We start from the raw sequence: 60,438 nt of genomic DNA on the forward strand, positions 1-60,438 counted from the left end.
TTAGTCAACTGTTGGTCCAGTATTTCAGTAGCTGGGGCATAAGAGAGTGGCATTAGGCAGTTGTATTCCTGATGGTATCTCTGACCAGCTACTTAGGCAAGCCCTTTAACTTCATTGTGCATCCACTTTCCAAGAATTATGCATTTATTCCAGAAGTTATATTGTGAGTTGGGCAGGTTGGGCACTTTCTCATACTTCTATATTTTGTACTATGTTCAGCGTGGTTATAGTTAAAACATATCAATGCTTTTGGACTAAATGTTAATATAATTTCTCTGATGAGCCTATAACTGAAATATTGAACATACTAATATATTTCTTGATATTCACAGAATATTCTGAGTTGGAAGGGACCCATAAAGATCATCAAGTCCAGCTCTTAGGTGAATGGCCCAAACGGGGGTTGGACCCATGACCTTGGCACTGTTAGCACCATGCTCTAAACTGAGCCAACCCACTCCCCTCTGATCACAGTCTCATGAAGAAGCCCATTTAGTGAAAGCCAGATGTCAGGTATCATGCATGGAATATGAGACTCTCACAGCTGTCTCCCGGGAATACTCTCCCAACCAGACATACATGTTACCATTATGCTGTGCAGTTCTGAAGTATCCCTGGAGTATTCTGACGCCCATCTGCTAGACGCAGTTGTCAGCCCGTAAACTAGATGCATTTAATATTTTACGTCATGACAGGAGGAAGCCAAGGGAGACTAATGCATCAAGATGTGCAGGTCTTCCCCTATTACTTTTTTTGGTAGACTTGTTACATGATCTAATGATGCTTTGATGCAATTAATATATTTTGAATCCCAAAGTGAAAATATTTCATTGAAACTATTTTCATAGACTCATAGATCATAGAATGGTTTGGGTTGGAAGGGATCTTAAAGATCATCTAGGTCTAACTCCCCCGCCACAGGCTGGGATACCTTTCACTAGACCAGATTGATCAAAACCTCATCCAACCTGGCCTTGAACACTTCCAGGATGGGGCATACACAACTTCTCTGGGCAACCTGTTCCAGTGCCTCACCACTCCCACAGTAAAGAATTTATTCCTAATATTTAATCCAAATCTCTCCTCTTTTAATTGAAAATCATTATCCTTTGGTCCTACCACTATATGCCCTTGTAAAAAGTCCCTCTCTAGTTCTCTTGTAGGTCCCTTTTAGGTACTGAAAGGCCACAATTAGGTATCTATATTTTTCACATGTATGCACACAAGCAAAGTTTTTTCATTTAGCTTGTATTTTACTCATCACAATCTCAGTTCATTCTAAAGTTAATCCACTGTTTCTGAGACCAGATGGATTTTTTTTATTTTTTTTTACATTGGAAGAAACCAAGGCTGAGTCAAATGGTTTCAGTGGCTTTTTGTTCTTTTCTAGTGTTGTCTGGAAACAATTTTCTCAAGCTTTGTAATTTATTTGTCATCTTCCTCAAAATCCCCACACAAGAAAGAATGAGAGCCTTTCTTTGGAATTAAAAACAAACAGAAGAAACCTTGACATTAGATTTTATACATATCTTTCATATCCTGAGTGTAATAAAAAGATGTTTTTAGTACTGACAGCTGGGATGTTGAAGAAAAGAAGTTATGACTGAAATCTTGTATTCTGGAGAACAGAAGTGATAGTTGGTGCCTCCAGGGATTCAGTCACACACTACCTACTGAAATGCAAGTAACTCCTTTTTTATTTTGTTGTAAAATCTAACATATAAAAGCAGAGTAGGTATATCAATCTTTAACCTGATATTTAAAGGTGCTTCTAAACTCTCCTATCAACAAAGCAAATCTACAATAAAAATAAAATCCAACAACATTTTCCTTTCTTACAAATGCCATTTTCTTCTGTTTTGTTTTTTTTTCACAGTCTGGGTAAAGAGGTTAATGTTCTCATGTGCACACAAGAAAATTAAATTTTGGTACTATGAGACTATAAATGAGACAGAAAAAACTAGATTCGAAACTGAAGGTCCCTGACGAGAAAAAACCCTTATCTTTCCTTGTTCTTTGCCTTTCTTTTTCACTTATTCTTTTTTCTGTTTTCTTAATCCAGCTCAAATGCTTCTACTGAGCAGAGCTGTGGCAGAATGATAGAAAGTATAAAACTGCTTGTGAATTATGTAGGTTCCAGTTCATTCTTGCAAAACAATCCATATCTTCAGCTGCATCTGGAAACTCACATGGACATTTGTGAGAATTCAGTTTCGCCTGTATGCTGCCAAAATGCAGTGGTTAAGTGTCAGTGTCACTTGTGTACCAGCTATGGTTTCTGGAATGATTTAAATGCAAAGCCTCGTAATATGTGCAAACAATCTATCTCAAAATGGAAAAAGCCCTGGTCTGTGTTCAGAGTAGACCAAAGTCATCTGTAAACCAAAGATGGGAATAACTTTCCTCAGCAATATTGGAATGTGATGCAGCCTGGCATCAACACTGGAGTATTTGGTAAACATAAGTTATGAAAAACAGAAATATTCAATAAAAGGAACAGGTACAGTCTCTACATATATCCAACTACTTCCTACAGTTTACCAAGATTAACTCAGGCTTACTGGACTGAATGCTAGTCAATTAGCTAATATCCATGCACGAGGACAGATACAATCACTCTCAAGTATTACAAGCAAATAGTAGCGTTGAATATTTTCTTGTTACTCTATATCCAATTCCAGAAAAATTCAGAATACCAAGGGATAATAGTTTTTAATTAAATGAGGAAAGATTTAGCTTAAATATTAGGAAGAAATTCTTCACTGGCAGGGTGTTGAGACACTGGAACAGGTGGCCCAGAGAAGTTACAGATGCCCCATTCCTGGAGGTGTTCAAGGCCAGGTTGAATGAGGCTTTGATCAATCTGGTCTAGTGAAAGGTGACTCTACAGGGAGGTTGGAACTAGATGATCTTTAAGGTCTCTTCCAACCCAAACTATTAGTTTCTATGAAACTAATGAAAACTCCATTAAATAATGAAATTCTATTCTATTAAAAGGCCAACAAAATCCCAAGATATATCCAGAGAGGTGTTTTCTAGAAAAGATTAAGTGTTCCATGAAAGCATTCATCAGAAAATTGTATGCAGTTCTACTCACTTTCCCCCCCCTTTAATACCATGTGCATTCTCAAATTTTCCTTTGTTATCCAAGCAGGTAAATTCTTGTCTCTCATTAAAAAGTCATCTTTATGACCGAAACTTAGGTGGAATTATAATGTTAATTTTATATATCTGACAGCATAAAAGCGTATCAATCTCTTGCTGTTCCATGTCATATAGTCCTTTTTATGAAGGAATCAAAAAGTGTTTAGAATGTCTACCTACACTACTCCTACTGGGATCTTCTTTTAGAGTCTTGTACCTTTGCGCTTAGAAATACTATTCCAATGTCCCACTTAAGTTTTTTATGACAAGTTTAATAGTTATTCTCTTTTTCTGGTAAAATGCACCACCTCAATGCATTTGTAGAGAACAACTTTCATTTTTTCTCAGTCTTCACTTAGTTAGGGTATAAACACCAAGCCTTTTTTTCTCATTTAATGTAACTGTCTGTCCACCTCCTTGATTGCCATTGTAGGCCTCCTTTACATCTGTATTCTATTTGAACAAATATACCAAAAAATTAAGTGAGCAGAACTGCATGCAATTTTATAAATGAAGTCTTCCACAGACTCCCCAGTCTTTTTCAGAAGATACCTCTCTGGATATGTACAGAGATATATGGATGATTTTTGTTTTTTTCTTCACAGCCACAACAAATACAGGACTTGTGGTCCAATTAACTAACCTACGCTGATTTTTTCCTCTCTTTTCTTCTTACCAGATAGTATATATCAGTCTGACAGAGGTTATTCTCATTATTAACAAGATTACTACTTTCTACTATTAAAATTCGTTCCATTTTAAACTAATCTAATTCTTTCTCAATGGTTCCTCAAAAATCCTGCATTCATAAATACTTAAGTTTATAGATAGACAGAAGTAGAGATATTCAGTGACATCAAAGAAAGCGTTAAAACAGAATTCAGGATTTGAAACTTGGTGTTTATTTTACTTAAATCATATTATTTGTGTATTTTTCATTTAATCACATTCACTGTGCCAAGGAAGGTTCAGGAAAAAATTCTTCACTGAAAGAGTGCTTAAACATTGGAATAAGTTCCTGTGGCAAGTGTTGGAGTCACCATACCTGGAAGTGTTCAAAAAACAAGCAGACATGGCACTTCATGATATGGTTTAGTGGGTATGATGGTACCAGTCAAAGGTTGGACTTGATGATATAGCAGGTCTTTTCTAACCTTAATGACTCTGTGATTCTATGATTTTGAGATTAGTTGGGCTGACAGAGAACGTTCTTTGTAAAAGTAGACATGAGGGAGAATTGTTTCTTCCTTTGTCTAGTTCCTGCATTAAAATACGGAAGTCTCCACTACTTTTTCCTTCCTTTCTACTCTCACCCAAAAATGTGTATAACTCTAACCCTATGGAAATAACAAAGTAGTAATGACTGAGAATTGCTGCATGACATCCTAGGATATTATTTTCTAAAGACTTACTGCACTTATGGTTGCATGACCTTAAAAGACCATTGATGAACATGTTGGTATATCTTAGTTAGAATAACAATTCCAGGAATTAAATTGTGGATAAAATGAACCTTTTTAATGTCACTATTTTTATCTTCTTTTTTCTTTTCTACAAACAATAAAAAGGCTTTTGTTCATAACAATGAACATGAAATACATAGTACAAACTACATTGGATGAGGAGTTTACACTGACATCTTGCACTGGTGACCGATGTTTTCTGTAAGTGAAGGAATTTTTATTGGAAACAAAACTCATTTCTGCCTACAATTCATGATTCCTTGGTGCTATTCTATAAAATAATAATGCTAAATACAACCTGATATTACATCTTGTCCTTTTTCTGGAAGTTCTATATTATTTTGTGAGTAGTTTTTCTATTGTTTAGATGAAGGGACAATGGAACCCAGTGGTTACACGTGGAAGCCTCTACTCACTATAGAACATTTAATATCATACCATATTACACAGTATCTGTCAGTGTTTACTATGCCGTGTGTGAAAGCCCAATAATTATTTTTTTTTTCACTACAAGCCACTGTGCATGTTAGAATGTTTTCAAAGGAATGTGGCTAATGTCAAACACACATAGGATGTTTCTTTTCTCTAGGTTACGTTTTTAGTAAGAATAAATAAATCTATGTCTAATTTGTAAGAGGGTCACTTTTTCTTTGCCTCCAACAGAAGATGTCTTCCGATTATTGGTTCTGTGTGAGTGACAAATCAATCTTCTGTAATATTTTCCAGTGGAATGAATTTGACTCAGTAAAGTCTTCATGTAAATAAGTACTTAATCTACTGTAGTTTGCTATTTAACTGTGTATTTAGTTCAAATAATTCCTTAATGGAGAACTGCTATATCTGTGTGTCTTAAGTTTTAACTGTTTAACTTTTACAACCTGTTGCTTTATTTTCCTTGATAAATCATTGTTTCATGTACAATGTTGGCTCATATTCCACTGCCAAGTTTAAAATTAATGATTCCCTGTTGTTTAGGCTGATAAAATATTCATCTTCTGATTGAATGTTGGTCATTGAACACTTGAAAATATGTGACTTCAATGAAGAGAGAAAGTAAGCAGCAATGAATAAGAAAGTAAGAAAGCTTGCAATAATAGCATGGCTATTTTGAAAAAGAAACACACTCATTTGCATTCAGTGAAGAAATCACTTATGAGCAATTGTAAGTAAATTCTCTGTAATTTTTTTATTCATATAATGTTTTCTTGCACACAAGCTGTCAAGAATTACACAGAAGCTTCAGCTAAAGAGATACCATTCTTTAAACAAGAAGCAATCGTGCTTTGTTCTGTTCTTCTTTGACACTCTTCCTAATCTGCTCCAGACCCGACCTGCTCCAGACTCTGAGTTTTAAACTTGACAAACACTTTAGTCTCAGGCTCTTCATGGGAGAAGAGAAATAATTATTTTTTTCTAAGGTAAGTTCTCTTTTGTTTAATTTGGAATCATCTCCTGGTTTTAACCATGAAAGGAAAGAAAAATTTTCTATTAAGACAGAGTTTTTTCTGTTATGAATAGTCATATATTTATTAATTACTCCAAACATGAATCCTAGCAAAGATGAACACTCTGTAAGGTTTAAACGTTGTAGTGCAAAGATTATGTGCAAATATAATAGGCAAAAATCAAGAGGTAACTGCTTCAATATGTAACTGTCTTTTCATGTGTAATGTATTGTTTTTATATGAAAATACCTAAACTTGAGCCATTTTTCTGTGTTACGAAGTTCTTGGAGGGAGAAAATTCAACACACCACCTCTATTTTATCATATTCTACAGCAAAAAATAATGCAGAATTAAACCAACACAGTTGTCTGAAATCAGATCATAGTAGGAGGTCTTAAGCTTATAGCAGCTATCTAGCCTATAAGACGTTGTGCCAGAAATTCTGCATCTGGTTCTGCTGTGACATGAAATTTAATTCTGTAACAGTGGCAAAAACACTTCTCACTCATTCAGCCAGTCTTCTCACTGTAAACTGCATCTGCAGTAAGCAAGATAGGAGTCATATAACACTGCTATGAAAGTGTTCTGGTTTTGGTAGTGGCCCTTCCCATAACCTTTTAAGGACTATACTAATTCTGAGCCATTTAAGAAATCCAATTCTCCTCCAGGAGTCTACATTGTGGTACGTTGCCCTGGGATTTTTTTTCAAATTGCAGAAATCTTTCATAATTGAATCTTGTTAAAATGCCCATCAAGGTGCAAAAAATTAATTTAACAAAATCTTTTGTCTAGATTAGTTCCAACAATGATTATATACCAGGACACTACAGAGTACACTGTACAGTACTGACACAATAAGTCTTCACATCAAATACAACCAACTGTGTCAACAAAGAATGAAAGTCCAGAAATTATCAACAAGGAGAGAAAAAATAAAATTAGTTTGAATAATCAGTTTCTGTGGGTCACACAGCCTCCCTCTAGAAAATTATTCAAAGTTTTTAAGGGTGTTTAAAAAGAGCTAATCTCCCCAACACACTGAAATTATACTATTTTATTAGAATTCAACATCTGTATCTCTCCAGCATTTTTTATCTGTGTATCTCAAATGTCGAGACAACTGTTGATAGTTTGATTTTTCCATTTTAAATGAATATAATGAATATCAGAACTGACCAGGGATTTTTCTTGAAGCTATTTTTGCTAGAATGTTGAAGTGACAAATAGCCTACAGGGAGTAAAAATGTAAACAATCTGGGGACAAAAACTGAAATCTTGTAAAGAGAGCAGAAAGTAATTGCTGCAAGAGTAACAGTGTAACAAGGTGGAAAGAAAAAACAGTCACTGAGTTATTTTTAAGTTCTATGAACGTTTCATCTACATTTCCCTTCAGATCCTTCTCAGGCAAGACCATATAGGGGACAAACTCCTCAGAACCACCAGAGTTTGTAAGAATCCTCATTTAGAACTGTAGCAATACCCCCAACCCCTTTTACTGCAGCATCCCAATAACATGAACAAAGAAAATGTAATATAATGGCTGCCAACCATATTGAACAGGGTAAAAGTCCTATGAAACTGATGTATAGTTCAAAACCAACACACCTATAGAGTTTGGAAAGCTAAATCTATTACTGCACAACTCATTTGTTCCTGTAGTCCCTCTGATTAAGTATCTTTCACGTGCTTGTTACAAGTGTCATTTAATTGCTTTACTGACTGATTAGACTTGATTGGCGCAGTGACCCATTTATCAGCTTCATGAAGACTTTTATCCTGTTCAGTATGGTTGGCTCCCATTTTATTACATTTTCTTTATTCTGCTGAATATGATAAATTTGGTAAATTTATTCAGTGTATTATGTTAGCTCAATTATATGTTTAATATATTTCTTCGTGAGCTATATTCTTCTTGGAACATGCATATAAAAGCTCAGTATTTTCCCATTTACTGCTTGTATAACTGGCAATGCGTTATGCATCCCACAGCATGCTAATCTGTAACTTGCCACTTTCTTTCTCTGCTACAAATGAATTTTATGAGCTTTCCATCTAGAAGGAAACTAAATATCTTTTTGATGAACAAGTAAGTCATTGTGCATTTTTTAAACAACTGTGAAATCTGAATTAAAAGTTTCTAATCTTTTTTTAAAAGAAGAAATTTATTAATATGACTAGTGCCAAGACTGCCTTCTTTTGATATTATATTAACCAAAGGGTTACTTTCACTCTGAGGTCAGCAACTGCTCCATTGAGAGTGCTCAAGAGCTGAGTCTTAAACACCTCTTAGGTTTGTCTATCATACAGAATAAATTCCTTGAAATAATCTCAAAGATGCTAGTTCAATATTTACTGCCTTTTTCTTGAAATATCTATGCTTCCTGAATTTGCCTAGAAGATACCTTCAAGGAGGAAGATTAGCAGATTAAACAGTAATCCTGATTTTCCTCAGGCGGCTCAGATTACAGGACTGCTGCCTAAGCAGAGAACATTCTCTCTCCAGACAGCAGCATGTTATAGAAATTAGGTAAACCAAGATCTTGTATGTGAAATTACACAGAGGTTACTACTGCTGACAAAGAGATCCATGGTAATTGCCTTTAGAGAGTTACCTTGTTGTCTTACAGTCAGAATCTGTTTTTTTGATATATGGACTGACATTAACAAAGCACCAAATAATTTCCAAAATAGAACAGATCAAGTTGCTTATAAATTTATCTAGAATTGATGACTTTGATGATCTTATTCAAATTGATTTTCTTTTCCTTATTGCTTCAGTCTTGATCTTTTTTTCCCATTTAAAAAAGGAAAAAAATTTACTTTCTTTCAGTATGGTTAAAGAGATACAACTTTTCTTCCCTTACTAAATTCTTGCAAATGTTTCACTGGTGAATTCTAGTGTCTCCAAACTTCAGAGCACAAATATAAAAAATTGCAGAAGAAAATAAATTAACCTGTTAGGGTTCCTCTTTGTGCTTTTGGGTATTGATGCTAGCTTGGAGCCACTGCTGATATCCACTCCTCCCTGCTATGTGTGCCCATGGGAGACAATCTGCATTTCACAAGGGGACCCCATCATGAATAAAAAATTCAGAAGAGTCTTTATATGTGTATTTTTTAATCAGAGATACTGCAGCCCTTGCTGGTTAAATGAATTTGCAGTCTGAAAGCATGTGAAGGACTGGCTCGTGCTGCCCACGAGGTTTTGATATTGTTGGTCTGTGTAAAAGAGTGCCCTTGAGGAAGTACAGCATGTCCCACACAGCTGTAGTCCAATCTGATGGGATAAACTAGGGTATGCATATTGGCAAAGCACTTTATGAAAGTCAGTGCCTCTAGTATTTGGGTTTCTAAGAAAGGGAGAGTGCAAATGTATTTTCATTTCTTTTAATGTTAGCAATTAATGATGACACCCATAAACCGATGGTGATGGCCGGAGTCCAGTGCAGCAAGCCCTTCCACTGGGAGAGCACCCAAGGAATTCAGGGTCATGTACTTTGGGCTTGTAGAGTTTCTGTCATGCTTTGAACAGGCCTTACAAAGGGAAAGCTCCACTAGCTGTATCAGCTCACAACAAATGGACATTTCATCCTTCAAAAAAGCCCTTGGACCATCATCAAAACCGCTAAATTTAACTTCATTATTTTACTGAATTCCCAATGGATAGAACTTCAAGACATGTCACTCCCTGTAATTGGCACTGGTGAGGCCACATCTTAAATCCTGTGTTCAGTTCTGGGCCTCTGACTACAAGGACATTGAGGTGCTGGAGCATGCCCTGAGAAGGGCAATGGAATTGGTGATGGGTCTGGAACACAAATCTTATGAGAAGTGGCTGAGGGAGCTGGGGTTGATTAGCCTGGAGAAAAGGAGGCTCGGGGGGACCTTATCACTCTCTACAACTACCTGAAAGGAATCTGTAGCAAGGTGGGCTCAGTCTCTTCTCTCAGGTAACAAGAGACAGGACAGGAGGAAATGGCCTCAAGTTGTGTCAGGTGAGGTTTAGTTTGGATATTAGGAAAAGTTTCTTCACTGAAAGGGTGGTCACACTTGTAATGCCCTCGGAGAGCCTATTTGGGATTAACTTCCTCTAGAGGAAAGGTACTGCCTCGCCTGGCTCCTGTAGGAACTAAAGAACCACATCTGCCAGCATGAGCAAGCAGAAGTTAGTCAGCATCTTTTTGAAAGGTTTTTGTGATTTCCTAAAAAACCTTTCACACTGCGAGAGGTATTTACACACTTCATCTGATGAGTGATCAGCATCTGCTACCATCTCTAGCTTCCGCAGCTTCACATACAACCCTGTCACCCCTGTTCTCCCAACCAGCTTTGCTGTCCCACAACTTCTCCCTTTTCTAGTTTACTTATTAGAACCTCTGCACATCTCAGTTCAACCACTCTAAGGACAACTGTAAAACACAGAGGGATTCTTTAAACTCCACAGCAGAGGGTCCTGCCTAAAACCAGCTCTGGAATTAGACAGAAATAATAGATTCCCTTTAAAGGTCACTATTGTTCCCCAAACACTCATAGATTTATTAGAAAACTGAAGAGACTGCAGCCCCCGTTTGCATTTCGGAGTTGACAGCAGTGTGACCTACAGTAGGTCCCAAGGTCCCTCCCTGTGGGATTGTGCCTAACCTGGGAGCTCAGAAAGCACTCATACACCTATACAAGGCAAAGAAGGGAGCCTATGGAGCTCTAACATAAATCTGTTCCTGCAGTAGATTTATAAAATCAGCTTATAAAATACACTTATAAAATAAGTGTGCTTTTTCAGGTCCTAATTTCTGAGAAGTACTTTCCAAAAGAGATATTTAATGAGTACTGAGCATAGACAATAACTTAGAGATGCCATTATTTCACCGTATTTGATCTCAGTTTATGGAATGTACAGTTTGTGTACAACTGCTCCACGATCAATTGTGACATTCTCATTGAGTCTATTACAGCAATGCTGATCCATCCAATCTGAGGAGAAGTTTGAAAGCTGCACTTCATATCTGCCATCTCTGTGCAGGTTGCTCAAGTCTACACTATTAACCCTTAATGTCTAATTTTCTCCTTCAGTTGATCCCAGTTCAGAGAAGTCCATAAGAATCAAAGCGTACACACAATTTTTCTCCCATTGGAGTTTATGGGCTAGGGTGGATTTTGCCCCAGAAGTGTGACATTATGCAGAACTTTATGTTGCAATTTGTAGTGAATAGGATTTACAATCACTGCTCTAACCCAGCCTTTGGTTAATGGCAAAGAAAATGGTGGCAGATTCTGACAGTTTGTGTAAATATACTCTCATTAAGCTCTGGAAAAGTAAAATTCGACATCTGATCCACAGATATGGGGAATTTCACAGACTTGAAAATTCATGAGATCTGAGAAAGAATACTCCAAAGGACTCAAATGAAATATCTTGTAGGATAACAGATTACTATCTGAAAGTACGTAGGAGACACTGACTGGGAAGATCTGCTTAATTCAGGTTAGGACCTGCTTTTCTAATTTGTCATCATTGTAGAAGCTTCTGGGAGAAAATAAGTTAGAGCAAGAGGAAGAGTACAAATTGTACTCTTCCTTCCAATAAGGAAGAGTACAAATTCCAAATTCCTACGATCAAGGATATTTTCACACAGAATATAGAGTGTAGTGGCATTTTTTGTCAAAATGATGGACAAAAGATTAAATCAAACAATTCATCAGGGAAGACTGAATACTACAAAAAAGTCTGCAATAATTCACTGACACCAACTTGGCAATAGTTTCCATTACAAGCTATATTCATGTTTGTGCCCCTTGTTTTTGATGCTTCCGTAGATATCAGAGTGAGGATGAAGTGGTTTAAACTTTTGTTGAACACAAAATATTGCATTAAATGTGCTAGTGTTGACAGCTGTTGGGTTAACAATCATACAATACAAAATTCTTCACAATAAATCATTTTTATACTTAACCTGTTTGAAAGTGATAATGAATTCATATGAGATCTGACATTAACAATGAGACAACATACTGAAATAAATACCAAACCCTCACATAAAATTTAAAGTTCAATTATATCATAGAATGTTTGAATATTTCCAAAAAGCAACTGAGAAAAAAAGGATATTTTTTATTATCCCATGAGGAGAAAAAGATGTAACATTCAAATTATTCTAAATATATTATTCTCTTGGGTTTAATTTTAAGGCAATCGGTCTGGTCAATTTAGTAGACCTGAAGCCTTCAAGAAAATACTTTTAACATACTTTATAACTCTAAACAAACTAATGGCATTTTTGATAAAACATGTATTTTTGCCCATATCATACTGCATGCACAAACTTTTCACAGGGTTTAGCCAAGCAATCAGTGCTCAGAACAAATAGCAAATTTTGCTGAGAACATTTGAAGTGATGTCACATACTGTCCAGCAGCTGCTGTACTAGTAATATCATAAAATAAATACCAACACCTTTTATAGTGATCTTCTTTCATGGATTTGGAAGCGTTCTGTGATGAAAGATAAGCACTGACTTCCACATTTGCCCCCTGCTCATGTGCACATGCACTTCAGTGGTGGCTTATCTTGTCATTGCAGGAGACAGAGCAAAGAGCAGGTGGAGGGAGCCAGCGCTGCAAGCAACCGGGCTCTCGAATTCTGTTTAGCAATTTCAGGCATCGATATGAACTGAATGCTTGAACCACCCTCACTCAGCTTGACTATTGGAGTACTGACTGGGAAAGGCATGTGAACTGTAAAGCTTGCCTGTTTCTCTCAGCTATCCAAGGAAATTAAGTGTCTCTTTGTATTAGCTTGGCCTCTCCCATATCCCTGCACCATCATGTCCTCTGTACTGCTGGTACCATGACAGTTTTGAGTCTAACAACGAAGAACTCTAACTTTACCTCTGGAGTTCTGCTAATGTAAAAATCTGGTGCAGTGGGTGTCAGTAATTTCAAAGTAAATTGGTCAGTGCTGAAGGTAGCAAAAGCAGCAAGTATTAAAGTCTAATTTGACTATCAGTTTGACTATCAGCTTCCTCTGAGACAGTTTTAGGGTAACTGTGATATTCTTATTAAATCTTAATTTTCATCCAATTTCAATATTAATTTTCAAAATAAGGCAGTGTGTCTTTTAAAACATACCAGTTTGTGACTCTTATTCACCTGAAAAATATTTATTTCTTTCTTGAAAAGTTATCCACATCAACTTCTTTTACAGAAGGCAACCATCCCACAGGGGCTGTTCCTCCTACTCAACCATCATGTCTCTCGTGCAGTGTGTTCCTGCATTTGTTTCCTTTGACTGATCAGGGCTAGCGTCTGATGTATCCTGTCCCCTTACTGAAGAAGGCCTTTTAATCTGCCCTTTCATGTTTCACTGCAGACAGCTCTCCCTTTTCCATTCCCCTTCCCATCTCTGTGGTTTATCTTTCCTGAAGGTTATAGCATTCTACAGAGATTTAGTCAGACAGTGGTAATGAAGATCTATCTTAGGAAATTAGGTCAGATATCTGTAACTTTTAGGATTAGCATAACAGATGCCATAAAGCGAGTTTATGCATAGGTACGTGGCAGCTGATGATCTGCAAATCAGAATTAGGTTTCCTGATATTGATATTCTCTTCTTGTTCACTAGTGTCCAAGGCATGCTGGTCCACATATAGCCCTCCTCTGAACCCCTGTCTCCATGAGCAACTTGATAACCAGGGAGATGGATAAGCATCATGTCCTCAGAAACTTCCTCAGGTTTCTTGGGGGGTAAGGGCTGGTGACCGCCTGTGAAGGATCAGACTCATTCTGAAACTGCCCTGAATTTGGAGTTAATCACTGGATATGATCACCAGCATGACACACTCAAGGTAGAAATTGCCAAAGGACAATGCGGTGAGTCCCATTAAGGAAGAAATATTGCTTAGAAAGACCTCACAAATGTGACGTATGTAGCCAGCTCATGGGAAGAACACATCCAACTCAGGCACCCGCCAGACTTTTCCTGTATCTATCTTTCCAAACGATGGAGTATAAAGACATGGCTACTGTCAAACCCAATTTGCAGAGCAACCCACTCTTTGAATGCCTGCATCAGTCGTCCTGTTTATCTAACCGTTTTCACAGCCTTTTGAAAGGTTTTTCTTACTTCGTTTCTTACTTCTGTCAAGTGCCCTTATCAATGTACTTATGTTCCCATAGCACTTTCATTAAACCTGCTGTTGTCTCAGGTCCATGTCTCCTAATATCTAATCTAATTCCAGTTGCTCTGAGTAAATAATTTTGCTGCTCTGTCTGCCTCTTGGCTCATTCCCTACCTTGCTGTTAAGGTAGTTAAGAAGGTTAAGAGCTGAATAGATGGAAGCCCTGTGGCTTTAAAGTAGACGAATGAGCCTTTGTTCTCATTCCTAAATTCATCTCACTTTCAATTTGTGACCTGGAACTGCAACTGGAACTGCAGACTATAAAGAATGGCTTCTCAGATGTTGAGGCTGTGGATTATGAATTTGCCAGGTAAGAATAACTGAAACATGTATAGAGATAGCGACTCAAGGTGTATAGAGCACATATACAACAAAGGTAACTTAAATAGATGTGTCACAAAAATTCTTCTGTTTCAAATTCCTGATATATACAGGATACAAACTTAGTTGTTTGGGGGCAGAGGAGCCAAAGGTAAGGAGCAAGAGAAAAGAAGATGATTCTGTGAGATTTAGGCCTGGATTCTAGGTATGTTTTTTTCTGATAACAAAGATTTTTAAGCTTGAGATGTTATCTGCTGTTATTATCCCAGCCTGCTCGTTCCTTCACCATCCCTGGAGGTGTTTACAAGGTGTCTGTTGTAGTCCTGGGTGATTCGGGTTAGTAGTTTAGGGGTTACAGTGGCAGTGCTGGGTTGACAGTCGGTTTTGATGATCTTAAAGGTCTATTTCAAGCTTGATGATTATATGACTTTATGATTCCTTTGCACAGCAATCTGTAACTACTGATACACAAATTGTTTTGGTGTCAATTCATAAACTGCACCATGGAAATGATCAGGGTAAACAAAAAACAACTTCACCCACTTGTTGCCTCTGCCACTCTTAGCCACATAGATCTTGCCTTTTACCTTAGGGGAGAAGTTGCAGTTCCTGTCAACCAGTGCAGTTCCATTACCTGGTGTTAGACTGAAAAGACAGAATTTGGAAGTGATGACTATCTTATACTGCATTTCTGCCTCTACTAAATTAGTCTGGCACTATTCTCATCAGTACTCCCCTTGTTACCAGGAAAGGAAGAAAGTTTTCCTTCTATACATGCTAACTGTACAGTCTCAGTAACAATCCAGTGCTGCACATATGATTCAGATAAAAATATCATATGAAGCTGGCAAAATCAAAACGAAAAACACTGTATTAGTAATGCACATCCGGCCATTGTTGTGATGTGCCAGCATCATAAATGCAAAGTACAACGGATGGAGGTTTGTTAAATTAAGTAATCCTTAAACTATATGAACTGTGTATTCAGTTTGGCTAACCACAGGGAGATGAGGGCTTATTCTAAGAAAAGGCAGGAACGATGCTCAGCATGTACTCAGCAAACAAATATTTTCCTAGAATATATAAACTGAGAGATTTGCTTATCCTTTCATATATATAAAAAGAATTCCTACTGATACCACGCATGTTTATATATAAAGTACAGACTAGACTAATTTTGTGCATTGGCTATATCAAGTCTTCCTTGCTTTTAATGATACCACACTTTAAAAGAACCTTGAAAGTAACCTTAATCTCTAATTATTTTTTTTAGTTCTTTAGCTAATATGCTTGTTATTATTTGTGAAAACAAAACTTCAACTGAAGAAAAAAGTCAGACTGCCCTTTCTTCCTTCCTCTCCTTCCTCTAGATGAAATATCAAATACTGAATTACGCAGATGAAGGCTTTAGCCAACAATTTCAACATCACAAAAACAAGAGTCATCCCAGTTAGCATGTCTGTGAAGTATGCTATCCAAAATATCAAGGGTGGTACAAATAATCACCATTTTACCCTTAGAAGGAACTCTTCTATTGTCAGATTTTGAATCCCTGAAACAATGGATAGCCCCATGACTTCAAAAGGATCACACAAAAAACAGAATACCTGTCAAAAAAAGGACAACAGATTCTGACTCAACAGACCCTAAGTATGTCACTATGAAGCATTTTGATCTCTTGCTGCCCTTGAGGTATTCGTCCTGGGAGTAGACCTCTAGAGCTCTTGAGATCAAACCAGCATATTTCCTGAATGCTATATTAATACAAACATATTTTGAGGAAAAATAAATAATTGAAACAAAACAAATTATGCTAAATGTTGGTCTTATTGATATAACTGGAAAAATATCCAGTGGTTCAAACCAGTCTTCCAGTCTCTTATTATATATTTAGCCTAGCATTTACCTCACCCTAAATTCACTCTCCTTCTTTTACTGTTCAAACCTCTATAGTACTATCCTAGTTTGGAGGGAGCCATCCACTATTAACATAGTTTTTAGTTGCTTTGAAGCCAATTTATCTGAGACTGAGATACAGCATCCCTTCTTTTCAAGCTTGGTTCTTTGTAAGAGCCTTTATTGAACCGCTTTAATGTAATTGTCTGCATTTCAGTGGTGAGTAATGCAAAACTGAAGGGCAGAAACTCAAGCAGCATTAATACTTTCTTTTACAGTATCCACAGCTTTAAAGATCACATCTAATACCTTAAATGGCCATTGCTGCCTCCAACATATACAATAAGAATCACACCCTTGGAACACTGTCTTTTTTCTGATTAGAACACAATTCTCTTTAAATTTTGTAGTCACAGTACTACCCTCCTTCCCACCCGGACCTCAGGTTCCTATCCCAATACCTGAGGGACAAGTGCTCTTCTTCTACTTTCTTTCCTTCTCTCTCTTACAGAGATGCTAATGCTAACTCTTCTCACTCCATGTGGAACCATGGTTTTCCAGACACACTGTCAGCCCAGCAGTCAGTTCTCAGTCTTGCAGATGGACATGTGTCTTCACCCTTAGTTTTCTGATCACGTCTGCATCTCCCATTCCTTCTCTTTCTCTGAATCAAAGGTGACACACAAACTTAGTGGAAAAAAGATCCCACAAACTAAGACCTTGTAGAAGAAAAGGAAGCAGCCAAGAAATTCAAGGTGAGTAGTCTTGGGAGAGGATAACCTCTTCCAGGTTAGCACTTTCCACACCCAAGTCCCAGTGAATGTAGCCTCCAGGTCAACTCTAGAGGTATCTGGAGGCAGCCTCCATTATGATTCACAGCCTGCTTTTGGATCCTGCTGTGTAAAAGGAAGGATGGGCATTGTACTGGTGTGAGCACAGGGGTCCCATCTCTGTCAGGTGTCTCATGTCGGAAGACCATTTATCTGAGATGCACTGGGTCAACACTGTGTGGCCTGCATTGTTTCCTGAACTGGTCCTTTCCTTGTCTCTCTAAAGAGTAGAAACTCTTGGTTGTATAGCCAGTCTCCTCTTATTGGTGTGAACTGAGGAAGGATACTCTGCAGTACCTTGAGTGGATGTTAGGGTATAAAATACAGCCAACTAAATAAGACAGTATATGAAACATTGAAGCGCTACCCTGGCTAACACTAATTAATGAAGATATCACGGCATTTTTAATATGTAGTTTTGAATGGAATTAGAATCCAGATGAAAAATTGACAAAAAATAAGGGATACATTCCACTCTTCTGCATTTTTGTTTGTGTATTATCCCATTTGTCAGTAGCCACAATTCACTCACAATGGTGGTGAATTGTAGTGTCTGAAAGATTTCTCTCTTTTTAAGACTGACAAAAATGTGGCCTATAACATATCGTAGATAATTTGCAAACATTAAAATAATACAGTCTTTATCCTGAAGTCCTTATGAAAAATGAAAACCAGAAAAAAAGGAACATGGCAAAATGTAAGAGAGAGTCAGATTCCTTGAGAAATTAAGATTGTAGAGGTAGTTTGCTTTTGGAAGCATTTGTAACAGGAAAGCTAGAAATTCTTGTTTTCTCTTAGGAAGACTGCAAAGTGCCTTCCCAAGAGGGTTAGATGTTTTTTTTTCCCTTCTGCAGTCCAGAGGGGGTTGCAGAGAGAGCTATGTTATCTCTCTCTCTCTCCTGTGCTGGAGAGAAATAGCCCTAACAGACATGCACAGAGGCCTTGGGAAGGCGGGGGAGAAACAGAGAGGATAAAGAGGCCCTGAGCGGGAGGGAGGGAACTGGCCTTTTTCTCCCTCAGGCGGTATGTAAACCACACTGTTAGGTATTTTGTAAGTTTCTTGTGTTCTGGCCTTCCAAACAAACTTTCTGAATTCTTTTCACTGCCTTGGCATTTCTGGGGCTACCTATGCGTCTTACATTACACAGGTTAACTCAGCTGCCTCTGTCACTACAAAATGTTTCAAATGGCCTTATTTTAGAGGGGGATAAGTTTGAAGAATATAAGGGAAGGAAGAGCCGGGGAAAGTGGGAGTTGTGGGTAATCAGGTAGAGGAGCTGGAATAAACAGTCAGGTATAAGAGAAGGCAGACACTCTCAGATGAGTAATCCAGAAATGAGTATTTTCTGCAGCTGCTTGGCCATACTGAGCTGCTGGTAGGTTCCAACTGCATTTAGAAGGAAAAAAAGCATTATTGTAGAGTTGGCATATGTAGCTAGCTGTTTAACCTAAACTTTGCTTCCCAGTTGTGGTGTGGGGAATGGAATATGAATGAAACAATTACCCAGAACATGCAATCAGTCTGGGATTCATGCCACGAAGTATGATTTAGGTCAAGAGTACTGCAGAACTCAAAAAAAGTCTTGGACATGTGTGGATAAGAAGAACATCCAAAATAAGCATTTCTAAAAGCCCACAGGAGTTTGTGGACAGAGTTAGGCTTCAAGGCAGAACAACATCTAACTAACATGGGTTAAGAAACACATCTCTGTGGCCAGTTCATTCTGTAACATTTTCTGAAGCAGCTGATAGAGGTCCTAGCAGAAACAGTGTGCTGAACTAGCGGCTGTTGGCATGACTGTATATGCCAGTCTCAGATTTCTTACTGCAGAGGGGAGATCTGTTTTCAAATGTCCAAAAATCGAAAATAAACATTTCTGATGGCATTAAAGCTAGGAAAAGTATTTCTAAAGGCTTACTTGGTGCATGTTTGTATTCCTCTTTGAAAAATGACTTTTATCTTTGTTTTCCTCTGCTATATCACATGAAAAAGAAATCCTAAAGTACATGAGATGTTTCCCATGTAAACAAATTCCTTCCTTCCAGAGGAATGTTATATGATGACAGGGTATGTGAAATGGTCTCAGTGATCATGTGGTAAGTGAGATCATGAGACACTGTCTGCATTAGGGTTGAATGTAGTCTACTCAAATGTTTTTGGGATCCCTGTGACAGAATATTGATGGAAAGCAAAACCACAAGCACTGGGCAAACAGAACCTTGCCTACCTCCTGATGTTGTCAGGGCCTAAAGTTTTGGTATAAAAAGTGTACAAACTCCTTGTTGTTACTAAAACTAATTTAGCAGATAAATAAACAGGCTTTAAATGGTTTAAGAATGGCATAATTTGGGTAGTATTATTATTTTTCTGCAGCTCTGGCAAATTATCTTGGAATGTAAGTAAGTTCTGTTCAGCTATCAGAAATCTTTGCCTCTACACAATTCAGGGACCGTTTCTGTCCATCACTTTGTGTGAAGATGTGACACAGGAAATGTCAACACTGAGCAGCTGATTTTTCAACACTTTTTTGCAGTGAAAGACAATGTTCCTTCAGAGTTTAGAAAATCTTTTACTGTGACCACTCTTGTTTTGTTAACAGAGGAAATAGACTAATGTTTAAAATTCAGTATCTTTGTTTCATTTCTCAAAAAGAGTAATGTAATCACAATATATTCAGATGGTTATTCTACAGGGAAAAATCAAAAAGGAAAAAACCAAACAAAAATTAATCCTTTGCCGTACTTTTGAGATACGAACTGTGGTAACTAAGGCAAAACAAAAAATGGTATGGATCCTGTCTTAAAGAAATGGACCCAATGTGAAGCTGAAGTTGGAGTTCACATCCTGTGAACTTTGAAGGAAAAGTTCATTTACATGTGGATACTCTGGTTTAATTGTAATAGTGCATGCTGTGGTTCCATGAGCAAATGGTATTTTACTATGTCCACGAGTTTCTCAAATAAAATAATTAAAAAAAAAAATTACTTAGATCTGAACATGTTTTTTTTTTTTTGGTAATAACAGAGGGGTTTATATTTATTTTTTTTTTAAACTTTGGAAAGAACCATTCAAATGGTGTTCAAAGCCTGAAAAATCTGAAGTTGGGCAGCAATAGCTACAGAACTGTGTCTTTTAACATGGACAATAATAAGTTAAAACTCTGATTTAAATAGCACTGATTAGTTCCACTGATCCTGCTGGAATTTAACCCTTCATGCCATATCTTAGGCCAAAGGATGTCTGAAAAACCTACCTCCACAGATAGGAATCTGTTCAAGATCAGGAGCACACAGGATCTCTTTTTATTAAGTGATCTTCAGTGACAACAAGAATGGGCAATTTTGGTTGCTCTACCTACACTTTTTACTTCTCCATCATCTGACCAACTTAAAATGCTAACTAAGCATTTGAACAGTAAAAATTCAGCTCACAATGTACTTTCAAGACTTACATGGATCTTGTGGGTCATCAAAGCATAGGAATAGTGCTGGGCTTCTTACAGACAACCAGAAGACCAAAGATAGGCTCTGTATTAGCACCTATATTTAGTCACCATTACCTATGATGGAGCTGCTGTCTAGGTTATTATATCTGCGCACAACTGTGAAGGAAAATGAATGCATTTGATTAACACCTTGGGAACTAATGGTAAACTAATGGTTTTAATACATACTTTAAAGCCAAAGCTAACAGTAAAACCTATTTAGATTCCCTGACACCTCCCATTTAATGGCTTTTTTTTTTCAGGTATTTGTAACATTGCCAAGCTTCAATCATTTGGGATAAAATTTTCCATCTTAGGTGTCTCCATTTGACAAGTTTTAAATTTTTTGTTTGTTTGTTTTGGGTATATTACAGTAAAAATAACTTGACTGCTTTCAAGGACAAGGCTATGGAAAAAGAAGTTTTGTCCATGTGAACTGACTCCAGTGACCTTAAACTGAGTGTTTCACATTTCAGATTAAAACCTAGGACAGAGGGAGGAGTGAGCACACTTCATATCAAGGATGTGCCTTTTGGCATCTCTCTGAAATCTGACCCTAGTTGATTAAATTTCATACTATTGGGGGGTGGAGAGGAGTGTGTGGAGAAGGAAGTTCACACATGTTCAGTAGATCAAGATTTTAACAGTTTAATTCTGCAAAGTTGTCACCCCTAAGAGGCTGAACATGATGTTATCATGACTTGAGCTGCAAGTGCAAATTCTGAGCACCTAAACTAAGGTCAACAAACACTTCGTTGGGTTTCCCAATGATTCCCCTTGATTTAGAGAGTTAAAAGTAGAGGAGAAAAGAACTTGGTCAGAGAGAAGGGACCAACTGTGATGAGAGTAAGTCACAGGATACTACTGAGTGGGATGGAAAGAGATAAGATAGGCTACGAAAACAGTACACAGGGCAAAGATAAAGATTGTCGATAAAATCGTAACTGATGAAGTAAAGACAGGTTTGCATAAGAAGGTTGAGAGATTTGATAGAAGACCAACTGCCATCTCAAATTTTAACATTTCATAGCCTCACCTCATAGTATTAATTTTTAAAATACATCTTCATTGTAATTGCTTGTAGAGATGAGACAATTATATTACATATAGCTCTTCACTCTCCTTCAGACTAAACCTCAACTTATTTTTCTGCTGAGGTGAGAAAATTTGATGAGAAAATATGAATTGCTTCCAGTTAACTTCTAAGATAAATATCTTTCAGAAATTACAAGAAATGTTACTTAACAAACAAATGTCCAAACACTCAGAATTACTGTAAATTACTTTATTTCAATAACTGAAAATGGGCAAGTACTCTAAATGATATAAATTACTTTTAAACCTGAGCATTTCAGGTTTAAAGGACATAAACACTTCAATGCAATGCCTTGCAAATAATTTTAGAACAAGAAGTGTAGGGCAGCATAATTCAAATAGATTCAATTTCAGACACTGACCTCACCAAGAAATACCCCACACTTAAGTAAAAAGAAAGTGCTTGGCTCTGGTTTAAAATCTCCATTGCTGTTTGGTACTCAGTTATCCATGACAGAGAAGTCTGTGCCAAAACTGATTCAAGTGTTCAAACCAGCACCAGTGTGAGGATAAAGGTACCTTTCAGTCAGCCCAGTGTTAATCATCCTTTTTGTTCTCAGAGACAGCTTTAAATCCTGTATTTCTAATAATTTTTCTGATCTTGACCTCAGCAAGATCAATTTTTGGACTCTGAGTGAGATCTGACAAGACCGAGACCAAGAAAGCACAATACCACTGAGTATTTTGATGCTATTAAATGTTGTTAATAAAGTAATTGCTAGAATTCCAGAACCATGCAGATGTCATCCTTCTCTTATTGACATCCCTGACCTCCTAAATATCATGTGGAGATCCAGGACATGTCCTTGAAGCGCATCATACCATGATGCAAAGTGAAAAGTCAAGTGATGTTGGACCATGTCTTGCACTTCAAGTCCTCCCTAAGGTATAGCAATTATATGGTGTCTTATACCTTTAAGATATTGCTCATTATTGCCTAGGCCCTGTTGGTAGATGCTTCTAGGTTTTCTTTTCTACTAAGACACCCTGCTCCCTGCCTTGCAGAAATACAGAAGGCTGCTGCTAGAATCCATATTTCTTCCCCACTGTTTATGTCTTGTATCGTTAAATACAGCAGTGAAAAAAATCTGCGTCACATAACTTTCCTCCCCACCGTGTCCTTTCCCAAACTCTCTCCTATTACTACATTCATTGTCCTAGCAGATGATGACTTGATTTTTCTGGGATGGGCTCAGATGGAAGTTTTGGGCCAGACAATTATTCCATCATATCTTGCTGTCCCCTTCTAGAGATGTCAAAGAATCATATGAAAAAAAAAATTCTTTGCAAATAAAAGTACTAATACTCTAGTTCAATAAACTGATTTTTTTTATTGAATGTAGATTTATTTTTCTTCCCAATATGTATCAAATAAGACAACTGGAGAACAAGGAAAAGTAAATAATCTTGCTTTTCAATAATTTTGAATTGAAACTCAGCAGTGCTTGAAGAAAACATAAAAGAAGTGAATAACAGTGAACTAGTTACACAATCTTGTGACAGCTCTCTTCCCTCCTTGCTATGTCTGTAAAACCATGGTTAGCACAAATCAGAGACACCATGCCTGACATCACTGCTAGCTGTCAGGTGAATGGTCCTAACAGTGCCATTTGCAAAGCAGGATCATGGCCTAGGGGCGAGTGGACGTTGCACCTAGAGCAGTGGCACCAGAAAAAATAAACACTTTATTCAGATACCATCTCTTCTGTTTCTTTTTTACTGGGAAAAGGAAAAAAGAGCTCCCTAACACAACTGCAAGATAACTTGGCATTGGTAGTGTATTCTGTATGCTTTGTTGATTGTACTGCTGAGAAGAATAACAATGAAATCAAAGATAATGGGGGAAAATTGTCTTCAAACACAAAAAAGCATGATAAGGTTATAGAAAAAACCCCAAACAAAACCAAATCCCTAGCTTCCAAAAGAAATGAACTGACATTAACAAGAAATACAGACAAGTAAAGAAAATTACCTACCTTAAGACTGACACAAATCAATCTACTTTGACTGCTCTTTAATAATATGTAAGTCAAGATGTAATTAAAAAAGATATCTCAAGTTTATGGTTTTCCAGAAAGCCACGCTACCAGTCTCTCATAAATTCTGTAGTGCAGTATTAACAAAGTCCATAAAATTTGGGCTAACACAGAAAACATAAACTAAACAATGGAACAGCAGATACATTTATCATTTACACTAGAGAAAAATCCATATTTTATAACCTCAACTCCTTAAGAAAATTTGCATTTAAAGCTCTTGCTGTCAATGTAGTGGGGGGGAGGGTTCTTTAAATTTTATATTCAGATCTGCCTCCATTAATAATGAGCATCTTCACATGGAAATTGTTTATATAAACAATAATATTTTCACATCTTTGACACAGATAGTGGTGCAAGGCTGGCAAACTCATAAGAAAATGAAAGTACCTTAGTACATGTCCCACAGTTAGAGAGAGAAGCACTGCACAGCTGGTAGCAGTTCTTGTGATGCAAGATGTAGACCAATACGACACTAATATGGATGTGAACATGTGGATCTGGCTTGATATGGCTCTTTGCTCACTGAAAACCTGTCTTCTGACAATATAAAGTGTCTGAGGAAGTATTCAGATAGTAGAAATAGATCTTATTGAACGTACCACCTCCAAGCTAGTTTAAGCATGTTTGCTGTTTCTGTACTCAATACAGAGAGACATTCCACATACCTACACTTTCTGGACAAAAGCCCTATGTCCTGCAAGCCAGCGCAGTATAAATTAATTTTACAATATTATAGTGATTTACACCAACAAGTCTAGGGTTCAAGACCAGTCAGAAAATAAAGAGACAGATTTAAGATGCAGAAAGCATGTTTCAAGCAGTGTCTGAAGGCACTGCAGAGAATTTAAAGAGGAAGGCTTTAAGGCTATCAACTTGTCTGGCACTTTTCATAAGCATTAAATTATCTTAAGCAATCAGTAAAAGCCTTTATTTCTGAGGTGATGAGTGATACAACCCTGACTGATCCAAGTCTAGAAATGTATCATTTATGAAAGAAAAAGGAAACAAGAATCAAGAATCTCTAAACCTTTAAATCCGTTAATCCTCTTTGTTGCAAGGCTGTGGTACGGTGTTAGTCAGACGTCTAATTATACACAGGAACAATGATTGCCTTCCAGCATGATGACACAAAGCTTCACTCTGAGAGGTCATCAAATCCTGTCTCACTTTGTACATTTGCTTTTATTGGCCACCTCGCTCTTTGTGCCACCTCCAGCACCAGGAAGCAGATGGGACTTCCTTTCCATCCGGCAGCCAAGAAGGAAATGTTTGACTCTTTGACAGCCACAAACAGACAGCCAAGAGCTGTGGTGGAAGAGCACAGGAGGAGCTGACAGCTTCTCAGACAGTGCAGTGACTTCTGACTGGTGGACTATGAAGACTGCATATGTACTCTCCCATCCTACCCAAAACTGAGCATTCTTGAAAGATTAGAAATGTTTACCTCAGGTACAAATGGTGGAAATGGGACTAATTATTCTGGAAATCAATCTTGAGAAAAATCACTTGCTCACGTTAACCAGATACTAGCAATGACAAGACCATACTTGCTCTAGACTATATGTTTCCTGTGTCCTTCGTTCTGTGGCATTTTTTGTTGCCAGTCCATACTGCATTTTCATCATGCAGCCCTCCCTAGTTACATTTGAAACTTAATTTTGCTTTCTTGTTACATTAATACAAGGGAGAGGTTTCTCATCTAAGTACAAACCCCCCCCCAAACTGGGCCTCATTAATGAATAAACCTGTAAATTATTCAAATTCAGAACAACCTACCGTGAGTACTGCAGTATGGGGTACTTTTGGAGTATAACATGAATTTGAATTATCTTTGTTTTCTAACTTTCTTGCAATTAATTCTAAACAGATCTATAAATACAAATACAGTTCTCCCATAATATTAATACTTTTATCGACTCAACATAGAAGGCACCTCTAGAGATCAAACCTCCTATTCAAGGCAAGGACAACTAGACCAGGTTGCTCAGAGGCATGTCCAGATGGGTTTTGAACAGTCTCTCTAGGCAACCTTTTCAGTCTTTGGTCACCCTCAGTGTAAAAAAGGTTTTCCTCATGAGTAAATGGAGTTTCTTGTACTTCAATTTGTGCCTACTGCCATTTGTGTATTCACTGGATACCACTGAAATAACAATAATAAATATACATAATGCTAACACAAAACCATGAAATACTAAGATAAAAAGGGATAAAGAAACAAACCATGAGTCAAACAAAATTGATAATAAAATTAAGGACAGAAGAGATTATTAGACCAGTTCATGTGATCCTAGAAATCACAGACTAAGAAGTTTTATCAGGGCATTCCTTTACTGAGAATTGATTTTATGTTATTGAAAAGGGCATTTGATCTTGATAACAGAGAAAGCAAAAATTGTTGCATATTAAATTAGGTAGGATTAAAAAAAAATTTTTGTTTTGCACTCTAAATTTCTTCCTCTTTATATTGATGGAAACAGGTCCACCTGGTTTAGGTACTTAGTCTATTTATGTATGCACTTATTTGCTGTTATATGTTCTTAGTTTTGGTTGTGTGTTTTGCTTTTTTTTTAATTCCCAGGCCCTGCATTGTGTGTCACAAATGAGAGAAAAGTCCTGCATGAGCATCCAGCTTAGCCAGTTCTTTGTCAGGGTGGTTGGAAGTCTGAGCACTGTATAGATATCTTGCTGAAATTCTGTTTTCAAACTTGACAGAATTTTCCATGTCGGACTCTGTGAACTTTTTTTGCATTCACACTGTCTGTCTTCTTTACACTTCTTTTTGATGAGTTCTGCCTTAGTTTTAGCCTTCCTGACTGCTGGTGAGATCATACATAATGTTTTACCTCTGAGTAACTGGTCTCTTAGCTTTGTGTAGACCAAGTGGCTGTCTGTTCTCCCCCAGTATGGATAGGTACAATTTGGGTGTATATTGAAGCAGCCTCTGTAAATGCAGCATTTCATTTTCTCTACAGTCAGAATAAGGGTTTTTTCAGCATCCCTGGAAGCAATTCTGTTAGCTGAAGCCTGTATGTGATTTAAGCTAACTGGATCTCACCATGTGTCTTCTAGGAAGACTATGATTACTTTTGCCTCTGCATGATTTCTGCTGCATTTCCAGACCATTGATTTACACTTCTGCATTATGTAGCTTAGTGACAACACCGATTTTATGATAAATTTTATGGTCTGAAAAGTGTTCTGAGAATATTAAAATCAGCTATGCTGTACCATGATCTTATCTCTTTGCAAGCACATTTTAATTGCTGAAAAATAATTTTCCACAGACATAACTATCAGAAGAGACTCCTCAGTATAATGTAAGCGACAGCAGAATACAAAAATGAGCTTTAGAGCAGTTTTTCTCCTTAATTTAAAAAAATGCTATGAATCAACTTACTGACCAGGTAAGAGTTGAAAAAAAAGTACAGGGAAATAATAGCCTCTATTTAGCCAGATCACAACTATTTACACCTCTTCATGTTGCTAAAATATTCCCAACAGAACCAACAGTCCTTAACAAAAACAGAACAATCAGGGATTAGTGTCAATTACATTCCTTGGCATTTGGTAAAAATTAAATCATATCATGACTAAGGAGGCGAGTAGTTACCTCTGACATTCAGTTCTATCATTGTATGAAGCACTCAGAAGTTATGCCAGTTTTCAAAAATATATTTACATGTATTTTTAAGGTGACGTACTAACAATGATCTGCCCTGAAGTGCTGACAAGCAGTAACTATTAATTTCATGTGATTTATTATCTCCTTATAAATCTCAGATAAATATCTGAAATATTTCAAGCTGTCCAGTACTAGGGAGGTGAATAATGAGAAATTAATTACCTATTCATATTCCAATTTCCCTTTTTATTACATAAACATAGATATTTGCCAAAGAAATGTCTAAACCATGTGTGACACCAACTTTGTCTTTGTGACTGTTTCCAAAGAATGGGTAAAAGATTCTAACACTGTCCAGAAATATACCAATTCAGAGCTCATATGGTTTAGGTTTTGCCATGTGTGTCTTGCATTAACTATGATGGTATTTTGTAAAGTGGACTCATACCTAGTAATTATTCACTTAAAGAAAGGTGTTAGATCTGATTGCATACCATCACTGGGTTACTTCCAGTATTATTTAGAGAACTGATGATGGAAACCAGCAGGTAGAGTTGTGAGTTTACATATGTAAAATTTGTGATACTGACTGGATCAGATTCTGGCAAGTCAAAATGAAAAAATTTGCTCAATGCAGTCATAGAAAAAACCAATTAATTCAAGTATATTCTATCAAACTACAGTGATAAGGATTACATCTAAGATATTTTTATCTAAATCTAATATGATAGTGGAAGATCAGGAGCACTTCAAATATCTCTGCTGCAAGTATGTAAATTAGAAAGTATACTACTCAACTCTTCAAAACTCTACATTGAGCTGAATTCTTAATTTCTAGTTTTGTAAGATTCAGTCACATGAAATACAAATTGTAACTTCACCAGTCACTTACTGTCAACATTTTAATGTATGAGGCAGATGTGCTTTACAGAAACAGAACATTAAGAAGCCTTCAGCTTTTCAGTGAAAAATGCTTCAGGAAACTGCTGCATGTTAGTTCTGTCTCAAATATGAATATGAAGACAAGTGCCCAAATTTACAGCCTAATCACACTTGAAAAAAGTGAAAATTTTACAGATCATTTGGTCATTGGCGAGCTGAGGAAGAACAATGTTAAGTCTTGCAGGGGCTAATTCTAGGAAGGAAGGGATACACAAGACTTTAAATGGCCTACAGTTTCAAAGTCCAGTCTTCCTAAGGAAGATGCAAAATACATAGAAGAATTGCTAGGGTATGGTTATATTTTCTCCACATAGGAGATAGGACTTAAAGCTGCTTGGTGCTGCATGGTGTAAGGCTAAGAAAAATACCAATTTCCTGAAAGAACTTTTCTGAAACTCATCATTACTTACAATTTTATTGTTTAGGTGAGAATCCCTTCAGTTTCTGCTAACAAGACAATCTGATGGTTCATTATGAACAATTCCTATTCCATTATATTCTAATGGAAGTACATGTGACATTAGGAGATTGAAAAATAGACTTCAGATCACTTAACTGTCTTTTAGTATTCACTACAATGCAGATTTAATTTTACATGGGTTAGTCCAGAATGCTGAACAGTTATCATGGGTCTCTATCTCTTCTCTTTTGTAAAGACATTTAATATTTCAGCATTTTGTACCTGGGATATTAACCATGACTTCATAAAGTTCTTTCTGGGCATTTTTTTCTATGTTTGGGTAAGGATAAAAACAGGATAAGATACTGAGAAGTTTACATCCCAAGACATCTTCCCTTCTGCTTCTTGCCACAAAACCACCATATTTAAGGAAATGTGAAGCAATTTGTTCCAAGTATGTATGCATCTGAATGTAAAAACTTGGGTCATACTTATAGATGCTGTGCACATTGAGAAGAAAAACCAGACTAGAAGGTTTCAGAACTACTGCTTTAGTGTCCAAATACTATTTTGGGCAGCACATAAAAACCAAGCCAGTTAACTGGAAATAGCAAAAGTGGGACATGGTTCCTGTTTGATTCACTGCACCCGTATCCAATCTGAACTTGCAGATGAGAAAGCTTGAATGTGAGCCTCTCCATTCTTCATAAGGTCACTAAATTAAAAACATGTCTTTCTTTCATGTGTTTTGGCATTCTTCATTGTGATGTTAAAGCCTCAGCCTCAGTCAGATTCCAAATCAGATAAAAGCCCAAGCCTCAAGATTACTGATCTCATGATCAGCTGTGAATTCTACCACTAAAGCATATGATTTTTGGGCATCTTACCTAGCCAGTTGATAGGATATGCAAGTCTGTAGTTACACGACACAGGAACATATTTAATTCATTTTTCAGCATTTAGACCTACAAAAACATCTTCAAAATTTTCATGACATGAAAGGTCTTTTATACGTATTGATTAGCACAGAAGTACAAAGAAAATCACGTAATATTTCCATAGATAGCAATAGATCCATTTCTCTGTTAAATCTCCCCTTTTTTATATTATGTGATGAACATACAGCTTCTGTGAAAGTGTAAAATAATGATTTTCATGTAACTGATTTTTAATAAACAGGGCAATATCTTTGAGTTCATCTTTGACATTCTTTAGAATGAGTTTTCGTGATCATTGATCAAATTACGTATAAGTGATTATTAAAATAAAAGACCAATTTCTTTTATTGCTGCAATTTGCAGTGTTGGACACATAACTGCTCTGAATTATTCCTCATCCCAGTCTTGTCATGCTTCTATGAACAATCCTGATGACAGTTAAGAGACATAAAAATCTATTTAACAGGAGCCTAATTTAAAAAAGTTTAACTATTCCCTGTGATCAAAACGAAGCAGCCCATTCAGCAATCTTTATTTCAAAGTGATTCCGTGAGTAGCAATAACTTTCTTTGCTATTTTGGAAGTACTTTTCATTCTAGTACTATTTTCTTAAGTACTAAACAAGAATATATGTCAGTCTGTGAGGCTTTCCAGACTGGCATCCAGAATGACCTTTCAAGGTAATACATTTGAGTATCAGGCATAATCCATCTGCAGGCCAAATTAAGATCATTTATGTAAAAACACAGCTGTCTTGATAAAGGAAACCATACAGTTTTGCCAGACTATAATATTTGTCAGACTACAAGCAGCATGCTTGACATCTCTCATCCTGTTGCTTCAACCCTATCACCCCAGGAAAGAAAAAGAAAACAAATACAAAAGAATGGACCCCAACATCAGCAAAGTAAACAAACACCTCTTGCAAAGTAATGCTGTTACCAGAGTTGCCAAGCTACATAGATGTAAAACCTTCCATTCTTGCACTGGTAACAGAAATAAAGTACTCTGCTTGCTGCCTTTGCAAAAGTTAAAAAGCTTTTGAGCCTGGGGAGGAATTTTGTGGTTCTTTTTTTTTGTTTGTTTTCAATAACCAATTTAACCACTCCTTGTCTGTGAGAACATACAAGACTGTTTCTCCCCAAAACTATTCTTAAATAGATAAACCACTTAAACACCTATTAAAATGTTTTCATCTTCAAGACAGTATATGCTTAGGTGTTCTCCAGAGAAAGGTTTACTAAACTGAGGTCCAAAATAAGTATAATTGGTTCCTATATAAAATCTATATATGCATATGAACTGTACTGACATTCCAGACAGATAAAATCCTTATAACTGGCATTAAATGCTGCTGTATTGAAATTGTCAGCATCCAGAGGACTGTTTTTATATTCATAGTAGCAATTTTCTCTTGCAATACACTGTGGCCAATAATGAAATATCAAAATTCCTACTTAAAATAGGTGTTTTGTTGTTTTAGATATGAAAATCTTACTGAACGTTGTCCCTTGGTTATTCTGTGTCAACCACTTGTAACATGCTTAATTCATGACGTACAAGTATATACACCAAAAGTCCAAATTTAAGGCTATCCACTATAAAGCTAGTTAGAGTCAGAAGCTATGGTAGCTTTCTGCTAACCTAGCAGTTTCATGAATACCCTGGTAGCACCTATCTATATTTTGGCAACAGCAATTTACATCAAGCAATCAGACCTAAAAACTGGAAAACAATAATGTTTTGGAATTACTGTGGTGGGACATGACATAGAAATGCAGATCATCAGTTTTATATAAAGCATTTTTTACTTAAATATATGTATGCTGGTTTCATTGGCAATATTTAAAACACAGACGTGGTTCAAAAGCATCCTGCTTAAGGTTCTAAAAAGTAACTTCCCTTCAATTCTAACCTTATGATATATCTATGTGTAGTAATGACAAATCAAATTTAAGAAGACCATAGGAGCAACACTAATCACAAGTATGAAGAATATGAAAATTGTGCAAGAACAATAGTCACTGTTTCCAGGAAAAAAAAAAGGTAGAAATCTAAGATTAAATCTGAAAGAAATAATTACTGTAATAGATATGCAAATAAAACAAAAGGTTATCCACGAGAACATTACAGCCTGACAGAGCTGCAGCAAAATAGCTAAAAATTGACAAAGTCTTTTTGAAGAACTCAATCCCCAGGTATACTATATCTCAAACTGAATAAACTGACTGACCTAGAACATCATCTGCCTTCAATACTATTTCCTAACTTAAGGAAATTCTGGAATATATACAGAATATATATATATATATACAATCGGAGCAGTAGTTAATGAATATTAACTACTAATGAATGTATTCATTAGTCAATGAATAGTAGTAAATGAATATAACAGGAACAGTTAAGGATATGAAAAAATGCTTCCTGTCTAGAACAACAAACCTCCAAGATGACTTGTCATCCTGTGAAACAAGGCAAAGCCAAAATAGTGTAAACAAAAGCACTAAAGAGATAAGGCTATTACATGTGCACAAGTGAAGAATATTAGAGATCTGTTAAACATAATATTTTCCAATGTAATGGAAAAGTACAATCAAATAGAATTGGGTGGGAAAATCATTCTTCATCTCATTTCAGTCGATAGATAAGAATTTTAGAAATCTGCAGTGGAAAAATAACACTATTGCTGCTGTTATCGTGACTACTAATTTAGTGGTGTCAGTGTCAATTAGTGTGGCTACTTATTTCTGACAGTAAGACATTCTAATGGGATTTTCAGATGCACCTCTCACTTTTTGGTATATGAACACAAAAATCTCACTTCTGCCATAAAGAGGCAAGGAAATTAATCTTAAAAAAAAAAAAAGTAAGCTATGGTATGATACTTGCAGGCCTCCTCACAGAGAACAACAAACTAAAGACAAATGTATTTTAGCATAGGTACAGATCTACAGGTACCAATTAATGAAGAGAGTATCAGAATTTTTAAACTCCCAGGGTCTTTCAGATATAAAAACCAATATGAAATGATGTTTGCATATGTTAAATGCTTAAGCATTATGCTTGAGGAAAAAGCGATCATTAGGGATTCAAGACCACTGAGATTACTTAGAGCCAGACACCAGAACTCTGAAGCACTCTGATCTTACTACCAAAATTACACAAATACAGTTTAGGCAAATCACATGTGCATAGCTGCATTTTAAGCAAAGGCAGTCTTTGAGTATGAAAATATGGCAGATTAACGTGACCCTCAACTCATTTTGAAGCAACAGTAAAGTTAGTTACTAACCCATTTTAACAAAAGAACTGGGAAGAACTGCAAAGCAATTATATACTGACAGAATGATAGCTGCATGGCCTCTGTTGAGATGGTCAAAAATTAGTGGAGGCATTGCACAGGTCTCACTAGAATGATGGAATTACAAAGATGAGATAAATAAATGCACCACCAGAAGCTAAAAGACCGAAGACCCAGAGCATTGAGAACAAAATAATCTCTGAAGTAGAAGCCTGGACTCAGAATATAAGAAGTGATAAACTGCCCCCAAAATTATCACTGAGATCTCCAAGTAGGTGAACAACTGTTACATGTGTGCAGACATAAGAGAAGGAAAATTTGCTGCATTTTTTTAACAAATCTTTCAGGAACCTAGGCATGGACTTCTCACCACACCTACAAACCCAATTACAATTTCACTACAGAACATTGCTCACACTAGCTAAAGTATAAAATAGCTAAATAGCTAGCTAAAGTATAAAATACTGCAGCAATGTGCATAATGGCAAAAACAATGAAATATTTAAATAAACACAAACAGTATCTGATATCAGCTGACAGAATCCAAGAGGAGACCATTTTCTGTCTGCTATCTTGCCACAGAACATATCACTACTGAACACAGATAAATTGGTTATTCGGGTGCAAGGTAATTTTTTTCTGGCTTTGACTCAATTATTTTTATTTTATTATTCTATTTATTATATTATACTCAAAATGGAGTCAGAATTGACCTATTCCTGCAAAGAAGTGTAATCATAATTAATTAGTGTTTATAATGAAACAAAATCTAGTCAAAGTATATTCAAACGGTTCTGAAAAATATCTCTTGTGTATACATTCTACCTTATAAATACATCTTCCTCTAATGGCAGAGAAAAGAAGACACAGGAAGGTTAAAGCCTATTCTGGCAGGCAAGCTAATGACTGCCCAGACGTTGGTTGTGTCAAGCTAGACACAACCAGAGCATTTCCTGAGCATAAATTGAATGCCTGCCATCAGGTTTTATAACTGTAGTGGGTTGACCCTGGCTGATGCCAGGTACTCACTACAGCCACTCTCCCACTCCTCTCTACAATTGGACAGAGGAGAGAAAGAAAAAACAGCTCAGGATTCATGAGTTAAGAGCCTTAGGAGAGGTCACTTACTGAACACCATCACAGGTAAAACAGACTCTAAGTGGGGATATTAACTGAATTTATTACTAACAGAATCAGAGCAAAACAGTGAGAAGTAAAATAATCTTAAAACCACCTTTCTCCCCACCCCTCCTTCCTTCCATATTCTCCCTCCTACCCCCCAGCAGTGCAGGGGGACAGGGAATGGGGGTTATGGTCAGTTGTTGTTTCTGCCACTGCTCAGGAAGAGGAGTCCTTCCCCTGCTCCCGTGGAGTCCCTCCCACTGGAGACAGTCCTTGATGGACCCCATTGGCATGAGTCCATCCCAAAGGCAACAGTTCTTCATGAAACTGCTGTCCCATGGATCACTCCTCCATGGGGTGCAGTCCTTCACAAATGAGCTGTACCGACGTGGGTCCCCCATGTGGGCCATGAGTCCTACCAGGGAAAAACCTGCTCCAGCGTGGGCTCCTCTCTCCACGAGCTGCAGGTTCCCGGCAGGACCTTGCCCCATCTTGGGCCTCCCACGGGGTCACAGCCTCCTTCGGATATCCACCTGATCCAGCATGGGCTTCTCCATGGGCTGCAGGTGGGTCTCTGCACCCCAGTGGTCCTCCATGGGCTGCAGGGGCACAGTTGCTCCACCATGGTCTTCACCATGGACTGCAGGGGCCTCAGCTTTGGTGCCAGGAGTACCTTCTCCCACTCATTCTGCACTGACCTTGGTTCACATGTTGTTCACATGTTTTCACTCTGCTCTTCCCTGGCTGGAATTCTTTTCATGGAATACCTTTCGTTCTTAAATATGTTATCGCAGAGGCATTACTATCACTCTTGAGTGGCTTGGCCTTGGCCAGGGGCAGGAAGCCCATCCTGGAGCCAGCTGGAATTGGCTCCACCGGACAGGGGAAGCTTCTAGCAGCTTTTATCAGAAGTCACCCCTGTAGTGCCTCCCACTACCAAACCTAGCCACAGAAACCCAGTACAATAACTCCTGGTGGTAAGTATTGAATTTGAGCTCGTTCCCAAATAGAGAAGCTTGTCTTTATTTACATATTTTGATGGCACTGACTGATTTGGGCCCTTACCATATCCTACAACAATATCTGAAGTAACAGTACCTTTCATGATTGTATTGTAGCCATCCAAAGGGGGATGCATGGTGTGACATGGCACTGGAATGTGACCCTCATATCTCAGATATTGGATGAGGATAAGCACGAAATAAAGTGCAGGAGAGATGGTCATTCAGATGGCGTTGTCAATACTGAACTACTAGGCCATTGAGCAATGACTGGTTATCATCAGTATGTTTGGAGTGTGATACATTGTGTTAGCAAAGCCCATGATGACTGCTCAGAACAACCAAGATTCAGTTAGACTGAGCCCACTGACAGCACACTCCAAAACCTCTAGCCATTGCCTGAGTCTCAGAGGGCTGTGCGGGTATAGGATTGCATCTCCTATAAACTATCAGATGGTGTCCAGCTGTCCTTGCAAAGAACTTCAAAGTCTTCCCCTCCAGAGGGGCAGGTTATCCTTCATATATCTTGCTCTACCTCTAGCCCTTCCTGGCACTCACTAAACCTAATGTGTTACAACATACTCCTTCACAGTACTAGCACACATAGAATTTTCCTACAGATGGTGATAAAGCTAAAGGAAGCAGATTTGTTGATTCTTTCAAAAAGAACTATCCAGAAATATGTTTGAAATCAATTTGGAAACAGGTAATATTCAATGTGTGAATCTTTCTGTAGAGAAAAGAGTAGCTTCAAGCAGTATTGCTATTTAAATTCATTTACCTGGTTTAGCTTCTAGATAAGAAAGAATTCAGGGAAACCATCGTGAGAAGCTGTACTAAAAAGGTCTAAGAAAAAGGGGGAAAAGGTATTTCAGCAGCAAATATGCAAAGAAGGAGGTTTCATGGAAGACTAAAGAGAGAGAAATTTGTAGTTTAAAGAACTATCACATTAATGGGGTTGTCAACCATAAGAAGTCATGAAAGGCTAAGAAGAGACTCTTAAGACATGGAAATTTTCCATTTTGAAGACTGTGAAATAAAGAAGTTACTTAGAAATCCTGGTCTTCACTCCTCCACACACCCTTCAGCATCAAGTATTCCCTATGAGCCCCTCAAAACACAAACACAAGTTAGAGAACTGTGCTTTGATTGAAGTACCTGCTTTAGAAGGATAAGTTAAAAATGTAAAGAGTCAGAAAGCTTTTGGCAATTTGAAAAAGAGGTGATGTGCTTCTGAAGGTGCAGAAAAGATGAATTATGTGTCCCATGATACAGATAAAACATGGATTCCCCTTTCTTTCACTAGGGCTTTTTGGTCCTCATAACTAAGATATGGATATAACATGGATAAACACATCTCACAAGATCAAGATTATACAAGGTTGCAAGCTAAAGGAGATAAATAATTGCTTATTTTTTCCTTCAGTCTCTTGCTTAACTGAAAGAAGCAGCCTTTTTAAAGTCAGTGGTGCGTATGAAATGAAAGTGGTAGGAATGACTAACGCTAGAGCAACAAAGCCATTCTCAAACTACTAATTCACTCATTAGATACAACTTTATAAAGATTTTAACAAAAACTATTGCCTAATAAATTAAAAGCACTCAGCCCTCCTAGCAATTTGCAGTAGAAAGGATGGACAGTTTTCACTGAACCCTTTCATATTGAATTGCTAAATTTGATATGTCCAATGGGACTAACAAGTTAGAAAAGTGAGAAAGTCTAAGGGAGATTCCATAAAAAAGTGACACTAAAACCTAGTGCTATACAACTTGTATAGCAAGAACAGAGAGTCGAAAAAAATTCACATTACAGAAAATGTGTAGCTTTTTAAAAACAATTTGCACATTTATGTGTTTTTATTCTTATTTTCCTTACTCTAATTATCTCTTCTTCAGTATACAGCTATGCGTGTGGCACCTTACAAAGATAATATGAATACCATTAAGGTTGGAAAAGACCTCCAAGATCATCAAGTCCAAAGAGCCATCTAAGCTCTCTTGCATTATCCCAGAAGAATGTTCAAATACAGCAGTAGTGCTAGTAATCTTTGCATAACTAGAAGTGAGCATCCTCATTCAAAAGTGTATATTATTCTGGTGTTAGCTTTGAGAGCTGTGACATAGAATTAGTATACCTGTGTCAGATGTTGCCAAAGAAATAAAAGGACATGATTTTGGCCTAATGTCTCAATAGCAGCAGCTATTTGACACAATACTGATGATGCTCCTACAGAGACTCCGATACTTGAAAAAGTACTTGAAAAAGTATAGCTGTTAAGATATTACCAATCAAGATATTATCATTATCAATAACTGATATATATCAATCACAATTTCTAAACTGTGTGGCAAACTATATACCAGAGATTTATAAGGAAAAGATAATGCTGAACATAATGTGACCTAAGGATATATCATTTCAGTTGCAAGAATTATCATTTCACTGGGCAAAGAGGAAAATGTTTTAGTCACTTTATTTCAACGAATAATGTTATGGGACATTTTTCTTCAAACTACAAAGTGAAATATAAAAGAAAACATCTCAAAAAGTCCCTTCAAAAATTATCCAGGCTGGTCTAGTAGCTATTGATTTGTTGTAGAAACAGATACAGAAATAAAGTGTAAATCAAAACATAACTTATACCTCCAGATGACTGTTAATCATTGTGTGCCAAGAACCTACTGGTATTTTTATTTCTGCTGCAATCATATACAGCATTAAAAATTGCTTAAATTACTCTACAAATTAAAGTATTTCCACAACTTCACCTTACCTGCAGATCAGAAGAACAAGCTGACACAGAGATGCTATGGGTAAGGCAAGATGCTTCGCCATGTTTTAGGCTTGTGTATTTTCTTTCCAGTTCTAAGGAAAATAAGCAGATCCTAGCATACAAGAAAAAGTAAATTCCAATGAAGGAATTTCCACATCACCATAATTGTGTCTGATACAAATACATATTTTTTTTGTTTCTAAAATACAAGAAAGAAAGCAGTCACAGATCTAAAGATGCAACAAATTGCTGAAAATATCTCAGAATCCTCTCTAAATAGTTGAGACACTCAAATGTGATCTTATCAGCCATGTTGCCCTTAGTCACTTGTAAATGATAATCCCTTTCAGTCCATTGTCAGCCTATAAAACTTTTCAATCAACTTCCCTGAGAAACACCATACCAAGAGGACTTTGCAAAAAAGTCAGTAGCACTGAGTGACCTTAAAATAGGAGCACATCAGCTGCTGGCCAGATTAATATGCTGGTAACAGCCCAACACCTGTTAGGGTTTGTTACAATCCACTGGCCAAATACATATTTCTATTTCTATTAACCCTGCCTTTTTTCCTGCTGCCTCCCAGGGATGATATCACACAACACTCAGCACTTTTTCCTCCAGCAGAGAGGGCATTTGATGGTCAATACACTATGATATAAAGCAAAAGAAGATTTACTGATACTACCAGATGAATTGCTTGGCTGACCTTCAGGATTTCTTTCAGATGATGTGTACTTCCCCATCAGTAAAAATGTCATTACCGTTAACTGTAGAAGTGACAACCACATGGAATACAAACAAAATCCAGCTTTTTAAAGGAAATATTGTATAGCCTAAAAATTATTGCTCTAGTGCAGCAGGTATCTAATTAAGAGGACTGACTAATCACTGTTAATACTTCAAGTTTCTCAATGAAGACCAGGCACCTTTAACATAATTTTTTAAAATTTAAATTATTACTTAAAGTAGTGTTTGCTATCATTCTATCAGCCAGTAACCGTAGTCATACAGTTTAATGTTTAAATGATTGCTCTGTGCAAGGGAGTTTTGGTCAAAGTCCCAGGCAACCTCAAGAGAGATGTCAGATGCCTTTTAGGTTGAAAGCGGCAACACAGTAAAATTTGCATGTTACGTAAGGTTTGCTCAGTGACATAGCAATTGCAAAAGGATTAAAAGTGTATCTCTACCATGTGATAGAGCTCTGTCAATGCTGATGCTAACCTGATCTAAATCATCCACATGACACAGAGTCAGGCAGAGCTAAGGTCCTGAAAAAATCTGGTAGTGGTAGACTAAGTTCCAGAAATAGGAAGTAAGTAGAGTATCTCTGCTATGCTCCACTGTGCTGTGGATACCCTCCTAAATCTGACAAGCCCTCAGAATTAAACTGTCTTACTGTTATTCTTAATATTCAGCATGGATGAAATTCAACTGCTAACAAAAGTCAAAGTCACATTCATCTTTATAATGATCTATTTGAGGCCTATGCCCCCAAGATTATTCGCTCTTAATTTGCAAAGAAAAATGCTCTCTATTAGCAAAAGAATCTCTGAATCCTACACTACAAACTCAGAAATAAGTTCTGTAGCTAGTCCTAGAACTGAATAGATCAAACCTCGGTTAGATAAACCTGAAGATGACAGTGATAAGTAAATTGCTGATGTGAAGACTGAATTTAGAAAGCCCTTCTGTTAAATGAAAGTACATGTAAGTACATCCATTTATCATAATTACTAACTTCTACTAGGGGAAACGATGTTCTCTGAAGCTGAGAGAAGCTGAACTGTTTAAACTTTTTGGGGCAAAAGTATTTGAAATACCGATATATCAGAAATGCTAGAGGTTAATGTTAACAGGGGCAGAGATTTAAAATTATCTCTGAAGTAAAGGAAAACATGGCCTTCAAAGTGAAAGCACAATTGTTAAGTGAACCTATCCTTAAATTGTGGTAATCTGGTATTTACTGTAGAGGGAATATATGCTCTCCATTTATGCAGCTGCTATTGATAAAGCAACATGTATTTTCTGCAAGCCAACCATCACACTCTATGTCATCTGCTTCATCTTCAGATGTAACGTAAACCTTATTACAATGAAAGTGAGGATCATGGCACGTGGGGAAAAGACTATGCCTAAAACAATGTATGGCAACTTCTTCCTTATGAACAGACTACAAAAAACAATAAGAGGTATGAATAAAATGGTTAATCACTACGTGCAGCCTGGTTACTTGAAAACGGGAGAAAGTCCAAGATGACTTCTAGTTGCAAACAACATCATGGGTGTAGATAATAAACTCCATTTCATCTCTGGGTACCAACCCACATCGTGCTCATGGGACATTGACTTTTGTCACATTTATGGAAATTGATATAATATAGGGAATAGTGAGATACAGCTCCTATAGCTAATACATATCAGATATTCCTTCCATCAAACCATCATAGTGTTAAGAGATGCTACACTCAACTCCAGCTAATGTAAATATTTAAATAACAAGGCACTTTTTTCTGTTTCATTCCAGATGTACAAAGCCACAGGGTCTCTATGTAGGAACACATATCACAGATGTGATCTCTTTTGTTAGAGACTCTAAAAATGAAATCTTGGGTTAAAACTTGTTCTGTATTTACAAATTTAATACATGCTAAGCTCAGACATGGTGTTATTCCTAATGAAGAGTATTAATGACAAAAAGCTAAGATTACTTAATACAGTCAAAGCATTTATTTGTAAAACCATTTAAAGAAAATAACAAACTGAAAAAGCAAGACCAAAATTATTTACACATTTCCAGAGAGACTACCCATTAAAATGCTGTTTTGCTGCTTAAATGTTACTCTGATAAATGTTTAGGAGAAGGTCCACATCTAAAACCCCCTGTGCTTGTTAATTCTTCCCACAAAAAAGTGATTTTATGTTTTATAACTTAAAGTACTTCTAGGAAAGGGATTATGTTCCTCTTGGTTTTATATAAGCATGGCTATAGATGTTAAAAGCAATTAGCAAGAAGGCAGTGAGACTTCCTGGGTAATACAAAGGTTTATTGCTTCAGAGGTTAAGATCCTGTTCTTTTCCCCTGGCTTCTTTTGAAATGCTGAAACTCAATTATTAACCTTTCAAACTTTCCAAAAACTTCATTTCTTGAACAATTACATGCTCATTATTTGTAAAGAAAATATGTAACAATCAAACAGTGCTTTTGTCCTCAGGATTCCTCCACCTTTAAGTTCAAATTCTGATTCTGTTAATTTTAAGGTGGTCTTCTTTTAAGCATTAACTTTAATGGGACTACAACTGGGGAGTTTTTTCATGTTTCTCAACACTGATTGACTTTTGCCTTCAGAATACATGAAAGTCTTTTTGAAATTGACAGTTTACCAAAGAGTAACATTTACCTGGAGTGGTCAAAAATCTTTGTTTTGTAAATGTAAGATCAAGGACTAGTCCTTGTCCTAGAATATGTATGACTTATCATTACAGAGACATTACTTTTCTCTACACCCATTGCTACTCCACGCTAGTAAGAGTTTAAATCCTATTATAAAGCTAATACACTAAATCCTATTGTAAGGATGAGTTTAATCTTGACTTAGTACATCAATTTGTCTATTCAGTACTCAGAACTTTGTGAAATTTTCAGAAAGGCTTACGAAAAAGGTGATTTTCAAGGACAAGCACAGTAGGATTTTAAAGAATTTAAAAACATCTGAGAACAGTCCAAGACCCAACTTTCTATCATTTAGGGAATGAGAAAGGGAAAAAAAATGGACCTGGTACGCATTCACTACTGATTCCCTTTACCTTCTTTCGGTATTAATACATCCCTTGAATCAATTCATACTATTTTCCAAGTGTGGTATTATTAACCTGAGGCCTATAGGTACTGGAAAAATTTGAACTTGTTGCTCAAAACCAACAATATTTTGCAAGAATGCCATTTTTATCATCGCAGGATATCCTGAAATTCAAAGGTAAATAAGCTCTAACTATAATTACAGGATCTTTATTTTCAGATTTAATATTACTTTAAAAATCAGACCTAATTCAAGGCAAAAAAGAGTCTGACTCAGAAAAATATGCATAATACTTTTATTAACTGATCTATTCTGTGAAAAAATAAACACACTGTATCCCAAACTACAACTTTAAGATTTGATGACTCTTTTTTTAAAAGCAAGTATGTTTTATACAATTGGAGTCAGATGTTTCCATGGTTTTGTGTAATTCAGTTTACTAATTTAGATCTCAGTTTATTATTCAGATGTTCAATGTTGTAGTTGTGCTGTATTTAACTATTGGTCAATAAAAGAAAGGAAACTTGATGTAGTTTATTTTAACAAATACATTATTAATAACTAAGTTTAGCAAAAAGGTTTTAACTAGTAGATTTGAAGATGATAGAATGTATTTATGACTTTGTATGTGACTACACTGAGACAAATAAAAATAATTAGAAATACATTCTGTTATGAGTGGTATAAACTGTGGATTAAAAAAAAATTAAAGCAAAATGGGTTAAAATAAGACAGAAAAAGAAGAAAAAACTCCACAAAACTTGTGCAGTGAAACAGAATGGAGTTCTGTTTCATTCTATCTCCAGAGTTTTATTGATTTTTTTTCTATTTTTTAGGAATCTGTCAACAATCAAAGTAACCCATTTTCTAATAATGCATTATTTTGCATTATTTCTAATAATGATTAATTTTGGTGGTCATGGGAAATATATCTCAGGAGGAGGGAAGAAGTGATACTCTCCAAGACTCTTTTTCCATGTTCAGTAATTAATCTTCCAAAGATATCCCACTCTCATTTTCTCACACTCTTCCTGAGGTTCTTTGCTGCAAGAGGATTGGGAACATATTTGGGGCCCCTGCTCAAACTCCTCAATGGGCCCAGCATCAGATTCTCCCTAATAAATAAGCCAACCTCTTGGAATCACTTCTAAAAACGTTTTCAAAGTTCATTACGTAAGTTATCGTCTGTCTCATGTTGCTCCAACCTCGTGATATAAATGTCAGCATGCTGTTGAATAGGTCATGTCCAATCTTTTCCTTCATCATATGGCTGGACAAGAAGGGGCTTACACAATCATGCACTGTAAACATTTCTGCTACAGCTGAAGCAACCAGAAGACTAACTTGTCTACTCTATTTATAGTATTTCTAATTATGTGTGTATTAAATAGCAGTGGCACTTAATATGTGCTTTAGAATAACTTCCTTTTCCACTGACAGTGGTTTTTTCCAAGCTGACTCCAATTATCTCAAGAAGCTGGGCTTGACATACTAACATACCACTCACACATATGCTTACGACAGTCTTGGGATAGTAATGTCACTCTGCCTAGAGACTGGCAACTTTTTAGAAGAGATTTTCAGATACCAGTCCAGGTAACCTAGAGAAGTCATGATCATATGCAATATAAATTCAATTAATGTCTTTCTTCTCTTTTTTTTCTAGTTACACCAGTATAGGAGAGCTACAGCTCTTTGCTCACTATCACTACTGTTGTTAGCAGTCTTTCAATCTTTCAAAATACAATTTTGACATTCACTGATATGATTCCATTCTGCCTATCGCAAAATTCATTGGATCATTAGAGTTCTTGGTTTTTTAAATATTATCTTGCAGACTAATGTGAAAGATTTTTGACATAATCATTAAAATCTAGACTGAGTTTTGGTAAGAGAGCAGGGGAACCTGGGGAAAAAAAGTTATTTCAAAATGATGGCAGCAGGAGATTAAAACAAAAATCTCCTTTGTAGAGATAATAGTTACAAGGTTTGATGTACTACTTTTTATTTAAATTTACTATCAGAATAGTAGAATTTACTAGCCAGAATAAACTAGTAATTGCTCAAAGTATGTTAAATTCTGTCATGTTGCGAAATAACTACATCAATTAATTTAAATGGGATTATATAATACCACCGATTGACAATTGAAGATTTAATCATCCAAATCCAATATTCCTTCATACAATTTTTTAAAAACTTTCAGTACCAATAGTGGTACTGTTGTTGCCATTTTACCTCTTCCAGAAAGAAATCATTAGAAGGTAATTTTGCTCTGAAAAACTGGAGTGTAAAAGAAAGAAAGCAGAGAAGAAAGGCGTAACCTTCCATTCAGAGTCAGACATAGCAAAAATAATTTAGTTCATATTTAACTACTTGGCAACTGTACCTTTAAACATTACAGTCACCTTGTTTGAACAGAAGATTCCTTTCATGGCACTGAAGTGGAAAAATGTGTATTTACATTTTGAATCCTAAGGAAGAGTCTCAGTGTTTTCCTAAGGAAACACTTTTTGATGGCATCATTCTTCATGTTGTTTCCTTATTTCAGAGAGACTTGCTCCCAGCGTGCAAAAGACTCATCAGCATCTGGTAAAGTTATTTTCCTATTTTTGTGGAAACAGGCCAGAATCTGCAGTAACAGTTACTAATTCTGTAATAATGAAGTAACTATTTCCTGGAAATTTACAAGTTTAATATTATTTTAAAGTAAATATCTAAAAAGCAATATTACAATGTAGAAAACAGAATTCATTGCACTACTCCTTTAAAAGAAAAGATCAGAAATGTGTGTACTGTAGGAAACATTATTATGTAGCATATTATTATTTAGTGGATAGAAAGTCATACTACATACTTGGCTCCTTTTTCTAGTCTTTATGGCTACATCTAAACTGCACTACAAGTGAAGGTCTGGGTCCATGATCAGTTACAGGCCCACCTGGCACATTTTTTTAGCATGAGCAGCTAAGAAAACTGAGGGTTATTTCAGAGATCACCCCAAAAGTGGAAAGATCAGGTTTATGCCACCCTGGCTCACAATTTGTGGTGTGGATTGGGCAGACTTGCCACGCCAAGCCATGCCCCGCTGCCTCTCTGCATTTCCGCTGGGACACGGAGATATCATGTTGTTGTAGGGTCCCTTCTACAAGGCCTATAAGGTTTTCTATTGTGAGGGGCAAAAAGAACCCCTGGGTAGCCCAAAGCAAGGCTGCTTCTGGGGTTGCACACATCCCTGCAGCTGAACAAGGGTCAGTATAGCACACATGCTTGCTGACCACTGTAATAGCAGTGTAGGTATGGTTTATATCAGCATAGACGGTAGACAAGATATCAAGTAGATGTGACAAGAGCGTAAGCAGGGAAAGTGGGAATATGGGAAAATGTTTTCCTTCTCCATCATTATTGTCCACCAGAAGCTAATGAGAGGGACAGCAACAGAAAACAGATCTCCTACATTTCTGCCCCATGCTAGACCTATCCCCTGCTTCTCTCTCTCTTATATTTTTTATCTTGTTGAGGGTGGATTTGTTGATTTAGAAATATCTTCAGCCCTACTGTAGATAAGCTGAGGCTCACAGAGTACACCGAAGTATTTTGCTTGAACTCTAGACCTCACTGGGGTACATCTTCCTTTTATTGTATTACTGTCTCCTCTCTTACCATAAAAAGAATGAAAATGTACACTGACCATTTTAATTGGTTTACAGGGCTCATGATGACTTTGACAACTGATGTATGTTTGATAACTACATGGCAGTCATTTATTAATGTTTTGGTCAACATTTCTCCACATTTCATTCCAGGAAATCCTTCTATTCAATCCCAGTCTCCAGAGGTGGATGAGCTGGGTGTGGGTACAGCTTGCTGATCTTACCACGGTTTTGCTTATGCTGCAAACTGATGATCTGGGAGAAAACTCTTCTAAGAATACTAAAAATATCATTCATCTTGGACTTTTTAGCTTCTTGATGTTCTTGCTTCTCTTTCTTTTTTTGGTATTTTTCTCTTATCCTCTCTCTACACATACACATAACTGCACAAACACTACTACACCCATTTGGAGCGTTCCCTCATCTCATCTCATCTCATATCTCCTTACTTCTGCCTTCAACAATCCTGTATTCTACTCCAGCCATAATATTCGACTTCACTCTGCCCACATCCTAAGGTTAGTACCTACCTGGCATTATCTCCCATGAAGGCCAGTCTCTCTCTCTCTGGATGTGAACATAGAGGGGTGAAGAGCTGGCAGGATGTAAAAAGCAAACCTTTATGTACTGTATAGATTTTAAGGATAGATGATACAGCCTAGACAGATCATCAGTGCCAGCCCAAATCAGTGCCATCTCAGCAGTGCCAGCCCAATATTCAGATGGAAGAACACTGGGTAGTCATTTCAGGGGATCATTGTGAGATTTCTTCTCATAAAACCCATGGTAAGGAAGACTAGAAATGAAGAAATAATCTATTTATAAATATATCTCAGTGTATATAACTCTCAAATACATACTCTCTCTGGACTAGCATTTTTGTTTAGCCGTAAGAAGACTTTAAGGCAAAAAAAGATCTCGTAAAAATTTTCACCTTGAATTTAACACGTAGAGTATTTTACAAATTTCAAGCCAAAAAAAAGGGAAGCAATATTGTTTGGTTTGGTGTTTTGTTTTGCTTTTTTTTAATCCATTTGCACTCACAGTTCTAGGAACAGAAAACATATGATCAGAAACAATAAATAAAATAGGAAGCTTCAATTTTCCCATAAGTTCTGGCATATATTTTCATCACAGAGGATTCTCATTTATCTCCCACTTCAGGAAATCACTGATTTACAAACATTCACCATGGGACTGGTGGGAACATAGAGCACATGGAGTTATACTTCCATTTAAAAAGCAGACCCCTTTTTTGGACTATATACTAAGTAAGCAGTGTCCTGATGACACAGCAAAACAAACAAAATACCTAACCTCCTGCCATACCCTGCACTGGCTAAAAGTCTCTTCCAAGGTTCATGTCTGTATAACTCTTAGAGCTGTTTAAAAAATACTGTGGTTTTTTGGATGTTTTGTGGGAGGTTTGGGGTTTGTTTTTTTCTGATAAAAATTTTTGTAACTCATAAGTATTAAAAGTTCTTTGTGTTGCCAGACAGTTGCCAGACATAAAATCTTTAATACTGCTGAAAATTTCATGTAGCGAAGTCTTGAGAGTAAGAATCATGCTCAATTGAGAGCAAAGAGAATTTTCTGCAAAGGCAGATATTTGCAATTTTAATTTTCATTGACAGACTTTGAATAAAGGAATGGCAACCTAAGAGTTTAAGAAAAAGAACCTGTGTGTAATGTAATGGTTAATACAGGTTGTCTTTGCATATGGCCTACCTGTTGCCTCTCCTTTCTGCATCCCAATTGAGACACTTTGCTAAAAGAGATTATATTGTGCCATTTAAAGAAGATACCAAAGGCAGCATTACTGAGTTTAGAGCTAAAAATCTACAAAGGATTACCAGGTAAGCAGCAATATATTATCTGTATTAGAGCATCTGGATTTACATGAGAAAATTTACAGAGAAGTCTAAATTTTAGTTTGATTAGATATCTGGTTATGATTTCATAAAGCTCAAACATGCTGGAAATTCCCCCTCCAAAATGCTCACATTCCTGCAGTATTGCAGCAAATGAACCATCTTAAAATCACTAAGAGTGAAAGTGCTGTTCAGCAGTACTCTCATGATATGTTGATATAGCAGTTTAAACTGCAGCACATATATTCTAACTAATAAATTTGAAATGACGAAGTCAAATCCATACTCTAAATACCACCTGAGAACACTGTTGTATTTTACTAAATAATTCTTCCATGTAAAACACAAGTATGATACTCAGAACAGACATTAGAGACCATGAGTTTTTGTTCCTAGAGAAATGCTAGTAAACTACTAACAATTCCTGATTCCTCATAGTTTTCTTCTTGACTAAATGATTCTTGAATTTTTCACACACACTTTCAATAAATGCAATGAAAAATATTTTCCTTTACTTTCCTCTAGTCTCTGATTAAGATTTTATTACAGGTTGTGAAAGTAGTCAATATAAAAACCTTTAAGCAGATAAAATCACTGACCAAAACCTTGTACTTCCTGTAAAAGTGCTCTAAGCAGTAACCTATAGTATGAAAGATGGGTACCACCAGTTGGGCTTCTGGCCATGTATTAAAATAAACACGAGCCCTACCCAGGTGTTTTTTAAAGCAAGACTTTAGAGATCTGCTCTGAGATTTGCACCTCCACAGAATAAAGAAATCCTTTTGAAAGCCCAGAGCAGATTATGTCTGGGCTCTAGAAAGGGGAAACATTCAAGAAGGGTGTCTACTTCTAGCAGTTCCTTTTCTAGCATTCCTACCACTTTGTTAAGTCTTAGGCAGGGCCTGTTGATTTTAGGCAATCAATTCTTAAAGTATTGCAAGTTTTGAATTTTGTTTTGATGCACTCCATTTCCGGAAACACTGCAGAAGGAGACATGATGCTAATTCAGTGTTCTGAATCACCAAGAGAAAGGAACCAAAAAAAGATCAGGTTGCAGACAGGTGTAACCTGGGCCAGTGCAGATTCTGTATTCACCAGAGAAGGAGCTTAAAGCATGGGTGAGCCCACCTCCAGATGGTGAAGTACCTTCATCTTCTCTAGATTCACTAATCATTTCCTGTGATTACTGCACTGAAGTATCTTCAAGACAAAGAAGTTTCACCACTGAGGCAACTAGGAGTAGCTTTCCTCAGTACGGAAAACTTTTGCTATCTGACAACTGAATTGTGATTAAGAATGATCTGTTTCACCCAAATTTGAAAATCCTAGTAACAATTGTAAATGGAAAAGTTTTTTCCAATCTTGTAAAACTAGTGAAAAACAAAATTAAAAATTTGAGGACATGAGGACATATATGACTTACGCTTTCTTTAAGAAAAGATCTCGAGTGGAGTTTCTAAAGTGTCTCAAATTAGCGGTAGCAGTACAATTTTGCTTCTGTTACTGATTTATTCACAGGAAATGGCTTTACAGCATAGCAACACACCACAGATAGGATAATTAGGTACTGTGTTTTGGGCTCTCACAGTAGGTTTTCCTCTAATATACTAAAAGAGGAATATTTTAAACAAAACATTTCAGAAGCCTTCAACATCTCTTAACATCCGGAATAATAAACCGTCTTGCTACCTTTGCACAATCTGTAAATCCCCAGTATCTGCAGGAAATCCACAAGAAAAACCTCACTTACGCACATATTCACCACAGCAAAATCACATGGTCGGCAAGGTGAAAATAATAACTGAAGCCTGATGCAGCTGAAATAAATATGAAATATAAAAAGACAAGACAGCCTACTCCTCAGCATTATTTTTCCTAAAGAAAGTTATATTATATTATGAATATAATCTACACACACAAACATATCATTACAATAAACAAATTTTACAATTATTTTAATGTGAATTTTAGAAATTGTTGTAATGTAAAATGTGTATGGACTGGAAGGTCACAAGTGCACATTTAGTCACTCTGTGATACTATAGTCCTTTATGTCAATAGAAATCTTCTGTGCTCGTTCAAACTTGTCTACTCTGAAATTGACGCTTGGCCTTTTATGTTTAAAATCTACACATAAATCAATTTATATTCAGAACTGCATATTTTACAAAGAAATGACCGGATCTCTATCAAGAAAATCAGACACCTTATTTTAATTTAATGCATACCTCACTAAGTGATATATTTGGACAAATATTTTTAGCCAAAAAAGGAAGTTCAGTTTGTTGAGTGCCACTATACAATACTTCTTTCTTTACAATGTAAAATACTTACATCAGAGCTTTTTAGCCAACATACGTACAAAAAGCATGTAGTTAACCTCAGAAACATTAACTTCAGGCACATTAATCCTTAATTCTGAACAAAAATATATCACAAAACTAGGGAGGGGTGAACCACTGCTGTCCAAACAAAAGCCAAATAGGAACATTTTTGGGGCTTTGCAAAGGTTACTAAACTTGCTTGTTTGTTTTCTTTCAGTTTTATGCACTGTAGCACTTCCTAGGTTCAGGCTCAAATATCATACAACGCTAAGAGAAAAGCTCTTCCTCTGCTACTGTATTTCTGGTCTGATGAGAAACAGGAAATACCAGCAGTCTCATGAGAGTGCCTGTTCTCTGCAGCTCCCCAGCTCAAACAGGGATCATTACACAAGCCCATCTGAGTCCGAAAACTTTTGAAATTGGCCTATTTCTAAGTAGGACACAAAATATCCTGGCAGAATTTAGTAGTTTCACCCTTTGAAAACACATATAAATATGAAGTGAAACAATACTGTTTATCTGACATGGCTACAACAAAAATTAAGTCTTAATAAACACTGAATGGAAATATTTCCAACTCTATATACAGATATTTAAAACATGCTTTAACAAACAAATAAAAACAAGCCTTTTAAAACAGGGGTTCATGTCTTTACTTTGCAATAGCTTTAAGGGACTAGGTTTTCACAGGCTGTATAGTCACCTTTTCTGATAAGTAGAATCCTTCAAATTTTACCATTAAGGATACAAAAGCCCCTCAGCCCCTCCAAACTACAGTTTCCAAATCCTTGATTAAAAGTTGCAAAACGCAAAAGGTATTGAATTCCAGTTAACAACAAGAAAATTAATGAGCAGAGTGGCTACACAGTGGTGCCAAAAGTAGTGCTGACAACAGCCAACAGCAGTTCCTTGGAGTATAAAAAAGACAAACACAGTGATCCTTTCTCTAGAAAGGATTTTGGCAATCTAGTAAGGGACCTTCTGAGACAGAAGGTGTATTTGGGGCACTATGTTTACTGGCAATATAAATCTTAAATTTCATTTTGAAAACAATCATATTTTTGGCCTTAAGGTCTTGGGGCTATGAGTCCAACAACTTAACTATGCATTGTGTGAAAGAGCGCTTCCTTTGTTTTCTTGTTAGAGTTCCTGTGTTACAAAGTACATAATGATTCCTTACATGCCTTCTCCATTATTTTATTATGCTTTTTCCTCTCAACTCACCTCTTGTCTTTTTCCACACCAGAGTATTTCTCCTAATCTATTAACTCCCTGTGTTCTATACTCCTTACCAGCATTTTGTACTTGGTTATCCTAATATTTACTTTTTGGAATGAGGTAACTGGGACTGCAGATAATGTTCAAGACGTGAGCATATCCTGGATTTATTTAGTGGTGTAATGACTCTGTTTATTTTACTCTCTGTTCCTTTCCTCATTCTTTTCTTGGATTTGGCTGTAATATCCAAGCTGATGTTTCAGAGGCCTGCCCAAAGAGTCCACGACAATTTTTCTTCAAAGGATGCTCATTCAAAATTGATTGCTTTGCAGACATAATTAAGGTTTCCCTTCAACCTGGTACATTATCGATATTAAGACTCATGCATGATCTTTTTACCACTGCTAAGGATCACAGAGTCCTTTGGCAACTAGCCCTAGTTTTGGCCATCCTGAACAATTTTTGATTGTTGGAAAATTTCTTCATATCCTTGTCCTACTGCTTTTTTTATTCTCTTTATGAATAGCTGAACACTTTTCCTAGCACATACTCTTGTGAGACTCCAGTGGAAATCCTGCAACACCACGAGAACTTACTCATATTTTGACCACTAATTTATCCTTGAAAGAATATATTTTTCTTTTCTCCTGCAGCAGTTTAGCCTCTTCAAAAACCATTGTAAAGGACTTGATGAAACCTTTTTTTGTAAATACAAGCACGCTTAACTCATCACCATGCTATTGACTCTTTCTAAGAAGCAAAATACATGAGCAAGAGCAGCTTCTCTCTACAAAAGCCATCTGGGTTTTGGCATTGTTTATTAGTATTGAGTATTTGTTATATTCATTATTAAAATTTATAAAGATTTGGCTGGTAATAAAGCCAGACAGAGCCTGTAAGTTGCCAGAGTACTCACAGTTTTTTAAAGTTTGCTATCACATTTTCCTCCTTAATATCCTCAGATACAGTAACTGCTACAAATAGTAGTTACACACATTTCTTATTTAACTATTTTAGTAGCTGAGCACTTTTAAAACTCCAGAGTGGCTCCAGTAAGCTCATTATTCTCATCCATCATTTTACAAAACATTTTAATTTCTTTTAAATACAGTGACAGATTGGCAAAAAATTGAAGGAATATACCCTGCAGGTTTCCTATGTAATCCTATAGATACCTGTACTATTCTCGTACAGAGCTGCATCTTCCCGTGGTTTCTTGATGGCACCCACATTAGGGACTAGATTTGGTATGGATTGCTTAGTAAAACTGTTTTCTATGACTGCCAAACATGAGGATGAAAACTCTCACAAAAGCAGCTAGCCAAGGTCTTAAAAGAACTATGTATCTTTAAGAAAAAGACCAAGCTGCTATTGAATGACTGGCGAAAGAAGCATGGGCCATGGAGAGCTGCAGTGAAGCAGCAAGTACAGACAAAGGCTTCTATCCTGCCCACATCCTACTGAAAGTGGAAGAATCACTAAAGGTAGACAGCACTACCAGATAAATACAGTTATAAAGGCAGCTCCTTACAATTCTTAAGAGCTTTGTAATTGCAGCTGATGTTCAAATAATTTGATGCAATTTTTTTCAGTCCAAAAGAGGTTTTGCAGGAAGAAATTAGAACATACAAAGCTCCTCACCAGATCAGAAAAGGTGATCAGACTAGAAGCTGTGATTACTATCCTTTTGCAGTAGTGCTCAGCTGATCTGCTGCAGATTCAGAATAAAAGATTATAGTGAAGTGCAAAAATTTTGCCTCTTCTTACTTTTCTAAATCTCATCTAAGTTTGTTTTTTTTCATATTGTCAGTTTATACTGTCTTGAATCCTCATTAATTCTAGACTATTCTGCCTGGTGGAAATTCATTCTATACAGTAAATTTTACTTCTGTGATTATTTTTTATCTATTTTAAATATACTACTTTAAAATGCCATTATTATACCATGAGAGAAGATATACAAATATATAACTATCTCACTTACTGATTTTATCTAAAATGTCTTAAATCTATTAAGTTTACATGTTAAATTTCAGTCAGTCATTATATATTTCATATAATTTTAATTTCACTCCAGGGTTTTTTTTCAGCTCTGGTCAGAACAAGACATATCAATACAGCATGTTCTACAGCAATTTGTATTCCCCAGAAATACTAATGAATATGAATAAGTATAGATTACAAAAAAGCCTCTGAACATTTCTACCTCAGGGTTTTATAGGGTCCACTGTTTCAATATTTTTTATGAGATTTAGAAAAAAATGGAATCTGGATGATTGCTTTTAAATTAGACCTTTGAAATGTTCACCTCTGTTTCTATGCACCACCTTTCCCTACTCTCTACTCTCTTACTGGTCCATTTCTTTAATTTTTCTCCTATTCATGTTCATGTTTGACATTGTTTCCACTCCACAAACACGCATTTAGCTTTTCACAGTGTGGTGTTTTCTGTCACTTTATACAAGTCTTACACAAAAATGCAACTCTAAAGACCTTTTTAAAACGCTGCTACAGACTGCCATTTTAACAGCATCATCTGTCATCCTAATAATGTCAATGGTGAAAGACGGCAGATGGTAGCAGCACATATCCCACCCTGTAACAAATCCTGTCAGGCAGTCCTGATAAGGTCCTTTCAGCTGCAGACTATTCAGACTGTATTAGAAACAGTCACATTAGGCCTGCATTCTGTCAGTATTCCCCTGACCCCTGTAGGCTGTAAAACTGCAGGCAGGCTTCCCCTGCCTGCTCTAGAATATTTCCTGTACATAGTTTTTCTATATGTCCCCCAGGCTAGACTTCCTAGACCTTCCAGGCAAGGGCTGACAGTACACACATCCTCCCTTCAGCCTCTGGGGACTCTGGTGTTACAATTCATCCTTCAAGAACATGTGAGATGGAGCCATTATCTGCATATGCCTCCTTGTTGTATATGATTTTTAAATTAATTTTGGGCATTCTTTCAGGTGAGATCATAGGACTCTCAGGAGACAAGAATCCAGTCCAAACCCATCCCGAATACTGCCAAGAGTTTCTCCTCCATATCATGGGATATTGCCTTCCATACAGCACTCTTTCCTCTTTCCTGGCTGGCTCCACAATGAGTGCCTATTATAATAAAAATATTATCTCAGTTTTTTCTGCCTTTCCTAAGCTTCCTGCCTGAATGCTTCAGTGCATAAGTCAACACAGGGTGTGACAGGCTTCTGCAATTATGGTTCTAAAATGGCACCCTCTGCAGCCCATCCACCTACTTAGCTGCTTGAAGGTGGTGTCTTGGCTGGTCCAGTTCATACAGGGAGGTAGCTAATGTCCTGCTATACCTCCGCTGCCTGGAGTATTGCATTTGAAGGTCTACTGTCCTTAATGACCAAACATGCTGGGCTGAGGGCAACTGTCAAAAGACAGTGTAGATAAAACTTTTTAGCTGCCCCTCCACCCATCCACTGGAGCTTGCCAGCAGTTTGGTTTTTAAGCTTCTGCATTAGATTGTCATCTCTTTGTCCTCCTTTCTGGGAGATTTCCACATTCAAACCACCATCCCCAGCAGAGCTCTTGGAGAAGACTGACTTCATGAAAGATGTCACTATCTCATTGTTGTAAGTCTGGACAATTCAAGCTTTTTCATTGCTGTAGGCAAAACTGAATACAGAGGAGGCAGAGCAACTGCCCTAGGCTCCATATCCCACACCATCACCACTCTGCTAATCCACTGGCAACACAATCTCTGCTTTCAGTTGCAAGGAGTGGAGATGAGGACCATGCAGAACAGAAGTGAGCATGCATGTTACAGGGTTGCCAGCACCCATTAATGTGGATTTTGCTTCAGCTGCTCGGTGAGAACCTTGTCGACAAGAACTGCTCTGCTTCTATTGCCACTTTGAAGTAACAGCATTTCAAAACTGAACTACAACTGCAGACCAAGAAGAGGAGAATTCCTCTCATTCATTTATTTAAGGATATGATTTGGCCACTCCTCTTAGTCTGTCTCTGCAGACACCAACTCTAGTTTGACCGTGCGCATACCCAGCCAGAATTTCAGTGTCCTCCCATTTGCATCTGAGGGACTGGAGCTTGGTAGTTCTGCGCTGTCTACACCTGACATAGGAGCCTGACAGCATCTGGCTGAGTCCATGCACATGAAAAAGTTCTGTTACATAGTGATTCATGAGCAGTAGTTTTTCAAATTGCAACAGCACTTCTTACAACAGATAAAATGTAAAATCCAGTGCTAAAAGCAACAACATGGTGAGGATAATATTATTATTTTATTCAGTACATAGATGGTACTAAGCTGTGTATTACTAATACTGCAATGAACTGAGCAGTAGGTGGAACACATGCTTAGGTAGAAAAGAGTAGATTTTTGAATTTAAATACATAACCTGTAAATCTGAATTTTAATCCCTGGAACCCTTTCCCAAAGCTGAACAGAGCTAATCACAGCGGCTTCAAGTTTTGGTTTCTTGTAGTTTTGTTTATTGGGGATCTTTTTTGATAGTAAAACCATGAAAATTGGATGGCAGAGAAAAAATATCGGTCTCAGTCTACAGACCTTCTCAACACTCCATGTTTGCCTCTAAAGATACCTATTTATCATCATCATATGTATTACATTGAGATCAAGGGATGATAATGACAGAAGACTAGAAAAATGCAGGCAATATTATCTGTAATTTATTTGGTGGATAAAAGATCATAAGAAAAAAGACATGAGGAGTTGCTGTTTCCTTATCTTTTGCATATCAACCCACTTTCTGTCAGAAGGTTAAATTTTATGAGAAGTCCATTAAAAGCTTCGCAAAAACAGCTAGCATTTCTTAACTAACCTTGGGGACTCTTCAGTAAATTATAATACCCAGTAGAGGACATCTTTCTGTTAATAGATATAAAAAATCTATTTTTCCTAGCATGTGTGTGCCAGATATGGAAGCAATTTCCTGTTACAGTACTATCTCTTACATCGTATTTATTATCCCTTTAATAGGAACAGATCTGTAGCATGATGAGACATATTAGCATGGTCATACAGGCATTTCCCTATCAGGTGACAAACACTGTTTTTCACTGCAACTTATATGAAATAGACAGCATTTCATTCTTCAAAAGAATTTTTGGTAATGAATGTTAGCTATTTAATATATGTATAATCTTTAAGTTTTGTAAATATTTGCCAATTATTCTCATTGGCAAACAAAGGCTAATCAATTAAACTAATATAATTTAAAACTAGAGTGTCAGTCAGAAATGGATTGCAGAGTTCTGTTTTATCTCATATTGTCATGACTTTCAATACTGTCAGCCTTTACGATCAGTTTGTGTCTACTGTTTCATTTGTGACATACTCTTTAAAAGAACTGAAAAGCTGAAGATAAATAAAATAAAGTAACTTTAGAGTACTACACTTTCAGACAAAAAGAAGAAAAAAACCACAGCTTTCCAGGAGGGAATTTATTTAGTACAAGTCACAAGATGGTCAAAAATAATGTTATAAACATATTTAATAATGATTTATTTGTACAAAATAAGGTACTTGAACAACCTTATAACAACACACAGCAGAATAAACAGTAACTATTCTGGGAAAAGTGAGGAGGTGGATAGTCCTGATCATGTCCCTCTGCACTTCTGCTGGCTTGGCCACATCTGTCAGGTGAGGGGGTTGCAATGCTACTGGTGCACAGCACGGTTGCAGATGCAGTTACACAGACAAACCTGTACTTAGGCTGGAAGATCGTACTTACCTGAATGGAGGAGGAAAGCAGGACAAGTTGCCTCATGGAACAAAGCACTTTACTCAGAGTGCTACTACTGTGTGAGTAGCACTCACACAGTACTACTAACATAGTACGTGGCTGCAGTAAATACACTGGCAAAGGATGACCCTGTAAATCCGAATGAGATGATGCTTGCGTTTATGAAGTAAACAGTAACAATAAAGTACTACCTATACCCTTAGAAGAAGGATACAGTTTGGAAAGAAGGAAACTGAGAGAGATCTTTCTAACTGTAAAGAACATGATTTTATGCATTTAATCACTTAATAGCAAAGAGATTAAGAAAAACTTACAGGACTTCACTAAAGCACTAAGGTCTCTTCTGTGAGTATTCTCATGGATTATTAAATGGCATATTTCCTATTTTAGGAAAGCAGGTCATTGGAGTACTTCTAAAAATCAACAAACACTCTAAGTCCAGAACGCACAGTTTGTCTATAAACTATTACTAGTAGGCTGCATCAAATTCTTTCTCATAAATTTGCACATTACAGAGCCAATTTTAGGTTAATTGTGAAGTTTGAGGCAAATGCAAAAGCATTTCAGTTACTGAGAAATGTTTCCCTTCACTAAACAAAAAAACCAAACAACAACAACAACAACAACAACAAAAAAAAAACACCAGAAGAAAAAAAGAAGGGAAGAGAAAAAAGAAGCATCTCCGGAGGTTCACTGCTAGCTAGTTTCTGGTTTGTGTCAACTTGTTTATATCAGCTGCTGATTTGCGTCACTGGCTTGGCTTTGTGGTTTTATCTGGGGCCTGATGGACACCCTGGTGCATTAAGAAATTCACCACAACAGTACAGCATGTTAAGATCAGATAGCACAACCTAATGTTATTTTCTTAAGTACATACACCACACACAACCCTACTAAGAAATTACTGCAGGCAGCTAAGACAGGCAGACTGTAGGTCTGATGCAAAACAGTTTTAAATTCAGATAGTGAGTAAAATGTCCATGTAGTACTCAAAAATTGCATACTACATATTTTTAAGGGTACCAAAAGTTGTTCATATATTTTCCAAAGGGTTTGTGTTTCTAGGAATCAAAATACCTTCCATGTCTTCACTTCTAAATTTTTAGTAGAAGCATCTTGAGCCACTGCATATTTACTGTGCTGGGAAATTTTTTACTTTGAGACGTAAAACATTATTTGATTTATGGCTTGAATTAGCTCATTGGAAATTAACAATTATAAATGCTGAATATTTTAGCTTGAACATCTGACCATGCAGAATATTGGCTACAACACAACTTAGATGTTGTGCCTCAAACATACATACTTTATAATGCATTTACAATATATAGGTTGCCCATACAGAAGTCAAAATTACACTTGAAGCTTCATGCCCATGTTTAGATGACACACATTCACTCATACAGAACTGCCTAATGAAAATGCCTATCTAACTGACCACTGCAGAAATGAGTAAAAGGTAGTGCATGATGCCTTCCTGTTATTCCAGACGTATATAGCTGGAAATTTTAAGTAGGGACTTCTGAGATTCTGAGGGCAGATTTCAATAAGGCTAATAATCTTTTACTTCAGCTGACCTGCTTCACATTTTCTGCTTTCCAGCAGAAAGCCTTACCATTCTTTCTAGTTTTGTTCTAGGTCATAGAAGGTCTAGTGAATAAACAAATAGAATACACCTTAACAGACATATTTCATATAGACAAAATAAAATGTTTTCAAACCCATGTTTAATATATGCAAACTTCTTATAAAAAGTGAAAGTAACTCCAGAAGCCTCAAAATATTCATGAGCATGTTCCTGAAATAAAACATGTTTTTCTGTTTAAAAATTACAAATTTTATCAAATTTGTGTTAAAATATTAAAATTACTTCCAGTATAAACATTACAGTTGAAATCTTTTGATCCATGTGTTTTACTTCTCTTTTTCTTTCTGAGAATTTCAAAATATTTGGCTGTTGCCCAATTGGAAATGAAGGCAGATTTTGAAATCTCAAGTTCTTGAGTAAAGTAGAATGATTATCCCCTAGACTGTTCTGATAACATATATGTTAGATTGAGGAGTTGCAGTTCTAGAAACTACACGATGAGTCCAGGAAGTTCAGCAGTTTGCACGGCAGTTCTAGCAGACAGGGTGAACAGGAAGACCTCCTCTCTGACCTCAACGGGAGGAGCCAATAGAGGCAGATAAACAGACTCAGTATCTGGTGGAAAAGAGCACAAAAATATCCTTTCAGTCCCAGTCTTATTAGTACAGTAGTGTACAGCCATGTCAGAAGCCTCCAGCCAGACAGACCTGCTGATGGCAGATGCAGCTCTCCAGGTCACGGGTTGCCAGTAGCACCTGATGCCTCCCCGTGAGGCTGGAGCTGTCAAATGGTTCTTTTGCAGGAGATGTGCTGTGGTTGAAGAGCTGTGTCATCAGGTGAGAGAGCTACAGAAGGAAGTGAACAGGCTACATAGTATTGGAGTGAACGACCTGTTATTTTCAGAGATGCTACAGTTTAAAGACTCTTGGGAGTACTGAGCCTCCACTGTAGTGGAGAAGTAGGTGGATTCAGAACCCTCAGTCAAGGGACTGTTAATCAAGGGTCTGTTAAAGATGAAGGCTGGAAGCAGATCACTGCACATACCAGGAGGAAGGTTCCTCCTCCTTCTGAAAATTTAACAAGTTGAGAGCCTCTGGGTAAGAATCAAGGGGCAGATAAACAATGTGGATGTCATCATAGAAGTCTACTATAGACTTCCTTACCAGGACAATGATGCCGACAAATTATTCTTTGAGGAACTAAGGGACACTTCCGAGTCAACTGCTCTTGTCCTTATGGGGTACTTCAACTTGCCAGAAATTAACTAGGAGCATCACACAGCTGGTACAACCCGGGTCAGCAGATTCCTTTAAAAACCTGGATGACAACTTTATGGAACAAGTCTAAAGGGACCCAACTTGGAAAGATGCCCTCTTTGATCTGTGGCTTGTCAGCAAAGAGAATCTCATGAGCAAAGTGGAGATTGGTGGCTGTCTTGGCCACAGCATACACAAAGTGATCGAGTTTAAAATCTCTCTTAACAGGAGGAAAAGTGCAAACAAAACCTCAACTCTAGACATGAGGAAAACAGACTTCAGGCTCCTCAGGGAATTAGTAAGCAAGGTACCCCAGGAAAATGTTTTTGCAGGTGCTGGGGTCCATCAATGCTGGTCACTTTTCAAATATCACCTCCTGAGGGCACAGGAGCAGCAATTCCCAAATGCTAGAAGTCAAGCACGAGAGGCAGAAGGCTGGCTTGGCTGAACACGGATCTTCTTTTGGAAATAAGATGGAAAAGGAAGGTGTATGACCAGTGAAAACAAGGTCAGGTGACATGGGAAGAATACAGAATGCTGCTTGCTGCTGCAGGGAGAAAATTCATGTGGCCAAGGCTCAACTGAAGTTGAAGCAGGCCAGAAATGCAGGCCTGAGTTTTTTCAAACGTAATGATGGCAAAAAGTAACATAGAAATAGCATCGGCCAGTTACAGGTTTAGGATGGTCACCCCACAAACAGGGACATAGACAAGGAAGAGGTGTTTAATGCAATCTTTGCCTCTGTTATCAACATGGATAATGAACTAAGCAAGGGTTTTTGAGTGGTCTTTGGAATCTGGAGAGGTCCCAGCTGCCTGAAAGCAGGCAAATGTCCCGATTTTCAAGAAGGGCAAGAAGGAGGACCCTGGAATCTACAGGCCTATCAATCTCACTTCAGTGCCAGTGAAATCATGGAAAAGATTATTCTGGGAAGTATTGAAAAACACCTGGAGGACAATGCAATCATTGATCACAGCCAGCA

At 37.0% G+C, this 60,438-nt stretch overlaps 1 long non-coding RNA gene across 1 annotated transcript; it reads left to right on the plus strand.

The window, feature by feature from the left end:
• Positions 1 to 14,423: 14,423 nt before the first annotated feature.
• Positions 14,424 to 22,497, plus strand: LOC116785176. The gene is made up of 3 exons (XR_004356409.1): positions 14,424 to 14,537; positions 16,956 to 17,199; positions 21,023 to 22,497. It is a non-coding gene; the product is annotated as an uncharacterized LOC116785176 (long non-coding RNA).
• The last annotated feature ends 37,941 nt before the right edge of the window (positions 22,498 to 60,438 follow it).

The sequence above is a fragment of the Chiroxiphia lanceolata genome, chromosome 3 (genome assembly GCF_009829145.1).
Source record: "Chiroxiphia lanceolata isolate bChiLan1 chromosome 3, bChiLan1.pri, whole genome shotgun sequence".
Classification (NCBI taxonomy): domain Eukaryota; kingdom Metazoa; phylum Chordata; class Aves; order Passeriformes; family Pipridae; genus Chiroxiphia; species Chiroxiphia lanceolata.